Source organism: Chiloscyllium plagiosum, chromosome 39, assembly GCF_004010195.1.
Source record: "Chiloscyllium plagiosum isolate BGI_BamShark_2017 chromosome 39, ASM401019v2, whole genome shotgun sequence".
NCBI classification, from domain to species: domain Eukaryota; kingdom Metazoa; phylum Chordata; class Chondrichthyes; order Orectolobiformes; family Hemiscylliidae; genus Chiloscyllium; species Chiloscyllium plagiosum.
This window is the reverse complement of record NC_057748.1, coordinates 20,460,520-20,526,433: the sequence shown is the minus strand read 5'-3', so window position 1 is coordinate 20,526,433 and position 65,914 is coordinate 20,460,520. Positions and strand designations below refer to the sequence as shown.

General features: G+C 42.4%; 2 protein-coding genes and 3 non-coding genes across 5 annotated transcripts; all 5 read left to right on the top strand.

The window, feature by feature from the left end:
* The first annotated feature begins 8,949 nt into the window (after window positions 1-8,949).
* Window positions 8,950-32,653, top strand: slc25a38b (solute carrier family 25 member 38b). Its single transcript, XM_043679969.1, has 9 exons — window positions 8,950-9,681; window positions 10,032-10,093; window positions 15,313-15,434; window positions 16,021-16,105; window positions 17,545-17,618; window positions 19,506-19,611; window positions 21,686-21,854; window positions 23,657-23,823; window positions 28,613-32,653. The coding sequence occupies exons 2-9, from the start codon at window positions 10,079-10,081 to the stop codon at window positions 28,733-28,735; spliced, it is 861 nt and encodes a 286-aa protein (XP_043535904.1). The 5' UTR covers window positions 8,950-9,681; window positions 10,032-10,078; the 3' UTR covers window positions 28,736-32,653.
* Window positions 32,654-52,274: 19,621 nt separating this feature from the next.
* On the top strand, window positions 52,275-63,952 carry rpsa (ribosomal protein SA). The gene is made up of 7 exons (XM_043679968.1): window positions 52,275-52,374; window positions 55,239-55,407; window positions 58,427-58,545; window positions 59,035-59,280; window positions 61,163-61,291; window positions 61,755-61,998; window positions 63,778-63,952. Exons 2-7 carry the CDS (start codon window positions 55,275-55,277, stop codon window positions 63,870-63,872), a joined length of 966 nt encoding a protein of 321 aa, XP_043535903.1. The 5' UTR covers window positions 52,275-52,374; window positions 55,239-55,274; the 3' UTR covers window positions 63,873-63,952.
* Window positions 57,230-57,384, top strand: LOC122542385. Its single transcript, XR_006309796.1, has one exon. It is a non-coding gene; the product is annotated as a small nucleolar RNA SNORA62/SNORA6 family (small nucleolar RNA).
* Window positions 58,593-58,752, top strand: LOC122542384. Its single transcript, XR_006309795.1, has one exon. It is a non-coding gene; the product is annotated as a small nucleolar RNA SNORA62/SNORA6 family (small nucleolar RNA).
* On the top strand, window positions 60,181-60,332 carry LOC122542386. The gene has a single exon (XR_006309797.1). It is a non-coding gene; the product is annotated as a small nucleolar RNA SNORA62/SNORA6 family (small nucleolar RNA).
* Window positions 63,953-65,914: the final 1,962 nt, after the last annotated feature.

The following is a 65,914-nucleotide window of genomic DNA, read 5'->3' as shown; positions in this document are numbered from 1 at the left end:
TTGCTGAACAAAGAGACCTTGGAGTGCAGGTTCATAGCTCCTTGAAAGTGGAGTCGCAGGTAGATAGGATAGTGAAGAAGGCGTTTGGTATGCTTTCCTTTATTGGTCAGAGTATTGAGTACAGGAGTTGGGAGGTCATGTTGCGGCTGTACAGGACATTGGTTAGGCCACTGTCGGAATATTGTGTGCAATTCTGGTCTTCCCATCGGAAAGTTTTGTGAAACTTGAAAGGGTTCAGAAAAGATTTACAAAGATGTTGCCAGGCTTGGAGACTTTGAGCTATAGGGAGAAGCTGAAAAGGCGGGGGCTGTTTTCCCTGGAGCATCAGAAGCTGAGGGGTGACCTTACAGAAGTTTACAAAATTATGAGGGGCATGGATAGGATAAATAAGCAAAGTCTTTTCCCTGGGTTGGGGAGTCCAGAACAAGGGGGCATAGGTTTGGGGTGAGAGGGCAAAGATATAAAAGAGATCTACGGGGCAACTTTTTCACACACACGGTGGTACACGTATGGAATGTGCTGCCAGAGGAAGTGGTGGAGTCTGGTACAATTGCGACATTTAAGAGGCATTTGGATGGGTATATGAATAGGAAGGGTTTGGAGGGATATTGGCTGGGTGCTGGCAGGTGGGACTAGATTGGGTTGGGATATCTGGTTGGCATGGATGGGTTGGACCGAAGGGTCTGTTTCTATGCTGTACATCTGACTCTAAAATGCAGCACCTCATATTTATCTGAATTAAACCCCATCTGTTACTCCTTGGCCTGTTGGCCCATCAGATCAAGATCCTGTTGTACTGAGGTAACTCCTTCACTGTTCAATACACCTCTAATTTTAGTGTCATCTGCAAGCTTACTAATCACACCACCTATAATCACAGCCAAATCATATATACTGTCTGATAGGTGTTAAAGCAAAGGCAAAAATGCATGTTACTGGTCACAATGAATCTCAAGATCTTGGTGTCTGGACATCAATCTATACTTGGAAACCCTTCATCGGCATTTTTTATGACTGCCAGGAATGCTGCATAATCAATAGTTTGAATCCAAGCCACTGGAATATGCAAGTATATATAGTGTGGATTTCACAATATCTCCAGTATTGTTTAGAATGAAACTATTCGGCCCATCATTTGTTTTTCTGCTGGCTCTCCAAATTAGCCTCATGACTCCGCCGTTCCCCATACCCTTACACATTGTTTCTATTTAATTAATGTAATGCCATCTGAATTAAAAATGTCTCCTCTGCATTTCCACAAAGTGTAATCCATACCCAATTCACTTATGCAAACTTTTTTCTTGTTATGTTTGCTATTTTGTAAATCCCTTTAAATCTATGCACTCTTGTCCTCAATCCTTTTCAGCAGGAACACTTTTTCTTTCTATCTATTCTATTCAGGTCCCTCATGATTTTTGAAAATTTCCTCCAGAGCCCCGTTTAGCTGCCATTTCTCAAAGGAGAACAGTCTCTAGATTTGAAATGGGTAAGTCATGTCCAGTAAATCTATTTGAATTTGTGGTGGTGGGTGAGGGATTGCCTATGCATTCTATCCTATAGAAACATCATTGATAAGATTCCATGAGGAAGTTGTAAGAAAAGGCACATCATGTTGGAGGTAATGTTGTCATAAGCATGAAATTTCTCAAGGGTGAGAGAGCAGGGGTAAGATGTGATATGGGATCACCAGAGGTCGATACTAGGGTCTCAGGCTTTTCACTATTTAAATAATTTATATAAAAGCAGTACATACAAGTTGATAGTGATTCCTTGTTAGTGGCACAGTTCAGTGATAGATGGGAGTAGCAAGTTACAAATGCACATTGATAGACAAATGAGGAAAATGGCAAGTGGTTTTATGATCATTCACTTTGAAGGAGACAGTTGAGGATGAAGTACCGAAATTACAAAGTTAATATAACTAAGATGGAAGGAAACTGTCTTTCTCTAGTTTCAGGTCACAGCATAAAACCTAATTTGGGAATTGGTTTAGTTCAGTTGGCTGGATCGCTGGTTTGCAGAGCAGTGTAATGCCAATAGCATGGTTTCAATTCCTATCACCGGTTTGAGGTTATCATGAAGGGCTTTGCTTCTCCACCTCATCCCTTGCCTGAGGTCTTGGTGGCCCTCAGGTTAAATCACCCCCCGTTGCTTCTCTTTAAGAAGAGATCAGCGTCTATGGTCTGGAAGACTATGGTGACATGAATAAATCTAAATTGGCTGTATCAGTACCCAGATCAAACAATCTGTATTAGTCTTTGAAGAAGCCAGATCAATGGATCTTTAATTAGTGTTAATGTTTATTGAACAAAGAAACAAAGCTAGTTAATGCAAGTTTGTAAAATGATAATCTAATATCCCTTTGAAAAACGTACAACATGCAAAAATCCAGTAGATTAAGGGTGGGGGGGGGAATTATCTCTGCAAAATTCACATGTTTTAAAAAAAAAACAAGGTAAAAATGAGAACGTTTAAGATTTAGTAAATTTAAGATTCAAGATTAGTAAGTTGGCAGATGACACTAAAATAGGTGGTATCGTGGACAGTGAGGAAGGTTTTCAAATTACACTAGGACCTTGATCAGCTGGGGAAGTGGGCCAAAAAAATGGCAAATGGAGTTTAATATAGATGTGTGAGGTCTTGCATTTTGGAAAGTCAAGTCAAGATTGGAGTTTAATGTAGCACCTTAAGGATTGTATTGGAACAGAGGGACCTTGGAGTTCAGGTGTACGGTTCTCTGAAAGTGGAGTTCCAGGTCGACAGGATAGTGAAGAAGGCTTTTGGCACACTGGCCTTCTTCAGCCAAGGCATTGAGTATAGAAGTCGGGAAGTTATGTTGCAGTTATATGGGATGTTGGTGAGGTCACATGTTGAGTGTTGTGTTCTGTTTCGGTCCCCTTGCTTTAGGAAGGATGTTATTAAACTGGAAGGAGTATGTTGTGAGGACTCAACAGTCTTAAGCTATAAGGAGAGGTTGGACAAGTTAGGATATCTTTCTTTAGAATGTTGGAGACAGAGGGAGGATATTATAGAAGCGTATAAAATCATGAGAGGCCTGGATAGGGTGACTGCACTCAGTCTTTTTCTCAGGGTTGGGGAATCAAGGACTCGAGAGCATCAGTTTAATGTTAGAGGGGAAAGAATAAAAGGGAATCTGAGAAGCAACTTTTTTTTATACGGGGGAGGTACACATATGGAATGTGCTGCCAGTGGAAGTGGTTGAGGTGGGTACATTAACAACATTTAAAAGACATTTGGACAAATACTTGGATAGGAAAGGTTTAGAAGGATATGGGCCAAATGCAGAGAAATAGTGTTAGTGTGGATGGATGTTTGGGTCAGCATGGACCAGTTTGGGCCAAAGGGCCTGTTTCTGTGCTGTAGGACTCTGACTCTGGCACGTGTGGACTGGTTCTACAGGCTGCAAAGCCTTGTCTGGAGGCCTGTAGTTCTGGGTTTTGTAAATCAGTGAGGATTTTATTTTCCTGGAGAGGCTGTATTGATGATTTAGCAATTTTACACCAGTGAAGAATTAAATTATGAAAACAGGTTGCACAGTGTAGGCTCCATTTCCTTTGACTATAGAAGACTTAAGAAGCTGAAGAGTTGAAAAGGTAGAGAGAGAGCAAATCTATTTTTACCTGGTGGCAGGAGTTCACATTAGAGAGGGGATGACCTTGAAGTTAGAATTAGGGCGATGTCAAGATAACCTTTTCTCACAAAGGGTGATGGAAGTTTGGAATTCTTTCCCCATCTCCTATCCCCAAGCCAAAATATACCTCGTGGTCAGAGATAAAACTGAATGTTTCGTAACAGGGATTGACAGATGTTTGTTTAATAAAGGTATACAAGCTATGGAACCCTCTGGGTAAGTGGTATGAAAGTGTACTGCAATCACTATTTAATTGAACAGGGTTGAAGAGCTGGTGGCCACATACTCAGCTTGTGTTATCACTCATACTTTAAGGCTTCAATCTTTTGAGATCAATTACAGATGAATGAAACTTGTATATTATGTAAATCATAACTTCAGGCCTTTTCACAGCTCTTTACAGCCAATTAATTACTTTGAAGCCCCACTTCAATGTTTCAGGTACAGCTGCAAATATGCACACAACTAGATGCCATAAACAACAATATGATAAGAATCAAATCATGTATTATAAAAGCCATAAAGACGTAGAAGCCCATCGAACCTGCTCTGCACCTAAATGAGATCCTGGCCGATCAGATCATCCTCCATTCCACTTTCCAGCCTTATCCCCGTAACCCTTGATTCCCTTATTGATTAAAAATCTGTCTATCACAGCCTTGAATATACTTGACTCAACCTCAACAGCCCTCTGTGGTAAAGAACTCCACAGATTCACAACCCTCAGAAGAAATTCCTCCTCATTCTCCGTTTTAAATGTGCAACTCTTATTCTGTGATTACGCTCTCTGATCCTAGACTGCTCCCACAAGGGGGAATAATCTTTGTCAAGTCCCCAAAGAATCGTGTATGTTTCAATAAGGTTGCCAATGAGTACAGGTCCTACCTACTTAACTCTCCTCAAAGAAGTTCCCCACCCCCCATATCAGTTTTAGATTAGATTACTTACAGTGTGGAAACGGGCCCTTCGGCCCAACAAGTCCACACCGACCCGCCAAAGCGCAACCCACCCATACCCCTACATTTAGCCCTTACGTAACACTACGGGCAATTTAGCATGGCCAATTCACCTGACCCTGCACATCTTTGGACTGTGGGAGGAAACCGGAACACCTGGAGGAAACCCACGCAGACACGGGGAGAATGTGCAAACTCCACACAGTCAGTCTCCTGAGTCAGGAATTGAACCCGGGTCTCTGGCGCTGTGAGGCAGCAGTGCTAACCACTGTGCCACCGTGCCATTGTAATTACCTTCTCTGGACTGCAGCCACTACCAGTACATGTTTTCTTGGATAAGGGGCCCAAAACTATTCATTGTATTCCAGTTTGGTCTGACTAGTGGCTTGTATGTTTTTAGCAAAACCTCCCTATCTTTTGTGATCGTACAATGCCTTTAAGAGTGATATGTTCCGTCCTGCCTCTCTTGCAGAGAGGTATTGCCATAGTGATGCCAAAATGTCTGCTTCAGACAGGCAGTTAGTATATAGATTTTGTGTTCTCCCTGGGTGCTTATCTTCAAAAGAGACAAAAGAACCAGAGGGAGGGATCAGGGCTCACATGAATGCGGAAGGTTTTTAGTTTGATTCTGAAATAGTGAGAAAGATCCAGGAACAGAAAACTAACAGCTCGAGCGAGAAGACAGCTGTTACGCTAAATTGCCTTGCCAAGGGTGTGTTTATGTTAGAATAGTTGATGATTAGTGGTTATATTGTATAATATCTTAAGTATTTCAATAGAGTTAAAAGTTACGCTAGCTCTTCTTTTTGTTTGTATTTAACTGTGTTTTAAAAATAGTGCGTCTTGCTTAAAGCCCAGTAATGACCAAACAATTTACATCTGGAATACAGCATTTTACACTTGCCTTTAAATGACTATAAAGGTTAGGGTCTCGGCTGCCTCCTTCCTATATTTTGAGGGAACTGGTCTGATCCATAACTTTTTACACTCTATTTCCTAAAAAATGAAGGCCAACTTTCAATTTTTATTTTCCATTACCAGCTGAACTTAGATGCGAGCTTTTTGTGATTCATAACTGAGGATTCCCAAATTCCTCTGTTCTGTAGCTTTCTGCAGTTTTACTCCATTTAAATAATAGTTCGCTCTTATATTCTTCCTGTCAAAATGCATAGCCTCTCAGTTTTCCACGTTCCATTCAATCTGCCAAATTTTTGCCCACTCATTCAAATTGTTTATATTCCTCTGTAGACTCTTCTTCCCACTATATGTCATCTGCAAACTAGCCAGGATGTCATGAAGAGTAGCCGGGGTGGGTTGGGGGCAGGGGGAGAGGGAGCTTGTTTACATTGACCCCAACAGAGCAAAGCATTTTCATGAGTAAGATGGCACACGTGACTGTACAGCATTCCTGCAGCACGGGACCAAAGGTAAAAAAATGACTGCAGATGCTGGAAACCAGATTCTGGATTAGTGGTGCTGGAAGAGCACAGCAGTTCAGGCAGCATCCGAGGAGCAGTAAAATCGACGTTTCGGGCAAAAGCCCTTCATCAGGGAGCTTTTTTATGTATATTTTTATTGAAAAATAGATTATTTAATATTATAACAAATACAAAACAATACAGTTCAAAAAAGTACAAAGAAGGAGAGATGACCCACTATCACTAGTATCCTTATATTCAGTCGAAAAAGGGCACCATTTTGACTGGGCCAACACATCCATCCTAGGACAGGCTAAACAGAGAGACACAGAGAAATTCCAAGAGGCCTAGCATTCAAACTAGAACTACATCAATAAACACATCAATATGCACCCCATTTGCCAACATCTGAGGAAAACGAACTGGTATCACTCACCTTAAGAGACCAAGATGCATAACTAGAAAGCAGGACAGAACATCAGTGCTTCATTGGAGGCTCACTGATGATGTTACCCTGTGTGGTGACGAAATGTCTGAAAACAAACCTGCCAGTTCAACAAGCAAGCTTACAACCTGATGGGGATTGGCTCTAGGTCCTCTTTTGTTTGCCATTTATATAAATGATTTGGATGAGAATATAGAAAGCATGATTAGTAAATTTGCCGACGATACCAAAATTGGTGGCATAGTAGACAGTGAAGAAGGTTTTCTAAGATAACAAAGAGATCTTGGTCAATGGGCTGAAAAATGACAGATGGAGTTCAACCTGGATATTGCATTTTGGTACAATAAACGAGTAGGACTTATACGTCCTTGGGAAGTGTTGAAGAATAAAGGGATATAGGAGTGCAGGTGCATAATTCTTTGAAGTTTGCATCACATATACACAGGGTGGTTAAAGAGATGTTTTACACATTTGCATTCATTGCTCAGTCCTTTGAGTGTAAATATTGAGAAGTCATGTTGAGGTTGTATAGGACACTGGTGAGGCCTCTACTGGAGTACTGTGTTCAATTCTAGTCACCCAGTTATAGGAAGGATATTATTAAGCTAGAGAGTGTTCAGAAGAGATTTATCAGGATGTTGCTGGGTATAGAAGGTTTGAATTATAAAGGAAGGCTGGATAGGCTGTGACTTTTTTCACTGGAGCGTTGGAGGTTGAGAGGCAACCTAATAGTTTATAAATTAATGAGAGTTATAGATAGAGTTTATGGTAGTTGTCTTTTCCCTAGGATTGGGCATTTCAAGACTAAAGGGCACGTTAAGGTGAGAGGAGAGAGATTTTAAAAAGATGAGAGCCAAATTTCTTTTATACAGAGGGTGATTTGGATGTGGAATGAACTTCTTGATGAAGAGGTGGATACAGGTACAGTGGAGAAAGTGAGGGCTGCAGATGCTTGAGACCAGAGTTGAAAAGTGTGGTGCTGGAAAAGCGCAGCAGATCAGTCAGCATCCGAGGAGCTGACCGTATACAGGTACAGTTGCAACATTTAAAAGACATTTGGATAAGTAGATGAGCAGGAAGGATTTGGAGGGATATGAGCCAGGAGCAGGCAGGTTGGTCTAGTTTCGTTTGGGATCATTTTTGGCATGGACTTTTTGGACCAAAGGGTCTGTTTCCATGCTGTATGACTCTGAGTTGGATGCTCAGCTGTGATCATGTTGAATGACTGAGAAGCTCAAAGGGCCGAATTGCCTACTCCTGCTCTTACTTTCTATGTTTTAATGCTTACGATGTGTCGCAGAACTTGAAACATTAACTCAATTTCTCTCTCCATCGACGCTGCCAAACCTGCTGAGTTTTTCCATTTTTATTTTTGTTTGTATAAAGACATAATTAATCTTTTCCGGCAGTCACAAAGTCACTGGGGCAGCGTGGTGGCTCAGTGGTTAGCGTTGCTGCCTCACAACACCAGGGACCCAGCTTTGATTCCAGTCTCGGGCGACTGTCTGGTGTTTGCACATTCTCCCCGCGTCTGCGTGAGTTTCCTCCCACAATTCAAAGATGTGCAGGTTAGGGTGAATTGGCCATGCTAAATTGCCCATAGTGTTAGGTGCATTAGTCAGGGATAAATGTAGGGGAATGGGTCTGGGTGGGTTACTCTTCGGAGGGTCGGTGTGGACTTGGTGGGCTGAAGGGCCTGTTTCTAATCTAAATGTGTCCTTCTAATTTTGAGAATTAAGTCGTAGTGCTCCAATAAGTGGCTGTTGGCTACGAATACAGCCTCTGTTTTGATTTCACATTTCTAACTTCCAACATTCTCTGTTAAAAATCACACAACACCAGGTTATAGTCCAACAGGTTTAATTGGAAGCGACGCTTCGAAAGCTAGTGCTTCCAATTAAACCTGTTGGACTATAACCTGGTGTTGTGTGATTTTTAACTTTGTACACCCCAGTCCAACACCGGCATCTCCGAATCATAACATTCACTGTATTGTCCAGTCAGAGGTACATAGAATTCACTGGCACTGAATCTCCCTGACCCCAGTTTATCCCAGGTCCAGCCCTCCCTCTCCACACTGACCCCTTAACCTGTCCATCTTCCTTCCCACCTACAACCACCTATCACCATCCCATCCATCCTCCTCCCTCTATTTATTTCTCAACCCCCTTTCCCCTTCCACAGACCTGAGGAGAGGTTCTGACCTGAAACAACAATTGCCATGCTCCTCTGATGCTGCTTGACTTGCTGGGGTTTTCCCAGCTCCACTCCGACTCTCCATCATCTGCAGTCCTCACTATCTCCCAAGTCAGGGGTGTTTCTATTTCAGGAGGAGCCGGCAGGTGGCGGTCACGGACCGTGCGGGGCCGGTCTTTGTTATGTCCAGCAGACACCGGCAGGCGGCGGTCACGGACCAAGCGGGGCCGGTCCTTGTTGTGTCCAGCAGGTGCCGGCAGGCGGCGGTCACGGACCACGCGGGGCCGGTCCTGGGGCAGAAGCAGCTGAAACCGGTTTAGATTCGGAGAGATCCTGGAACCGAGATCAGAGCTGGAGCTGCGGGCAGACCGGGTCCATTGGTAGCGGCTCAGAAACAAATATAATGGAAGATGAGGTGTTGTAAAGCAAAGAGTATTCTCTCTGACCCGGAGCTTGGGACCAGGATCTGAATCAGAATCGGTTCCAGATCCAGGCGCCGAATCAACACAAAACTAATCTCAGGAACTTGGACTTAATCTCAGCTCAGGGACTGATCCCAGGACACAGAGGACTGGATCCCAAGATCACTCACTGATCCCAGGACACAGTGGACTGGATCCCAAGATCACTCACTGATCCCAGGACACAGAGGACTGGACCCTAAGATCACTCACTGATCCCAGGACACAGAAGACTGGATCCCAAGATCACCCACTGATCCCAGGACACAGAGGACTGGATCCCAAGATCACTCACTGATCCCAGGACACAGAGGACTGGACCCTAAGATCACCCACTGATCCCAGGACACCGAGGACTAGATCCTAAGATCAGGAACTGATCCCAGGACACAGAGGACTGGATCCTAAGATCACTCACTGATCCCAAGACACAGAGGACTGGACCCTAAGATCACCCACTGATCCCAGGACACCGAGGACTAGATCCTAAGATCAGGAACTGATCCTCAGGTTGCACACTGAACCCAGGAGGAGGTCCAGTCCTGGGCACCAGGTAATTGTGGCTCCATCTGTCTCTGGCATAATTTATTGTGTTCTTTGAGGTTTTGTTTTTTTTTAAAACATCTTGTGTTCAATTTTGGTTAAACATCCAGGAGTTTCTGAAAAGAATGAAAGTCACTTATTATTTAAGTGAGTGACCCCACCCCCACCCATTGGATGGCATTTTAATGATATCTCCCTGACCCTCATGTGACGGTTCCTCATCAGGGATCGTTTCTCTGAGAGTTTGTGGAGATTCCTGGAGGGTGACAGTCTGGACTGGAAGTAGGAAAGATATATATTTTCTCTGTGTTTAAACTGTAGTTTTACTTTGACCTTTTTGTTTTGTTTAAATGAACCAAGAGTTGAGGTCGTTAATCCAGGATTGGGCAAGGAGGAAGAAACAGAAGATGGAAGTTTATTTGGTAAGCAAATGTATCTAGTTTAATGGGGGAAGCTTTGGAGGGGCGTGGGGTGGTGTGCAGATGTGATTTGAGGATCAGGGTACATTCAGTGGAACATGGAGAGACTTTCAGTCCTTGAACCTGTTCCATTTATCAGTCAGATCAAGGCTGATCTGTATCTCCCATATCTGAGTCAGACTTTAGTTTTGAGATTTTTCAGTTGATCTGCAACATTAACAGATTTTCTGGGGGGGGCGGGGGGGGAGTTCCAAAATTCAAAACCTCTTTTTGTGAAGAAATATTTCCTGACATCATCACTGAGTGGCCTTGTGCTTATTGAGATTTTGCCTCTTGTTCCAGACTCCCCACTTAGATCAACCAGTCTCTGTCTATTGACTTTAAGCAATCTGAAAATCCTCAACGTGATCACCCCTTAATCCTCCAGACTCAAGGAACTATGAACTGATTCAATGCAGTTTGTCTTCATGGGTTCCTGGTGTAAAGGTCCTGGAGAGTGGGGATGCTGGCTGGGGCCAGGGTACGCAGATTGAGTTTGGGAACATAAAAGTAGTTGGGGAGTCCCATTAGCCTTGCAGCACACTGAGTGTTCACAGGGAGGTGCCCTTGTTTTGACCCACATCCCATTAATGGCCCCACTGACTCAAATCCCCACCCACCTGCATTGCCCATCACTATCCTGGTGTGAGAGAGAGGGAAAGATGGGTGAATGAGAGATGGCGTGGAAAGGTGAGAGATGGAAAGACAATGCGAGTGAGGGAGAGAATGGGAGGAGCGGGGTGAGGGAGAGAAAACGAGAGGCAAGCTGAGACAGCATATGCATGAGCGAGCCAGAGATACCGTGAGTGAGAAATGGGGTAAGAGAGAGTAAGACAGGGAGTGCGAAGGTGATGGTGTGAGAAAATTAGACTGTCACAGTTTGTGAGAGAGAGGGATGGTGAGGCGGAGAAAAGGAGAGCAAACAAAATGTCTATTGCAAGAGTTGAAGTGTAAAAGTAGGGAAATCTTGCTAGAACAGTGTAGAACGTTGGGAAAACCTCATTTGGAGCAGTTTTCTTCTTTATTTAAGAAAAGGTTGCGATGTAAGCCGTTTCAGAGAATGGTTGAGGGAGATTGTCTTCTGAGGGAAGATTGGTCAGGCTGGACAGTTGGAGTTTAGAGCAATGCGAGGTTAACTTATGGAAGTAACTTATGAATAGAGCGACTGCTGAGAGGATGTTGTGGGGTATCTGGAACTCGACACAGCCTAAAACTGAGGGCCCTCTTTTGGTCTTTATCTTACTCTCTGTAATGGTCTCTGTTTCATGGTTTTTTTCTCTGTCTGTATGTCTATCTGTTAGCCTTTATCTTCATTGGTTTTTCTGTTCATTATCTCTCTCTCTCTCTCTGACTTTACTTCACTGTCTCTTCCAGTCTCTCTCTCTCTCTCTGACTGTCAGACATTGATGCCAGACCTGCCCACTCCACGCCCCCTGTTCCTTGCTGTCTGATTGGCTCACTTGGTCTGTAGTCAGGAGTGTTGAGCATGGTTTCTTGTTACTGAGCTGCAGCGAATGGATTAAACAAGTGTGTGTGGAAGAGTCTGGCAGAGTACATCCCACTGTGTATAACTGGAAGTGTATCTTGCTGCTTGCCAGTGCTGCAGTCCATAACTCGAGTTAATGTGGGCCTGAAATAGCAAAGTGTTGGTCATTTCAGTACCCCAGCCCCTTGGAAACAGAGTTAAACCAATCTGCTTGTACTCTGAGGTGTCAGATGATCATAAACAATAACATGTTCACCGACCTCCGTTAGAAAAAAAGATTGACCTCAAATAACTCTACAGCAGCCAGTGTCCCATCATCGAAACATAGAGCTGTACAGCACAAACAGACCTTCGATCCAGCTTGTCCATGCCAATTAGATATCCTAACCTAAATTAGTTCCGTTTGCCAGCATTTTGCCCATATCCCTCTAAACCCTTCCTATTTGTGTACCCATTCAGATGCCTTTTAAACGATGTAATTGTACCAGCCTCCACCACTTCTTCTGGCAGCTCATTCCACACACGCACCGCCTTCTGTGAAAAAGTTGCCCCTTAGGTCCTTTTTAGACGTTTCCCCTCTCACCTTAAACCTATGCTCTCTAGGTTTGGACTGTCTTACCCTGGGGAAAAGACCTTGTCTAGTTATCCTATCTATGCTTTAAAAGCCTTTATCAGGTCACCCCTCAGCCCCCGACACTCCAGGGAAAACAGCCCCAGCCTGTTCAGCCTCTCCCTATAGCTCAAACGCACCAACCCTGGCAACACCCTCGTAAATCTTTTCTGAACCGTTTCAAGTTTCACAACATCCTTCCGATAGGGGGGAGACCAGAATGGCACACTGTATTCCAAAAGTGACTAAATCAATGATCAAAGCTGCAGTATGACCTCCCACCTCCTATACTCAAACACTAAAGGCACGTATACCAAACACCACCTTCATTATTCAGTCCAGCTGTGACTGTACATTCAAGGAATCTTTGTTCAGCAATACTCCCCAGGACTTTACCGTTAAGTATATCGAAATGCAACACCCCAGATTTATCTAAATTAAACTCCATCTGACATTCCTTGGCCCACTGGCCCATTTTCTTCACTGTCTGCTACACCACCAATTTTGGTGTCATCTGCAAATTTACTAACCGTACCGCCTATGTTCACAAGTTCCCCTTTATTTATGTAGGGAGCCCTTGATATTGATTCAACTTCCTCAGAGCCAGTTCTCCCCACCAACTGTTTCCGTTTTGCGAAGACTGGATTTTTCTGTCCAAAGTCTGAAATTGTCAGCTGTGCCTGTAAGTGTGTCCAGAAAATGTAAAACCACGATGGACTTTTCCAGTCCCACTGCGGTCAGTGGTGTATCTGCCAGTGGGAAGGTGGCTCAATGTATCTGCATTTGTTACTTGGTCTCCCAGATGGTGTTCCAGCTTGTAATATTGTACTGTACAGACTTAGCCCACTGCTGAATTTGGCCTGAAGCAATGTGCGCATTGCCTTGTCTTCTTTAAGTAGATCTAGCAGGGGTTTGTCGTCCATTATTATTACAAATTTACATCCGCAAAGGTGTTGGTAGAACTTCCTCACTCTAAATATTACTGCCAAACCTTTCTTCTCTATCTCGGTGTAATTACACTCTGCATTAGCCAAAGTCCTGAATGCACACGTAAAGGGCTTTCCATTTGGAAAACCCAGCGTTAATACAACCGCGAGGCCGTACAAGGAGGTATTGCTTGTCAATTCCAGAACTGGCTTGGGATCATAGTGTTCCAGCACCTTGGACGACGCTAGTTGTGTCTTTGCTGGCCTGCAAGCTGTGGCTTGGCAACGTGACCTTTTCCAAGGCTGACTCTGTTGTAAGAGTTAATGCAAAGATGCCAGGATGGAGTCCAGGTTATGAATGAACCTTCAGTAATAAATCACCAGTCCAAGGCAAGACCGAAGCTCCGGTAAAGACATAGGAGCCAAAGCATCTTAGATAGCCTTCACTTTATCTTCCAAAGGGTGTAACCTGGTCTTGTCGACTCTGTAGCTCAAATAGGGCAATTGGGATGTGTGGAACACACACGCTTCCCTTCTGAGGTGTATGCCTGAGAATGTCTAAGGACTGTGTCCATGTTCTCTCAGTGATCCTTACTGGTCTTCCCTGTTATCTAGACAAGTGACAACCTGGGTAAACCTTGTAAAATGTTCTCTATCATCTACTGAAAAATTGCACAGGTTGGCTGTATCCCAGATGGCAGTCTCATATGTTGATACAAACCCTTATGGGTAGTAATTGTAGCATATCTAATATGAACCTACCCATTGGGCTTCACAATCAGTACAACCGGTGCAAACTGGGCTGGTTTATGATTCCTTCCCTTTCCAGCCTCCTGATTTCTGCCCCTACTTCTGTCCATGAGGCAAATGGCACCGGGCGGGCCTTGCAGTGTCATGGAATTGCTTGTTGGTTAATATGTAAGATGGCCTTACCTCCTTTATAGTCCCTAGACATTCCTGAAAACATCTGGGGTATTTAATTAGAATTTCACTCAGGCAGCCATTTTCTTGTCAAAGAATGTTGAGCCAATCTAGGTGAATCTTTCTCAACCAATTTTGCCCCATCAAGCTTGGGCCCGAGCCTTTACTACAGTCAGTGGTAATTGAACCAGTTGCTCTTCATAAGAAACCGGAACTGAAGTTGTACTCTTAATCTGTAAAGGTTACCTGGTATAGGTTCTCAGGCTAGCTGAGATCTTACATAAACAAAAGGGTTGAAGTCCTGAGTGAATTTCGTTAAAAGACTAGTTCTGTGATCACTGAAAAAACTGTGCACTGTCAACTTTCATCAGAACTGAGTGACTGTTGAACCGGATGTTTATTTTATTGGTTCTGGTTTGGATGTTGCGAAACAATTTAACTGTTCTAAATCAGATGGAGCTGGGCTTTCCAGGGGGTGCACTCTCCTGGATGTTGGCCTGTGAGTTCTCTTGCTCTGTTTAGGTCGAGTGGAATTCTTTTGCTGTCCCGAGTCTACATACCAGCAGCAAGTACAAAGGCCTGCTGGCCTGGATCCTAAAGAAAATTTTAACCATTTGGCCAAGGCTTGGCTTTGTTTTAGGGTTTTTGCTTTGGGCTGACTCTCTGTTCAGGATATGTCCTGAGTGAGGCTATGCACTTGTCTTTACTCCTGTTGTTTTAATCTGTCAGCCAGGGCTCCCTGATTAACAACCCCAGCCAGGGAACTCCTATTCTAAGAGGTCCACCTGGCTGACCTTGTTACAATCACTAGAGGCAGCATCTTCCCAGTCCAACAAACACCAGTTACAGAGTCAGACAGTGATAGATCCACCACACCCGCCTCTTCATGGGGCACTGATAGGCAGAGCAAAAATGCCAACCTTATCATTGAGACCCACATTAAGCACTGCTGCTTGTTCCACTTGTTTGAAGTTTTGTGAGATGTAGATGAGATGAGCAACCTTAAGATGAAGTGAGCTGAAGAGAGAGGCTTGTGTGGAATATAAACACAGGTATTGACTGGTTGGAGTGAATGAGGTGTTTCTTTGCTGAAGACTGACAGGAATCTGTCCCTCACTGTGGTGAGACAGAGAATCCAAACTACAGACCTGGTGTTTAGTTCATTTTAATCTGCACTTTTGTCCCTGCAGAGTCAGCGTATCTTTCATGTTTTCCTGTTTGTCTATATCCTCCCTCCCAGTGTCATCCTGTACTGAAAGCTTTCATGTGTGGCTCTCTGAGTGGGACCTGCTCGACGCTGCTCTTCCAGCCGCTTGACCTGGTGAAGACTCGTCTCCAGACTGTGCAGGGTTCACTGAATGGGTGTGTGTTCATAGTGCAGGGAGGGTAGAGTGGGTAAGACCTGGAGGTCAGGGGATGGTGGAACGGGTGCTCGGGGCGAGTGGGAGGGTGGGAACAGATGCTCGGGGCGAGGGTGATGTTCGGCATGGGTGCTCAGGGCAGGTGGGAGGGTAGGAATGGTGCTGTGGGCGGTGGGAGGGTGGGAACTGATGCTCGGTGGGGTGAGGGTGGAAATGGGACCGGGGAAGTGAAAATCATGGAGGAGGTGGAGGGCGTGGGTGGTGTCCCGAATGTAGATGGGGAGCTCTTGGACTAAGGGGGACAGGACCGTGTCGAGATATGCAGAGATGAGTTCGGTGGGACAGGAGCAGGCTGAGACAATGGGTCGGCTGGGGCAGTCAGGTTTGTGGATTTTGGGCAGAAGGTAGAAACAGGCGGTGTGGAGATGTGGGACTATGTGGTTGGAGGCAGTGGATGGGAGATACCCTGAGGTGATGAGGTTATGGATGGTCTGGGAATGGGTGCTTGTGGAGGGTAGGGTGGAATGCATCAAGTGAACCTTTTGTTCAGATTTTATTTTGGGATTTTGAATGTGTTTGTGTAATAGATCGGGGCGAGTTGGAATGATTACCATATTGCTGAATGTTATTCGCACTGAACGAATTATTGGATTATGGAAAGGAGTCTCTCCGGTATGTGAGTGATTGATACGGTCTCATTGTATTTTCACTGTGTTACACTGCTTTGAGGAAAATGTATCTTAATTGTAAAACATGCTACTCATCCCATCATGGTAGCTGTATGAGCGCTTCACTGTCCTTGGCAGATGGAATGGGGTGGGGTGTAATCTATACCCCAGTCTTGTTACTGGCCTGTTTAGGTGAGCACAGGATCAGGTTTGATGGTGAGGTTCTTCATGGTCGAATAGCCGGCTTGCATATGTAAAGTGACTATTTTGGTAGTCACTATAACAGTTCATCAGAAAAGAAAATGATAGGAAGGATAAACTAGGTGTGAGGAAAATGTGCAAAAGGCAAGTACTCAAGATACAGATCAACAGTGACTTTATGGAATTGGGGCAGTCCAAGCACAAGGGGCCAAATGGCCTCCTGCTGTTCTTGTACAAATAAATGAATCACTAATGAGACCTCTCAAGCTGATTCAGAGGAATGTATCAAGAAAATTGATAAAGGGACCATTCGGCCCATTGAATCTGTTCTGGTGCTGGCTGCCGAGATGCAGCCTTCTTTCACTGTCCTCTCTGGTGTATAAAGTTAAAAATCACACAACACCAGGTTATAGTCCAACAGGTTTATTTGGAAGCATTAGCTTTTGGAGCGCCGCTCCTTCATCAGGTGGTTGTGGAGAATAAGATTGTAAGACATAGAATTTATAGCAAACGTTTACAGTGTGATGTAACTGAAATTATGTATTGAAAAAGACCCGGATTGTTTGTAAACTCTGTCATCTTTTAGAATGACCATGTTGGTTTCAGTTCTTTAATATGTAAATCGCAAAATTTTTTGAATGTAACTTCTAAAGAAAATGTTTTTCAAAAAAAGTACAGACAATCCAGGTCTTTTTCAATGTATAATTTCAGTTACATCACACTGTAAACATTTGCTATAAATTCTGTGTCTTAAAATCTTATTCTCCACGACCACCTGATGAAGGAGCAGTGCTCTGAAAGCTAGTGCTTCCTATTAAACCTGTTGGACTATAACCTGGTGTTAGGTGATTTGTAACTTTCTCCACCCCAGACCAACACCGGCATCTCCAAATCATGACTCACTGGTGTAGTGCAGTCATGTTTGCTAATAGCTTTCCCAGGCACCTGGGACAGCCACCATCCCTTGGCTGTGGTTAGCACAGACCTGGAATCTATCTAGTCTGTGTAGGAGTAAACTTGGTACCATTGGTGGTAGTTCTACCTGTTAGCGACAGGTTTTTAGCCTGCCATCTGTTGTACCCCAGGGGATGGGTGAGGGGCTGATATCATACTACAAGGAAGTGAGCAAAGCGTCCTTAAACATACTTTATATGCTATGTGATGTGACTGTGTATATTGGCCCAAAGCTGTGAGCCTCACACCTAACACCTCTTCTCTTCTCCTTTATCTCCCTTGATTCAGTCGTTTGTCCGTTGCATTCCTGGAGTTGGGATTTACTTCAGTATGCTGTATTCGATGAAGCAACAGTTCTTCAGGTGAGAACTTTGGGATCTTTCAACGCATGGACCTTTTAACTCCAAAACCTGGAATCTCATTCTTCCCAAGGCAGTGTCTATCTTTGTTGAATGTGAAATTGTATCTAGCATGTTCTGACCAGCGTAAACTTGGAAGATCCACTGAACCATGTGGAAAGGAAGGGGATCACAGGGCTCATGGGAGCCCCAGTTGTTTGCTGCAGCAGGGAGCAACCAGAAGGAGCAGTATTATACATTAGGCCTTTGATGAAGACTGTATAAGAGAGCTTTACTCTAAATCAAACCGCATGCTGTACCTGCTCTAGGATGTTCAATGATGTAGAACAGGGTTATCCATCTTCTTTGCAATGATGGGAGAGGCATAATTCAATGATTTGTCTCATTCGGTGGTGGGGGATTTGGTGAAAAGTTTTCAGAAAGATAATACTAAAATGGTACAACAGTAAATATGAATAAAAAAGCGCAAATCTGTAATTTAATCAAATGATTGACAAAATTGGCAATTAAAAAGTGTAAGCAGTAGGGCTGACTAATCAAACCTTTTTTGTCTTTTTGGTTGAGAAGCAAAGCTAGAGAGTGACAGGCTAGGCCTCAAGTCCTGATCATCATGGAATGGGATGGGACCAGAGCTGCACTAAGGAGTTGGATATAACTAACAATATCCTTGGTTCACTTCTGGTAGGTGCGTGCTCCAAGCTGGCCTTGTGGGATTTCAGATGTGATTGAATTTCGAAGCAGCGTGCCTGTCAACCTGGACGTTTCTCCTCTCCTAACCCAGTGTCTGGACGTATTTTTGAGGAGGGAGCAAGGGAGTAGGAAATGTGTGGGTCTGGCACACAGACTCAGTCACGCACAGTCGGAATCACTGATTCACACAGATGCAATCATTCTCTCTCTCTCTCTCTCTCTCACACACACACCCCTAATCACTCACATTCACTCTCTCCTATATACAGACACACAGAATCACTCACTCACTCACACAGAGACAGAATTACCACTCTGATACACACAACCTCATGCACATACACTCGTTAGGACCAGGCTGTATGCTTTGTCATCTTGACTGCAGTTCTTTAATGGTCAGAGCCTGCTTGGGAGGGCAAAAATCTTGTTTTCTCCCAATACCTGCATATCATGCTGCTCACACAGGCCTTTCTGTCCTGCCTTCATGGTGTTTCTCCCTGTTTGCATGGACCCTTCTCTGTCTTCTCTTCCTGGTTTTCTCCCCACTCACAGGCCTCTCTCCACCTTGCTACTATGTACTGGAGACTGAAAGCTGGTCACTGCTGCTTAGGTTTTCCATTACTCCTGCTCATCTAATCACAGCCTTTTTTTTCACTGAGGGCAGCTCAATAGCAACTTTCAAAACCCCACTCGCCAACTGTTCCATTTTTAGTTCTTTAAATGTGCAGAGGGACATTTGGATGATGAAAATCTGAGGCTCTCTCAAAGACTGTGGTGTCACCGAGATTGTTCAGCACCTACACTTACCATTGTGTGATGTTCATTTTACGGCTTTTGGTCTGCAATAGTGAAGCTTTGAATGTAAAGAGATTTATTCCCCAGGAATATCATAGGAAGGATGTGGAGACACTGTGAACAGAGCAGCATACCTGAGCCAGCTGATTGGCTAAGTGCTGAAACCCACATGACCTTAGGTCAGGCTTTATGGTCAATTTCAAACTAAACATCTAGGGCCACCCATCATAGAGGAAGTGGGCTTTTGGGGTTAGGGATGATTGTGGATCATATCTGGGTGGAAGCCTGTATTTTAACACCCTCCACTCCCGAGGTGTCGTGTCCCCAGACTCTGAGCTCCGGCTCGCGGGAGGCTGACCCTCTGCCCAGTGATGATATCTTAAAAACACTGTTTTTCCTCTCTAGCGAGAGAAGCCCTACGGCGCTGGAGTCGGTGGGTTTGGGTGCCAGCGCTCGTACAGTGGCGGGCATCTGCATGTTGCCCGTGACCGTGGTGAAGACTCGATATGAGGTGAGTTTTGATGCCACATCCTGACTGCAGGGTATTTCAGCTGTTCAGAAGATGTGATGGGCAAGCACCGGCCATTGGGGGAGGGTATTTACCTGACACACCTTTTCCTCAGATACGTCCATCATGTGGTGCACATTACAACCCACCCATGCTGTACATCTACTAGGCTGGAAACTTCAAACAGAATAATTGAGAGGCGGGAACTGTGTAAAGATTGGGAGCTGTAAAAGCCTGGACGGAAGTGAAGGAACAATAGATTCCTGGTTAAGCTGTCTGTCGTAAAGGTGAAATGAGTTTGTCTGATCCCCATTTCTGGATGTTGGCCTACAAGACACAAAACTGGCCCTAACTGGGCAATTCATCCCACTGTAGGAAATGAAAGGCTTTTCCAAGGTGGAGTTCAGTTGACTAACACACCAGTTTCTAGCTACATCATTTCCACTTACGGCCCTCTACACCTTGCCCTCTGGATTGTTCTTCCAAGTAGTTTTGATCTCACAGTTGAAAATGTGTTGTTGGAAAAGTGCAGCAGGTCAGGCAGCATCCAAGGAGCAGGAGAATCGACGTTTCGGGTATGAGCCCTTCTTCAGGAATTCATGAAGAAGGGCTCATGCCTGAAACGTCAATTCTCCTGTTCCTTAGATGCTGCCTGACCTGCTGCGCTTTTCCAGCAACACATTTTCAGCTCTGATCTCCAGCATCTGCAGTCCTCACTTTCTCCTTGATCTCACAGTCCCCTGCACACACACAAACCCACCTCTCCAAACTTCTAAAACTCTTTCTGTAAACAGAGGTCTTTTGCTGTGTCTTCACTCACCCCAATACTCCTCCCTTTCTGCTCACTCAACTGTTGTGGGTAAGAATAAGTTTTGAAAAGAAGTGGTGCTGCAGTTAGGAGATTGCAAGCAAGACTTCAGCATATGATGTGCTTCCTGGAGCCAGTCCACTGGTACCAGCAGCCAGGAACCAGAGAAGGACACATAGAAGACCATCATCCCCATGGCTGCCTCTCTTTGTCACTTCACAAAGTCAAGTGGGCTGTAGGTAGGACACATGTTGCGTTTCCAATCTGCCCAGGGTCTCCCCACTGAGTAGATACTTTTACGCGAACCAGGATTGTGCCTTTGGTCAGGTGTTGAAGGTCAATGATATTGTTTGAAAAGAAGCAGGATGTTTCATCAATTGTTCCTGGACACTGTTCGTCCTTTTGCCAAAACTAACTCAACGGATTGCTTAGTGACTGTGTGACGAAGTAGCTGCTACCTTGCTGGGATTATGACCTTTCATTGCAGGAAGTTTTCTGAAGATGTTGGGAAGAAAGACTTTGCAACTATGATAAAGCCTCTGATGAACTCTGAAGGACTCCAATGTACTTGTCAACTAGCGCATTATTTGTTCCTGATGAGCTGTGATTTGCTTGATGGACAAATGAGGTCGCCAAGGAATGCACAGCAGGAACCCACATTACACATTTTGGTGACATAATCAGAAATTATCTGCTATTACGTGTAGATGGCTAGATGCATGCTGACCAGGATACTGGGAAGCTCCTGTTTTGTGGTCTGGGAATCTTTCGTATCAATCTGAGCAGACAAGAACTCAGTCCAGCATCCGTCAAAGGATCCCATCTATGACGATACAGCATTGAAGGGTCAACCTGGATAGATTCTGTGTTGAAGTGGGATCTGAACTCAGCTGGCCTCAAGTAGTGACTTCTGCAAGATCTTATCCATTCTTCCAAAGGGGGAAAGGTAGAATCACAGCAGGAACATTTATATTTTAGTATTAATAATAATAAAAATTAAGTCTGATGGGAATCTAATAGTAGAAATCTATTAATCTTCCTGTTTCTCTTGGGAATCCTGAGGATCCCCAGCGCAGAAACAAACAGTTGGATTCCAAGTCAGTAGATGAAGCACATCACAAGAGATTTCTGGAAGAGCTAATGAGGCACTGTATAAATCTCTCTTGATGCATGAAACCATCATTTCTTTAAATTGAGGTGTATGTCAACGGGGCAATGGGGAATTGGGAGAAGGGAAGAGAAAATGAATGTGTGTGTCTACATCTGCAGAGCGGCAAGTATCGGTACGAAAGTGTGTTTGGTGCTTTGAGAAATATCTACAAGACGGAGGGCACAAGAGCACTGTTCAGCGGACTAACGGCTACACTCCTTCGTGATGCTCCCTTCTCTGGGGTTTACCTGATGTTTTATACACAGACCAAGAAAGCGTTACCTGAAGGTGGGTGTGGGAATTGAAATTGCCTTAATGAAAGGTACTTTGTTGGGGAAGCAGTGGGGCACTGGGTTTGTGTAGGCAGTCCTTCCAGCGCTCCCAGTTTAAAATGTTTAAGATTCTAGCTCTGTGGCAGTGGCAAAGATCCATTTCACTCAATTGCAACTTGCGTGTCCTTCAAATTGCATTATAAATTCCTATGTAAACTTGTTATGCTGTAATTACACCAACTCATCATGGAGCTGCTGCAGTTTCAATACCCCAGTTGGCAGGTGTACATGTTTATTTATGGCAGTTTCTGTTATATCTGTGTGCACAGGAATTTATAATGGAAATATAAAAATAAGAAATAGAATTTCTAGCTTAAAAATAGCCCTGACTTAGGTCAGCTGTATTTGCTCCCCTCCAAGAATGAAGATTGGAGTCCATTCCATATTTGCAATCCCAAAACAGATCAATTTGTTCTTTTGAATAATCTGCCAAGTACTTGGGAGAAGAGGTTACTTGCACTGGGTTTGATCATATCATTCAATGTGAGTGGGATATTCTAACAGGAAGAGTTTGAAGGCTGATTGCAGATTACTGATAAGAGCAGGATAGTGGAAGGCTCGAGGTGGTGGTTTTTTTTTATATACAGCAGGACCCAACTCTCTGACAGTTCTAATACCAAAAGGATGGCAGCAATTCATGAAAGCTGATCACCACCACCTTCACCAGGGCAATTAGTGATGAGCAATAAATGCTGGCTTGCCAGAAATATCCACATCTGATGTAAGAGTTTATATAAAAACAAAACACACAGTGTGAAGAGTTCTCAATATTGATACCTCCCCTCTGACAACTGATCCAGTCCAGCTGACTATTCAGACTAATGTTGTCCATTACAAACTCGAAATGACTCACTGTCAGATGAAGACTTTTTTCCACATACAAAATAATAGAATTGGAAGAGACTCAGACACTTGGAATTTATCTTCTGAAATGACAGAGGTATCAATAGTAGATTCATTATTAATTTTCAAAATATATTAGAACAAATATTTAATGAAAGAAAGATTACAGAGCTGTGGAACAAGGTGGTGTGAGGGGGAGAATGAGGTTAATTTGACAGTCCTTTCAATTGGTCTCCATATGTTTTGTAATATTTTACCATCTGTTCCACAAAGGCATCTTATGGTTTTTTTTTTGTTTTTATTCATTCATGGGTATCTGGATATCACTGGCTAGCCAAGCATTTGTTGAAAATGTCTAACTGTCCTTGAGAAGGTGCAGTCTTAAACTGGTGTAGGAATATCCATAACGCGATTAGGGAAGGAGTTCCAGCAGGTGGTGTTCCCATGTGTCTGCTGGCCTTGACCTTCTGGCTAGTAGAGGTCATGGGTTTGGAAAGTGTGTCTAAGGAGCCTTGGTGAATTTCTGCAGTGCAATTTGTGATTGGTGTACACCTCTGCCACTGTGCATCATTGGTGGATGGATTGTCAATCAAACGGCTTTGTCAAGCTTCTTAGTAGGGGCTGCACTTGTCATGGCAAGAGGAGCACAGATTTCATTGCACTCCTAATTTGTGCCTTGTGATAGTGGACAGATTTTCAGGAAGTGAGTTACTTACCTTTGTGATTATAACTGAACTGTGACAATTGACTGAGAAACATGAAATGGGAAATGTTGACATGGCAGTGTAAAGTGAGCAAAGTGAGTGTGAATACAAAGTATAAATAAGGTTTATAGAAAGATAAACAGGTGGTTGGAAACATAAGGAACTGAATTGCTTTTGTATGGTCAAAGCTGATCTTGATTGTATCTTTCAGAGCGGTTCGACACACCACTTGTCCCTCTGATCAACTTCAGTTGTGGCATCTTTGCTGGCATTCTAGCATCTGTGGTGACACAGCCAGCTGATGTTATTAAAACGCATATGCAGCTCTCTCCCCAAAAGTACCGACGTGTCAGACATACCATCGTATTTATATTTGAGGTACAGACATTTGGCACCATTTGTTTCCTGCTTGTTATTTTTCAACTCTTGCCTTACCTCCAACCAAATGTTTCTGTGGTAGCAACCTTTGGGCTATGATATTTTGAATGGTCCATGTTTGGACACAAGAGTGTGTCACTGTGAGTCGGAGGGGTCTCAGCTCTTGCAATTAGAATCATAGAGGTAAGCAGCACTGAAACAGGCCCTTGGCCCAAAATTGTCTGTGCCAACCAGGTATCTTCAATTGAACTAGTCCCATTTGCGATATCCTTCCAAACCTTATCTATGTACTTGCCCAAATGTCTTAAAAGTTGTAATTGTACCCACCTCTACCACTTCCTCTGGTAGCTCCTTCCATATGTACACCAAACTCTGTCTGGAAAGCTTATCCCTTGGGTCCTTTTTAAATTTTCCCCTCTCACCTTAAATGTATGCCCTCTAATTTTGAACTCTCTCACCCTGGGGAAAAGACCTTGGCTATTCACTTTATCTATGCCCACCATGACTTATAAACGTCTATAAGGTCATCCTTTAGCCTCTTATGGTCCAAGTTACAATTCAAACCTCCGTTTCAGTAACATCCTTGTAAATCCTTTTTGCGCACTTTGGAGTTGAATAATATCCTTGCTATAGTAGACCGACCAGAATTATACACATTACTCCTAATATGGCCTCACCAATGTCTTGTACATGATGTCCTAAGTCCTGTACTCTATGCTCTGACCAGTGAAAGCAAGCGTGCCAAATACCTCCTTCAAATGACTTCACTTGTTGTCCTTGTCCTCGTGTCAGTCCTAAATGGTTTAACATGTATCTTGAGACTGTCTCACCTGGCTGGCACAGTGGCTAATACTGCTGCCTCACAGCACCAGGGACCCAGTTCAATTCCAGCTTTGGGTGACTGTGGAGTTTGCACATTGACTTTGTATCTGTGTGGGTTTCCTCCCTGAGTCCAAAGATGTGCAGGTTAGGTGGGTAGGTCATGCAATATTGCCTTGTAGTGTCCAGGGATCTGCAGATTAGGTGGATTAGTCATGATAGTACATGCTGTTCAGAGGGTTGGTGCAGACTGTTTCTGCACTGTATAGATTCTATGGTTCCAGACTCCCAACCAGGGAAAACATCCTCCTTGCAATCTACTCAGTCCAGTCCTGTTGGAATTTTATAATGTTTCAATGAGCTCCCCTCTCAACCTGTAAACTCCAGGGAATACAGGTCCAATCAAAACAAACTCAATACAACATTTCCTAGACATCATCCTCATGAACATCTGCTATATTCCCTCTAAGGCAACCAAATTTGTTTCTTTGGCAGGGAGACCAGAACTGTCCCAGTACTCCAGGTATGGTCTCAACAAGGTCCAGTATAACTGCAGTAAGGCATCCTTGCTTGCAACTCAAATTATCCTGCAATGAAAGGCAATATTCCACTTGCCTTCCTAATTGCATTCTGCACCTACAGTCTGCTTTCATTGTACTAATGTAAAAGAACACCTTTTGTCCATATAGGCTTCCCAAAATATTGTTAATACTTTTGCTTTCTCGTTTTCACACTGAAATGTATAACTTCACACTTATCCGCATTGTGTTGCATCTGCCATGTGTTTGCCCACTCAACTTGTCTAAATCACCTTGAAGCCTTCATGCATCCTCTTCACAAGTCACAATTCCATCAAGTTTCATATTGTCAGCTAACTTGTTAATGTTGTATTTGGTTCTCTCATTCCAATTAATTTATTTATATTGGAAATAGCTGGTGGCCAAGCACTGATCCTTGCGGATTCCCAGTAGTCACTGAGTCATAGAGTCATAGATACGTGCAACATGAAAACAGACCCTTCAGTCCAACTCGTCCATGCCGACCAGATATCCCAACCTGATCTAGTCCCATTTGCCAGCACCCGGCCCATATCCCTCCAAACCCTTCCTATTCATGTACCCACCCAGATGCCTTTTAAATGTTGCAATTGTACCATCCTCCACCACCTCCTCTGGCAGCTCATTCCATACGTGCACCACCCTCTGAGTGAAAAGGTTGCCCCTTAGGTCTCTTTTATATTTTTTCCCTCTCACTCTAAACCTATGCTCTTTAGTTTTTGACTCCCCCACCCCAGGGAAAAGACTTTGTCTATTTGTCCTCTCCATGCCCTTCATGATTTTATAAACCTCTATAAGGTCACCCCTCAGCCTCCGATGCTCCAGGGAAAACAGCCCCAGCCTATTTAACCTCTCCCTATAGCTCAAACCCTCCAACCCTGGCAACATCCTTGTAAATCTTTTCTGAACCCTTTCAAGTTTCACAACATCCTTCCGATAGGAAGGAGACCAGAATTGCACACAATATTCCAACGGTGGCCTAACCAACATCCTGTACTCAATACTCTGACCACTTAAGGAAAACATACTAATTGCCTTCTTAACTATCCTATCTACCTGCGACTCCACTTTCAAGGAACTATGAACCTGCACTCTAAGATCTCTTTGTTCAGCAACACTCCATAGGACCTTACCATCAGGTGTATAAGTCCTGCTAAGATTTGCTTTCCCAAAATGCAGCACTTCACATTTATCTAAATTAAACTCCATCTGCCACTTCTCAGTCCATTGGCCCATCTGATCAAGATCCCGTTGTAATCTGAGATAACTGTTTATGCTATCCGCTACACCTCCAATTTTGGTGTCATCTGTAAACTTACTCCTATGTTCACATCCAAATCATTTATATAAATGACAAAAAATAGTGGACCCAGCACCAATGCTTGTGGCACTCCACTGGTCACAGGCCTCCAGTCTGAAAACAACCCTCCACCGCTACCTTCTGCCTTTTACCTTCAAGCCAGTTCTGTATCCAAATGGCTAGTTCTCCCGGTATTCTGTGAGATCTAACCTTGCTAAGCAGTCTCCCAGCTTGCCACTCAGAGTGAGACCCATTTGTTCCCACTTTTTGTTTCCTGTGTGTCAATCATTTCTCAAACCATACCAACATATTACTTGCATTTCATGTGTTCTGAGTTTGCCCACTAATGTCTTAATGAGAGACCTTTTCAGAAACCATCTGAAAATTCATCAATTGGTTCTCCCTTTTCTATTTGACTTGTTGCATCCTCACAGAACTCCATTTGATTTGTTTAGCATGATTTACCTTTCATAAACCCATGCTGACTTCTTCTAATCCTTACAATGCTTTCAAACCCTACTACCGATGTTAGGCTAATTGGTTTGTAATTCAATTTTTTCTCTTCCCCCTCTCTGCTGCCTTCACTACTGTGGGATATAAATTATCAGGCTTTTTAACCTAATTAATTTCCTTAGCACCACTTTCTCACCAATACTAATTTTCTTCAGTTCTGTTCCCTCACTAGTCCTTTGGTCCCCTAACATTTCTGGAAGGTATTTGTGCCCTATTTTGTGAAAATCAAGCCAAAGTATGTATTCAGTTTTTCTAGTGTTTCATACGTCTTTTCTTTGGATTTAACACTATCCCTAATTTATTTTGTAAGCCGTAGTTGAATTGTAATTCATGCACATATTCCTTTGAATATCAGGTATTGACTATCCACCATTAACTTTAAAACTCCAAAAAAAACTCTGCACAATCCAGGAAATCCTTGAACTATTGCTAGTTGGGTTTGTCCAATCTGTATATAAATTAAAGTCTCCCAATGATTACCTTTATTACATGCCTCTCTGATCTCTTGTTTAATGCTTGCTCTTTCATCTCCATTACTGTTTGAAGCCTGTAGACACACCCCAACATCATCTTCAGACCCTTTGCGTTTGTTATTTCCATTCATACAGATTCTACATGATTCTTTAAGCCAATATCCTTCCTCACTATTACCTTGTAAATCCTTTACTGACAATGTTTCCCCACCTGCTTTCCCTTTTTATCTATCCTTACTAAATTCTGAATACCAAGTGGTCAGTTCCCATCTTTGGTCGCTTTGCAGTCATGTCTCTGTAATTGCCACTATATCATAAACATCTGTATCTATTTGCACAGCTAATTCATCTATCTTATTGTAAATGTTCCACGCATCAAGACGTAAAGCCTTTAAACATGTCTTTTGGATTTGATCAAGTGAGTGAAGTTGTGATAAATTAAAAGACTAGAGAATAACATAACAATAATGGTGATGATAATCACATTATGATTACAAAAATAACAAATAGACAACTAAAAACTATGTACATGATTTTACATTCTGTTCATAAGAAAACAGATGAAAACAACTCAATTACAATAAATATGTATGAATTGATAACCATTACAGACAACTGCTGCAAGATAACTAAGGGTTGGGACCTGAATCTTCAAGGATACATAACATTTCAGATGACCAGATAGTGAAAAAAACAGGGCAGAGAGGAAGCTTTGTAAATTAATGATGGTATGAGTACAATAGAGAGCAATGACATAATCTAGAGATCAAGATATAATGTTAATTTGGGTATTAAACCAAAATAGCAAAGGTAAGAAGTAATTCTAACAGGAACTGCGGTGTAGGAGGGAATATACGGGAAGAAATAATAGGGGCTTGTAAGGTAGGCACAACAATAATCATGGATGATTTTAATTTACATATAGATTGGATGAATCAGATTGGCAAAGGTTGCCCTGAAGTTGAGTCCATCTTTCATGAGTGTAAGGTGGGAAAGCAGACATGAGAGCATTGGAATAATCCTCCAGTTTGGTCAGAAGGAAGAATTAGACTAAGTTCCTTCTTGTTGGACCCTTGATTTATTAGCAGCAAAATAATGTTAACACTCCTCTCCCTTTCCCTCCTCAGAACCATGGCATTGTGGGCTTTTTCCGGGGTGCTGTTCCTCGGTCATTGCGTCGATCACTAATGGCTGCCATGGCCTGGACAGTTTATGAACAGATGATGACCAAGTTGGGCCTGAAGTCATGAAATCTTAAGCTGATATATGAAGGACTGTTTGACAATGGAGCAGAGGATCTTCCTGTCAGTTGAAAATGTCGCTACTCGAGACTTCAGTGGAACTGGAGTCTTTGAAAGTGAACAGTGGTTCCTTTTATTTTGGTTTAAAATAAGTTGCATCGTAGCAGAGTGGAGTTTACACTGTTTGAATCTGTGCCAAAGAGCACCTGGTAAATGTATGCACAGATAAATGTATTCTGTAACCTCTTGACCTCTGTACTGTTCACTGAGGTTATATAACAGGCAAATGAAACGTGTTTATAAGGTTGGGCCCAAGTCTGACCTTTTTCCCGATTAGTTGGCACTTTTCCCTGGAAACTAAACATGAGTCAGTGTTTATTAAAATACTCCAACCATAATTTCTTAACAGGAGCTGAGCATCTCTCCTGATGTTATATTGAGGGTGATGTCCAGTTAATTGATGGACTGGAGAAAATTATTGTTAGCCCCCTTTAGTACAAGGTTCAAGAACCCAGAGCTGCCCATATCAGTTAATCTGTCGTCACCTTCACAACCTGAAACACATTCGCTCACATGTCCTGAAAGGAAAGGATGAATACAGCACCCTTTGCCATGCTGTATGAGCAAGGAATTCGCTTATCTATGCAGGTTCAAAGTAGGGGGTTTCTGCAATTAGTCTGAGCATCTATTTGGATATTGAGTCAAATTCTCCCCTGATCCAGGCACGTGGGTTTCAGCAAATAGCAGGAGTGGCTGTGATGCTATCCTAAGTTTTAATGGCCAGTCAGTATTCAACCTTCCAAATCACCAGGCTTTTTGGGATTCCAGTAACCCCAGGAGGATTTTACCACAGTGCAGCCACATTCATGTTAAAATCAAATGATTGCTGGATTATATAAAAAAAAACTACCTTGATCTCCATATTCTGTGACAGAGATCCCACTAAATTTTCTAGACGATTATCCGTGCAGCTGCAACCACATGCAGTTTATCAGAAACATGGCTGTCTAGGAAAGTTAAAATTGATGACAACTTTTCTGAGAGGAAGGTTTGAATTATAATTATTTCTTTGAGTATGATTCACACAAAGTTAGTGAATTTTGGAGTATTCTGAAATCTACCGGGTTAAGCTATAAAGGTTTCAGTTTGATGTAGATTGGAAATTTCTACTGACTCAGGAATCTGCTTTACCCAGGCTTGGTGCCAACAAAGGGAAGGGTGGGTTTGATATTGGCACTGTGGCACCACTCTGATTTTTGACCTAGTTTTGGGAGTAACCAGATTTAAGAACTACAGATCCCCTTACAGCTGAGATCTCCCAGCTGAGCACTGCATTGTGGCCAGAACTCAGTATGTAGAAAAATGAACAACTCTTGATTTTTACTTATATTTCTTGCCCCATTAGTGAACCTATGAATCTGAATTTTTGGCACGACATGTCTCAATGCTGATACTTGATTTTATTTTTAAGAGGGCAGGGGATAAATCCTAAATCCAAAAGTCATAGTTGTAGAAGCTGTGATGGGAAAAATTGGATTTAAACTTTTTTTCCATGGATCGTGAAGTTCAGGGTGCAACTTGAAGACTCATTTGTAAAAAAAAAAGCTTGATTCACCAAAGATTTTGATGCTTTTGGATTCTTCATAAATACTGCCTATGAAGTTCATTCCCCCCTTAGATATTGTATTGGATTGGAGCTGGAATCTTAGGTTTGTTGTGGGGGATCTTTAGATTTTCTAATCCTTTTTATTGCAGTTGTTGCACCCACTCCCTCTTGCCAACAGATTCAGCTACCCACCCACATATTGTGCTGAAACTGTGAGATTAGTAAGCTGCGAGAATGAAACTGAATTCTCCATTCAGTGCCATGACACATACTAATGATTGTTCATACACTCCTCAAACATATTTCTCCCTCTATCATTTGTTTCTATAATTCTCATATTAAATGCTAATATTTTAATAATAGAATAACAATAATTGGTTTACAAATATAGAATGTGCAATATGTTTCTCTGGGCCAATACAGAAATCTGTATGAATTGTTTAATGCTAATGGATGAAAGTTGGGAGGCACATTGCCATTTTCATAGTATTGGATTTTTGAAGGAGAACTTGGTCTTTTTCAAGCCTCTGTTCTGCTCACCTCCTTATTTAGATGAAACCTAATGCTCACAGCCCTTACTGCCTTTCTTCAAATACCACCAGTGAAATACCACCAGTCAGACACAAGGACAATAGAACATTGAGTGTCCTTGAGCAGAGAGGGAATTGGCAGCATGGTGGCTCAGTGGTTAGCACAGCTACCTCACAGCACCAGGGACCGGGTTCGATTCCCGCCTTGGGCAACTGTCTGTGTGGAATTTGCGCATTCTCCCAGTGTCTGCGTGGGTTTCCTCAGGGTGCTCCAGTTTCTTCCCACAATCCAAAGATGTGCAGGTCAGGTGAATTGCCCATGCCAAATTGCCAATAGTGATAGGTGTGTTAGTTGGGGTAAATATAGGCTAGGGGACTGGGTCTGGGTGGGTTACTCTTTGGAGTGTCGGTGTGGACTAGTTGGGCCAAAGGGTCTGTTTCCATACTGTAGGGAATCTAATCTAACTGCAAACAGTGTCTGTTCATAATCCCCTTTACTGTTACCCAGAATGACATTAGATAGAGCATTGCCAAACCATCCCTGCTTAACATTGTTCCATAGTCTGGAGAACAGTTTATATTGGACTGGGTGGGAGAGGTAAGAGATCAGCATTGATTCCTGTAGCTGCAGGCAGTTTAGTTCAATTTGCTAATCTCTCTGTCTTGTTAGGTAAATGCACGATGTTGCACAAGGCAGGGCATTCCAAAGTTCATTCTCTCAGCTGGGGCCAGTAAAGGGATGGAAGTCAGAGTCCAGTGCTGATAGCAGTCAGATAAACTTGCTGGAAAGTGCAACTCTGTGTGTCAGCTTGGATTTGTTTGTGCTGATTTGAGGCTTCCAGCATTCACCAGCCTAGCTAACTCTTGAATAATTGTCTTTTGGATATGAAATGTGAAGGCTTTTAGAGATGGAGTCTCAGTATGAGTTGGGAGAGGGACGGAGAGAATATTGATCTAAAAGGGTGTAGTGTATATATTGCAGGGTGATTGTGCAAGGTGGGACATGAGCTTGATTTTTGTTTAAATCCTCTGTTCTCCTAAGGGACATGTCATGCTAGCATCATTCTAGTTGCCCTTTAGCCAACTAGGGAGAAGATGTCATGAAGTGGACTCCTTGTTTTTTCTCCCACCCCCTCTTCCTCTGTGGGAAAGGATACCCTAGGGTGGCCCAGCACCCAGAACAAAAGAATAATGATTTTGTACTATCTGTATTTTCTGCCACAATATTTAGAATAGACAGGCAGGAGGCTGGAGCAGCACAACAAGCTAGGTAGCATCAGGAGGTGGAGAAGTCAACTTTTCGGGTGTAACCCTTCTTCAGGACTGAAAATTTAGAATGCATTTCTGCAAAGCCAGGCCTTCTGATTGCTGTCAGTCAATACATCAGTTTGATTCAGTACTAGGAATGGTAATGAGCAAAACTGAAATTTCCCTTAAAAATGTTCTTTCCTGAAAATTCTTCTGCGCTGGACTTGCCTCTGCTGTCGGCCATTTCTTAAGAAATACAGCTGCATTACGAGTCCTCATTTTATTGGGATCTCAACTGGTTTGTGGGGAAACCTTGCAGAGTTTTATTTAAGATCAGTCTCCATTGGATTGGCTGAGTGATCATATGCTGAATAATATGCACTTTTCATAAAGAGTGTCAAAATGGAGCATTTCCTGTATTGATATTAATTGAATTGAATGTGAAAGTTTGAAATGGTGCTCAAATTCATGTTATTGACCCAACTAAAACCTTGTAACTCAAATTTATTTAATCGGGATCAATAAAATGTGCTTTGTTTTAAATGTGGATTTTTATATTGGCTTTGAAGTGGAATATCTAAGGAAATTATTTAATTTATGCTTCAGCACATCAAGTCATGGAAATACTCTGCCATGTTTTTTTTAAAATGTTCATTTTCACCAAGTGGACTGTCATGGCTGACATATATTGTAGATTCTGACTTTTCCTGAGAAAATGTTGTGGTCCACTTTCTTAATCCACAGAAAGCAATGCTGGATCAGTGAAGAGGACAGTTAGGAGCAACACTTTGCACTAGGATTGGAGTCACATAGGTAGACCAGATAAGGATGCCAGAAACACTGGCTTGTTTGTTATTTAGTGGATAAAACTTCTGCTTCTGAGTCAGAAAGTCATGGATTCAAGTGGCTCTCTGAAGATTTGAACACGTAATCAAAACTGATTCTCAAGTGCCAGTACTGAACTTTTGGAGATGCTGTCTTTCAGATAAGACTTCAAACTGAGGCCCTTTCTGTCCCCTCAAGATATCGGTACTGATTCAAAGACAGCCTTGCTTCCTAGCCAATGGTTATCTCTCAACCAATATTATTAAAACTATTATTTTGGTTATTATGGTGTTTGTTTACAGGAGTTTACTATGTATAAATGGACGGAGGTGCTTGCTACATTACAAGAAACATCATGCTTCAAAAATACTTCATTAGCTGTGCATTGCTTTTGGATGGGGTCCTGAGGTGTCCTAAGGATCTGAACAGAACTATTGAAATTATTCCTTTCTGATGAGAAAACAAGATATTTCATTGTATGGGGATATTGTTCTCGCTGATGCAGTAAATGTGTAAATCATGTTTCAAAAATATAAAACTTTAAAAGCTTCTCCCTTTACGAAGAGACAACAATCTCAAGCTTTTAATAATACACCAGTACAGATTTGCAACTAGTCAGCAAGTTTGTTGTTGTGGTTTAGAGGGAGCTGGGATTAGTTCTGGCTGACCTAAACAGCTCCTTGAACTTAAAGCATGATGCTGTGGACACTGGCCAAGAACATGTTTACTAAGCCAATCCTTTCAAGATCACTAAGGCAAGGATAAAAACACACTTCTGAGCAAAACAAGCACTGACTTTTTTTTTGTAACCCCCCCCCACCACTTCTCGGTTTACTAACTCATGCTGGTGTTTAGTTAGCTGACTATTGACAAGATTACTCATGTAGTTACTTCTCATCTGCGGGTCGGGGGTGGGGGAGCGCGGGGAGTATGAGGTGTCGGTAATGCTTAAATGGGTAATGTTTCCACCTTGGCATCAGAAGATTATGGGTCAATTCCCATGCGAGACTGTACCTCGTCGAGGCTGATGTGATTAGTGCAGTACTGAGTACTTTCTTTCAGATGGGGCATTAAATTGAACTCCTCTGTGCCCCCCTCAGGTCAATGCAGAAAAAAAAGCAGTGCTCTTCGAAGAAGAGCAGGGGAATTCTTCCATGTGTACTGCAAGATTTATTCCCTCAACAAACTGGTCATCATTGCCGCACTGTTCTTTGTGAGAGCTTGCTGTATGCAATTTCATTGCTTGTTTCCTCGAATCAGTGACTACACTTGAAAAATTCTTTGGGATTCTGAAGTTGTGCAATACACTAAATGCAAACTCTACTATTTAGAGGTTCTATTTGAATCAAAACTTGCCTGACTTGAGGCTTTATGATCTGACTAGTTTGATGCCAAGCAACACAATACTGTCTCTCAATATGAATACTGAATCCTAGGAGGAAAGGTTTATAAAATCAAAAGGTTTCTGAAACCAGAACTAACATTTAAAGGATCAACTAACTGCTGATCCTGTGAAAAAAACCAGAGGCAGATGTTTCTAAAGCAAGTTTGTGTGGGTCAGCTATTTAAAGAATTTTTTTTAAATTGTGTTTGTTCAGTCCGGAATTTGGATTTAACTCTGGACAGATGAAATGAACATTCCTGTCTGTGAGGTTGTTGAAAAAAATGACCCTGATTAATGTTAACGCATTCCTAGGATGTGTACAAGCCAATGACACAGTGTCATATGATGAAAAGATTGGGAAATCTTGGTCCAAAAGATAATGATACTACTGTACAAAACCCATCTAAAAACACTACTGAGGAAAGGACTGCCAGAATGACAGGAGGAAGTCACAGAAATAAAAGGAATAAAGATTGACTCCAAATATAAAACACAATAGAAATAAATTCTCTCAATTCAGTACTTAGAACAAGGGTAATGAGACCAGAGATGAATTGCATAAAACTTTATTTAGATTAAATTAAAAGTACTGTCCACATATTACAGGCTTCATATTACAAAACCAAGAAGGTATAATTAATATTTACATGGATAATGCTAGAACTGAAAAGATGTAACTATCAGAAAAAATTGAACAGGCAGATTTCCTAGAAAGCACGCAGACAAGAAGTGGGTTGGCAGTGGCATTGTGGTGATGTCACAGGACACTAGTAATCCAGATCTCCAGGCTAGTTTTCTGGGTACTTAGGTCTGAATCCCACCATGGCAGATGGTGAAATGTTATTTCAATTGATAAAGCTTTAGCCTGAAGACCGCTATTGTAACCATTGCTATAAAAACCCATTGGTTCACTAACATCTCTTTAGGGAAGGAAATCTACCATCCTTAACCTCGGGGCAATTAATGATTGACAATAAATACTGGCCGAGCCAGTGATTTCCAAATTCTATGAGTGAACAAATAAAAATTCAGAAGTAAAATCCAGAAGCACTTTATACCCATAGACTGTGCAAATGTGAACTCCTCCTCCAACTTAATCACAGAAAAGGAGGACTCAGAGAGGGTGCAGAATAATGGGGAAGGTGCTGAAATGGGGAAAGGGATCAGCAGGAGGTCGTTGTACACATTGGAACTTACGATATAGGAAAAGAAAAGGATAAGATTCTGAGGAGAGAATATAGGAAGTTAGGCAGCAAAGTTTATTAAAAAAAGGCTTTTGAGGATAATTATATCTGGATTACTCCTGGTACCATGAGCTAGTGATGGTAGGAATAGGAGGATAGAGTGATGAAGGCGTGCCTGAGGAGCTGGTGCAGGGAAGAAGAATTCACATTCTTCAATCATTGGAATCTCTTCTGGGGTAAAAGTGACCTGTATAAGGAGGACGGATTGCACCTGAATTCGAAGGGGACTAATAAATTGATGGGGAGATTTGCTACTGCTGCTTGGGAGGATTTAAAATACTGCGGGGGAGATGACCCAGGGTAATAGCGAGGAAAGAATTCAATCTGAGACTGGTACAGTTGGGAAACGGAACAGGTCAAGTAGCCAGGGCAGACAGGAACAATAGAAAATGATGTAGGACTGATAAATTAAACTGCAATTATTTCAATGCAAGAGGCCTGACAGGAAAGGCACATGAACTTAGGGCATGGTTGGGAACATGGGACTCAGATATCATTGCTATTGTAGAGACTTGGCACTGAGATGGACAGGACTGGCAGCTTAATGTTCCAGGGTATGTATAGATACTATAGGAAAGACAGAAAGGGGGGCAAGAGAGAAGCGAGAGGGGAGTTTTGATTAGGGATAACATTATGGCTGGGAATACGTCCAGGGAAGTTATTTGAGTGGAACTGAGAAATAAGAAAGGGATGATCATCTTATTGGGATTGCACTGTATACCACCCATTCCCTCCCCCCAATAGTCACCAAGGAGATCTCAGTTATCTGTAAGAATAATAGGGTAGTTATGATCAGGGATCTTAACTTTCCAAACATAGATGGGCTGCCATAGTGTTAAGGGTGTGGATAGAGAGGTACTTGTTTTGTTTTCTTTATTCTTTTAGCAGGATGAGGGTGTCACTGGCTAGGCAGCATTTAGTGCCCATCCCTAATTGCCCAGAGGGCAGTTAAGAGTCAACCACTTTTGTTGTGGGTCTGGAGTCATATGTAGGCCAGACAAGGTAAGGATGGCAGACTTCCTTCCCTAAAGGACATTAGTGAACCAGATGGCTGTACAAGAAGATTTTCTGATTCAGTATGTGGATGTACCTACTAGAGAAGGTGCAAAAACCTGACCTACTCTTGGGAAATAAGGCAGAGCAGGTGACTGAGGTGTCAGTGGAGAAGCACTTTGAGGCCAGTGATCATAATTCTATTCATTTTAAAATAGACTAAGGGTAAGGATAAACCGAAAAAGGGTAGACCGGATCTAAAAGTTAAAGTTCTAAATTAGGGGAAGACCAATGGATGGCTGGAAATGGGAAGCCTTCAAAAATGAGCTGACAGTCCAGTGACAATATGTTCCTGTTAGGGTGAAGGGCAAGGCTGGTAGGTGTAGGGAATGCTGGATGACTAGAGAAATTGAGGTTTTGCTTAAGAAGGAAACATATGTCAGGAATAGACAGCAGAGATCGAATTAATCCCTAGAAGAGTATAAAGGCAGTAGGAGTATACTTAATAGAGAAATCAGGAGGAAAAATGGGGACATGAGAAAGCTTTGGCAAATAGGGTTAATGAGAATCCAAAGGGATTCTGCAAATACATTAAGAAAAAAGGGTAACGAGGGAGAGAATAGGGCCCCATAAAGATCAGCAAGACAGCCTATGTATGGAACCGCAGGAAGTGGGGAAGATACTAATTGAGTATTTTGCATCACTGTTTACTGTAAAGAAGGATATGGAAAATACAGAATGTGGTGAAATAAATAGCAACATCTTGATAAATGTCCATATTGCAGAGGAAGAGGTGCTGGATGTCATAAAAGGCATAAAGGTGAATAAATCCCCAGGACCTGATCAAGGTGTACCCTAGAACTCTGTGGAAGCTAGGGAAGAGATTGCTGGGCCCTTTGCTGATATATTTGCATCATTGATAGCCACAGCTGAGGTGTCAGAAGAAGAGGTTGGCTAATTGGTGCACTACTTAAGAAAAGTGGTAAGAAAAATCCAGGGAACTATATAGACCGCTGAGCCTGACATTGGCGGTGGGCAAGTTATTGGAGGGAATCCTGAGGGACAGGATTTACATGTATTTGGAAAGGCAAGGACTGATTAGGGATAGTCAACATGGCTTTGTGCATGGGAAATCTTATCTCACTAACGAAGAGAATTGATGAGTGCAGAGAGGTGGACATGATCTATATGGACTTCAGTAAGGTGTTCGACAAGGTTCCTCATGGTAGAATGGTTAGCAAGCTTAGAAAATATGGAATACAGGAAGAACAAGCTTGAAGGTGGTGGTGGACGGTTGCTTTTCAGACTGGAGGCCTGTGACCAGTGGTGTGCCACAAGTATCAGGGCTGGGTCTACTGCTTTTCATCATTTATATAAATGATTTGGATGTGAACACAGAGATTGGTTAGCAAGTCTACAAATGACACCAGAATTGGAGGGGTAGTGGACAGCAAAGAAGGTAACCTCAGAGCACAATGGTATCTTTATCAGATGGGCCAATTGGCCAAGGAGTGGCAGATGGAGTTTAACTTAGATAAATGTGAGGTGCTGCATTTTGGAAAGGCAAATCAGGGCAGGACTTAATGGTCGGGTCCTGAGGAGTGTTGCTGAACAAAGATACCTTGGAGTGCAGGTTCATGGTTCCTTGAAAATGGAGTTGCATTTAGATAGGATAGTTAAGAAAACGTTTGATATGCTTTCCTCTATTGGTCAGTGCATTGAGTATAGGAGTGAGAGATCATGATGCAGCTGTACAGGACATTGGTTAGGCCACTTTTGGAATATTGTGCACAATTCTAGTTTCCCTGCTATAGCAAGGATGTTGTGAAACTTGAAAGGGTTCAGAAAAGATTTACAAGGATGTTGCCAGAGTTGAAGGATTTGAGCTATAGGGAGAGGCTGAATAGGCTGGGGTTATATTCCTTGGAGAGTCAGAGGCTGAGAGGTGACCTTATAGAGGTTTATAAAAATCAGGAGGGGCATAGATAGGATAAATAGACAAGGACTTTCTCCTGGGTGGGGGAGTCCAAAACTAGTGAGCGTGGGTGCCGTGGAAATTAAATCGACTCGACTCAAATGCTAGCAAGAGCAAAGAAAAAGCTTTATTGCAATCACTGCAGGGGCCCAATACACTTGGCAAAATGCCAGACTTAAGGGTGAGAGGAGAAAGATTTTAAAGGGACCCAAAGGGCAACATTTTCACGCAGAGGGTGGTACATGTATGCATGAGCTGACAGAGCTGGTGGTGGAGGATGGTACAATTACAACATTTCAAAGGCATCTGGATGGTTATAAGAAGGGTTTAGAGGGATAGGGCCAAATGCTAGCAAATATGACTAGATCTATTAAGATATCTGGTTGGCATGGACGAGTTGGACCAAAGGTTCTGTTTCTGTGCTGCACATCTCTATGACTGTGACAGGCTCAGACTTTCCTCTTCCTGTTCCCATGTCAGCATAAAATGTGATAATTCAGTCAATTTAGAAAATAGGGAGGAGGAGTGAACACCAACATAAAGGATTTACATATATAAGGGAGTGAGACTATTGGTTAGCTCAGTTGGCTTAACAGCTGGTTTATGAGGCAGAGTAATACTAACAGTGTGGCTTCAATTCTCAGACTAGCTGAGGTTATTATGAAGGACTCCCCTGCTAACCTCTCCCCTTTCCTGAGGCATGGTGACCCTCAGGTTCCTCCAGCACCATTTATCTCTAATGAGAGAGTAGTCCTATGGTCTGGTAAGATTTTGGCAACTTTCCCTTTATTACTGGAAAAGGAAGAAATTCCATGTCAAATAGGAGTAGACTAAGAAGATCTAAGGGGTGTATAAAGATAGACTTAGAGCTCATGTATGTAAATCGACATTGTGGTGAATAAGGTAAGTGACCTAAAATCACAAACAGCTGTGTGGAAATATGACTGGATGCAGGAAATATGACTAGCTTCAAGAATACAAAATGTTCTGAAAAGAGAACAAAAGTACAGTACAGCACAGGAATAGGCTCTTCTGCCCAAGGTGAAAATGGTGGGATATTCAGCAACAGTAATGCTGTTGAATGTCAAGAGGAGGTGGTTAGATTCTCTTTTTGGACATGGTCATTGCCTGGAATGAGAGGATGCAAATGTTAGATGCCACTATCAACTCACACCTGAAAGTTGCATCAATCTTGCTGTATTTGGTTATGAATTGCTTCAATAACTGTGGAGTAACAAATAGACCAGTGGAGTAACAATCATCAGCAGACATCCTCACTTCTGACCTTATAATGGAGGAAGATCATTGATAAAACAGCTGAAAACAGTTGAACCTAGGGCACTACCTTGGGAAAATCCTGCAGTGATGTACTGGGAACAATGTTCCCTCTAAGCTGCACAGCCACTGAGAAACTCCATGTACATTCATTGGTATCCTCATGAATGGCAGCTTCAGAAGCAGCTGCTGTGAACAGACCTCAGAGGTTCACACAGTGACAAGTAAAATTACAGGAATGTTACACATGACTAAGATAATTGACCTCCAACAACAGCAGCCATCTTCCTTTGTGCTCGGTATGACCCCAGGAGCAGAGAGATCTCTCCTTTCCTCGATTTCTCTTGATTTCAGTTTTGCTCGGGCTCCTTGATGCCATACCCAGTCTAATGCTGCCTTGGGCAGTTATTCTCATCTTAGCTCTTGAATTTAGCTCTTTTTCCTATGTTTGGATCAAGATTGTAATGAAGTCAGGTGCTGCTTAGCCCACACAGACTTTAAACAGAGCATTTCTGAGCAGGTTATTACAATGCATGTGCCATGTGATAACACTTCACTTTGCTAAAGACTGATCGAGGACTTATAGAGCCCTGCTTTTTATGGACACTGGATAATTTTTCACATAATTGGTAGATGCCAGTTTTTGTATCTGAAATGAAACAGAACAAAGAACAAAAGAACAAAGAACAATTCAGTATAGGAAAAGACCCTTCGGCCCTCCAAGCCTGCCGACACTTACTGACCTTCCTTACTAAAACTGTTTTCACTTACACGATGTGCATCCCTCTATTCCCTTCCTATACATGTATTCGTCTGGGTGCTTCTTGAATACTGTTATTGTGTCTGCTTCCACCACCTCTTCTGGCAATGCATTCCAGACACTCACCATTCTGTGTGTGAAAAGCCTGCCTCACACATCTCTTTTAAACTCCACCATCCCCCCCCCCAAACCTGAACCTGTGTCTCCTAGTAATTGATTCCTCCACCCTGTGAAAAAGCGTCATACTTTTCACACTATCCATGCCATTCACAATTTTATAACCTTCTATCAGGGTGCCCCTCAACCTCCTGTGTTCCAGTGAAAACAAACCGTCTATTCAACTTTTCTTCATAGTTAAGATCCTCCATACCAGGCAACATCCTGGTAAACTTTTTCTGTACCCTTTCCATAGCATCCACATTCTTCTGGTAGTGTAGTGACCAGAACTGTACGCAATATTCCAAGTGTGGCTGAACTGAAGTTCAAAAAGCTGCTGCATATTTTCCCTGTCCTTGTACTCCATGCCCCTTCCACTGAAGGGGTAAGGGAAAATACCAGAGGAGGTGGAATAGCCTTATTGTTTAGTAACAAAAGTGCTTCAGTGGTGATGGAGGATATAATGAGGGGAAAGTATTTAGTGCAGACCATACAGGTGGAACTATGGAACAATAAGGATCTAAAACTTTAATGCATGTTGTGGATATGATCCCCTGGTAGCAGCTCTGAATTGCTAGATTGTATAAGTGCAGAAATTGAGCAAGTGTTTAGCGAAGCCAGAGTAGTATTAATGGGAGACTTTAACTTTAACATAGATTTGGAAAACCAAATAAGCACATAATCAGAAAGATAGTGAATTTCTGAAGTGTGTTCAGGATAGTTTCCTGGGTGCAACAGGGGACAAGCAGTAATGGATTTAGTCATGATTAATGAGCCAGATTTAATTAGTAACCTAATCGAATGTAAACATTTATCAAATAATGATCAAAACATGATCAAGTTCAAAGTAACGTTGAAAGAGAAAAGCATGAATCAGCTACTAGAGTTTTAGATTGATGTAAGGCTGTCTTAAGGCGAGACAGAGAATGTCTACAGTGGGAAAATCTGCTAATTTATATCTCTGAGGGGCAAAAGCTCTACTTTATAGGGGGAAAAAAACTATGGACAACTAAAGAGATAGGGGCAGCATAAAACTAAAAGAAAGGGCTTACCAAAATGCAAAATAGCAGCGGAGATCTTGCTGAATTGGAAAGGTATGAAGACCAGCAAAAGGCCATGAAGCAGCTACTAAAAAGACGTGTGAAAGGAAACTTGAAGTCAAAATCAAGGAGAAGAAATTTTATAGTTACATAAAGGGAAAGCAGTGGTCAGCAGCAGTATGGCCCACTAAAGATTAAAAGTGGGATATTATCAATGACTTTGGGAAATTGGCAGTCATGTGAACAATTACTTTCCCTTAATATTTACTGTATCTGACTTTGCCTTGACCTATTTACTTGCAGATGTACCTGTCTATAATGGTAGGAATGACCACCATCAGAAGTGCCAACTGGATGATCCATCTCAACCTCCTCCCTCATGTCATAGATGTCAATGCTCAAACAATTCAATTCAATCCACATATCAAGAAATGGTTAGATATACTGGACACAGCAAAAGTTACAGATCCTGACAATATCCATAGTACTGAAGATACATTCTAGAACTAGCCACACCCCTAGCCAAGTACATGAAGTTGTCCCTTACTAACTTGATCAGGTTTCTTGAGGATGTGATGAAGATGATTGATGAGGGAAAAGCCTTTGACAAGATCCCTCATGGGACACTAGTACAAAAAGTAAAGTTACACGGTATGAGGAGTGAACTGGTAAGATGGTCAAGGAAATGGCTTAGTCATAGGAGACAGATGGTAGCGGTGGAAGGATGCTTTTCAGAATGAAGGGTTGTGACTAGTGGTGTTCTACAAGGATTAGTGCTGGCACCTCTGCTGTTCCTGGTCTACATAAATGATTTAGAGGAAAATGTAGCTGATCTAATTAGTAAATTTGCAGATGTTACATAGATTGGTGGAGTTGTGGATAGCGAGGAGGATTGTCAGAGAATACAGCAGGATATAGACCAATGGGAGGCATGGGCAGAGAAAAGATAGATGGAGGTTTATGCGCACAATTGTAAGATGATTGGAAGGAAGTACGTGGAAATTATACAGTGAATGGCAGAACCCTTAGGAGTATTGATATGCAGAGGGATCTGGGTGCGCAGATCACTGAAGGTGGCAGCGCAGGTAGATAAAGTAATAAAAAAAGGCCTAAGGCATGCTTGCCTTCATTGGAGATGCCGCTGTTGGACTGGGGTGGACAAAGTTAAAAATAAACTATTGTTAGAGCTACCTTAAGAAAGTAATTTTAAAGAAGTTCTGGGATTTACATATCAAAGAACAGAAATCAGCATATGACATTTGAAAAGATGAACAATTTAATCTAAAATTGTTTAATGTATCACTTCTCCAACACACTGGACTCCATTGGCTATAAATTCTGTGATCATGATCTTATTCTCCACAACCACTTGATGAAGGAGCGTCGCTCCGAAAGCTAGTGTGCTTCCAATTAAACCTGTTGGACTATAACCTGGTGTTGTGTGATTTTTAACTTCATTGGAAGGGATATTGAGTATAAGGATAGGCAAGTTATGCTGCAGCTTTAAGAAACTTTAGTTAGGCCACACTCGAAATGTTGTGTCCAGTTCTGGTCACCACACTACCAGAAAAAATATGGATGCTTTGGGGAAGGTACAGAAAAGGTTTACCAGAATATTGCCTGGTATGGTGGATTTTAGCTATGAAGAAAGGCTGGATAGACTGCATTTGTTTTCACTTGAACAAGGAGGTTGAGGGGCGAGCTGAAAGAAGTTTATAAGATCGTGAATAGCATGGATACAGTGAAAAGTATGAGGCCGAATCCCAGAATGGAAGGGTCAACCATAGGGGACATAGGTTAAAAGTGTGGGAGAGGAAGTTTAAAAGAGATGTGTTTGGCAATTTTTTCGCAAAGAGGGGATGCTGCATTCAAGAAGCACCGGGACGAATACATGATTATGAAGGGAATATAGGAATATGGATTCTGTAAGTGAAGACAGTTTAGTATGGACCGGCAAAATGTGTCAGCGCAGGCTTGGAAGGCCAAAGGGCCTGTTCCTGTGCTGTACTGTTCTTCAACATTAAAGAGTAGAAGTATTCACCAATGAGCAAAAAGAAGGGACTGAGCTCCTCTCCCCTCTTATACCTTCTGTCTTTAATGCAACAAAGCAGCCCTAAATAAGGTCTCTTTTTTGTCCCTAATTCAAAGGCTTTTGTAACGGGATTAAACTGGTTGACTAATTAACTAGCTGCAGCTGTGTACCTGAATGATTAATGTGGTCTGAGCCAGAAGGATCTCAAAGATCTTGGGCGTAATCCTTAACTGTGCAGTGGTAACTGGTAGTGTAGCATCAAAGAGGATGTCTTGGGGTGCAGTGAGTATTGTGACTGCCTTTGTGCCAAAGACTTCTGGTTCAAGTTCTGCTGGTTCTAGCTGGTTGGGCAGCCAGTATGCCCCAGATTTGTGTCAGCAGCATGGGGTTCAATGCTCATTCTAGGGGGAGGATGGATTTCAGATTTGCCTCATTGTCCTCCTTGTGATTGTGGCACTTGGGTCAGTAGTTACTTTGGGCACAGAGATTAAGAAACAACATCAGGAAGAGGTGCAATATCCTTGTTATCACCAGGGAAGGAAAAAAAGTATAATTTCTGAACACTGTTTACTATTTAACAAAAGTCTTGTATTTATACAGCACCTTTTACATCCCAAATCATTTTACAATTAATTAAGTATATTTGAAGTGTGATCACTATTTTAATATAGGAAACAAAGCAGTCAATTTATGCACAGAAAACTCCCAGAAGCAGCACAGAGTTGTATAGCATGGAAACAGACCCTTCAGTCCAACTCATCCATGCCAACCAGATATCCTAAATTAATTTAGTCTCATTTGCCAGTATTTGGCCCATATCCCTCTAAAAAATTCCTATTCATATATCCATCCAGACACCGCTTAAATGTTGTAATTGTTCCAGCCTCCACCACCTCCTTTGGAAGATCATTTCATACATTTACCTTTGTTGGCACGAAAAAGTTGCCCTTTGAGTCATTTTAAAATCTTTCCCTCTTCACCTATGCTGTCCAGTTTTGGACTCCCCTACCCTGGGTAAAAGACATTGGCTATTCACTCTACCCATGTTCCTCATGATTTCATAAAATTCTTATAGAAGTCGCTCCTCAGCCTCCAACACACCAGGGTAAATAGTCCTAGCCTATTCAAACTCTCTCTGTCGCTCAAACTCTCCAAACCCTGCAAAATCCTTATAAATCTTTTCTGAACCCTTTCAAGTTTCCGATAGCAGGGAGACCAGATTTGAAAGTATTATTTGGCCCAACCAATGTCCACATGAGCTGCAACATGACCTCCCAAACTCCTATATTCAATGCATTATCAATAAAGGCAAGCATACCAAACATATTCTTCACTGTCCTATCTCAAGAACTTTGAACCTGCATTCCAAGCTCTTTTTGTTCAGCAACACTCCCTGAACCTTTCCATCATGTGTATACATTCTGCCCTGATTTGCCTTACCAAAATGCAGCACCTCACATTTACCTGAATTAAACTCCTTCTGCCATTCTTCAGTCCACCTCATCAAGGTCCCAATGTAGTCTGAGATAACATTTTTCATAATCAACTACACCAGAAATTTGGTGCATTCTGCAAACTTACTAACTATACCTCCTATATTCATATCCAAATCATTTACGTACGTGACATGGTGATGATCAGATAATCCATTTCAGCATTATTGATAGAGGGATATGTATTAGCCAGTTCACTCGGGATAATACCCTGCTCTTTTGTGAAGTAGTGCCATAGGATTCCTGATATCCACCCAAAAGGACAGATGGTACTTGGCTTAAAGTGTCATCCAAAAGATGTGATCTCTGACAGTGAAGCACTTCCTGAGTACTGCACTAGAGTGTCTGCCTGCACTCAAGTCTAGAAACAAGGGTTCAAAGCTGTCACATAGTCACCAATGAAGAACTCGGGAGAACCTTATTCACCCAGAGTTTTTAGAATGTAGAATTTGCTACAAGTAGTAGTTGAGGTGCACTGAAGGAGAAATTAGAGAGAGCGAAATGAACAAAATGTAGATACAATTTGAAGAAGTACGGTAGAGGAGGCTCATTAGATTAGATTAGATTAGATTACATTACATTACAGTGTGGAAACAGGCATTTCGGCCCAACAAGTCCACACCGACCCGCAACCCACCCATACCCCTACATTTACCCTTTACCTAACACTTCGGGCAATTTAGCATGGCCAATTCACCTAACCTGCACATCTTTGGACTGTGGGAGGAAACCCACGCAGACACGGGGAGAACGTGCAAACTCCACACAGTCAGTCGCCTAAGGCGGGAATTGAACCCGGGTCTCTGGCGCTGTGAGACAGCAGTGCTAACCGCTGTGCCACCGTGCCGCCCATGTTGAATGTCAGCACTGGTTTAGATCATGTGGATTCAAATGGCTATTTTTTAAAAATTAAAATACTTTTGGAAAATATGTTAACAATAAAATCTATGTGTATCTAAAACTACTATTTTAGGAAGCTGAACATGCACTTAGTAGTTGAAGTCACATGAATACAAATTAGAAATATGTATTTTCAAAGTTAAAAATCACACAACACTAGGTTATAGTCCAACAGGTTTATTTGGAGCGCTGTTCTTTCATCCACCTGATGAAGGAGCAGCGCTCCAAAAGCTAGTGCTTCCAAATAAACCTGTTGGACTATAACCTGGTGTTGTGTGATTTTTAATTTTGCATACCCCAGTCCAACACCGTCACCTCCAAATCGTGTATTTTCAACTTAGTAAAGTTCCAACTGAACAGTGGGGCTAATGTGACTCTTAAAATGTCACATTGTGGATATCAGACATAGACTCGATGGGCGTCTGCTGGCTTCAGTGTGGAGTGATCCTGGTGATACTATGTTGTCTCACACTCAAAAATAGTTGGTCATTTGGGTGGGGTTCCAGAAAACTCACAAAATTATGGACTGTTTGGGGTGCCTCTTCGACATGCATTATACCTTTGAGTGATGCAGACAGTTGGGGGCAGGGAGAGGAATTTTGAGCCGCCATATGTTGCAAATGACCAAAATATAGGCAAATAAGAGCGGGAACTTGGCGTCCGCTGAAGAAAAACAACATTTCTGGTTCTGTGCTCTTCCAACAGGACGTTTACAGGCAGCTGTCCAAAAGGAGCTAAGGCGTAGCACGAGTGGAGCTGTGGGCGATTAGATTATCAACTGGTTCCAAGTCACAAGTATAGGATCAGAGGATTGCAAAAAAAAAGCACATTTACAACTTTGGACCAGCCTCTGCTCATCCAGTCCCCGCTGCACAGTTAAATGTAGAAAATCTTGATTCAAAACATGTACTTAAAAGCTTATTCTAAAGATTAAATATTACAAAGTCATGGATATACTTTAACCAGTATCAGAGAAAAGGTGAAATTACAGTCAAAGATTCCCACAGACTCAGGATGCCCTAATGTGCTTTACAGTTAATGAAATACTTTCTGAAATATGATCATTTTTCTAATGTAGGATATGTAGAAACCAATTTGTGCACAAAAAGCTTCCACAAACAGTATTGTGATGACGACTAAGTAATCTGATCAGCTATGATCTAATTGGCTTGCGGAACAGGTTTGTGGCTGAATGACCTACTCTTGCTCCTATTGATATCAGGGACCCAGGTTCAATTCCACCCTTGGGCGACTGTGTGGAGTTTGCACATTCTCCTCACATCTACGTGGGTTTCTGCCAGGTGCTCCAGTTTCCTCCCACCAGTCCAAAGATGTGCAGGTTAGATGGACTGGCTGTGCTAAATTGCCCACGATGTGCAGGTGAGTTAGCCATGGGAAATTTAGGGTTGGGGAATGGGTCAAGGTGGGATGCTGTTCGGAGAGTCAGTGTGGACCAGTTGGGCCGAATGGCCTGTTTCCACACTGTTGGGATTCTATGGGTTATGACACATGCATAAATTCACCAAAGATCCTCAGAAAGTATCTTCCAAATCCATGACCACTTTGATCTAGAAGGATAAGGGGAGCAGATACGGAGGAACCTCGATTGTCCGATCAAGATGGGTGGGCACTATTTTGTTCAGATACATGATTATTCGGTTAATTGATTCAATTCCTCTCCTCTGTGGCTCAGAGTTTTCTGAAGTTTCCTTTTGCCTTGCTCTGCATGCCTTGCTCCCTCTCTCTGTCTCAGGGTTTGTTTCTGAGCAGAGACACACTTGTGTGTAAGGGACCTGCAGAATTGCTATAGCTTCCTGCACCTCCCGACCCAATCAGTTTAATGGAATCGACGCAGCGAGCACTTGCTCAGTCCTCTCCCCGTTTAGGAGATGAGGCAGCAGCACACAGTGTGTGAGACAACTCTTTGATGTAATGTTTCTATCGGACCTTGAGATCTCCTTCGGATAATCCAATATTCAGATAACTCATATTGGGAAAATCGAGGTCCCTCTGTATAAGGGAACACCACGATCTTCAGGTTCCCCTCCGAGCCACTCACCATCCTTACTAGGAAATATATCACTGCTCCTTCACTGTGACTGGGTCAAATTCTTGGAATTCTCTCCCTAAACTGGCATTGTAGGTCAACCCACAATAGGTAGGCTGTGGCATTTCAAGATGATAGCTCACAACACCTTCTCAAGGGCAATAAGGGACGGACAATAAATGCCGGCCAGCCAGTAATGCCCACATCCCACAAATGAGTAAAAAAAATACAACTCTGGAACAGTTGGGACTTGAACCTGGGCCTTTTGGCTCAGACGTAGGGACACTACAACTGCAACATAAGACCTTCAGGGTCTTCCACTTGTAGGTATTTTCTTATTCAACCTGTTCAGCGATGTTATAACACATCTCTGGAGCAGATGGGAATTGAACTCAGGTCTCTTAGTAGTATGACTGTGCCACAAGAACTCCCTCTGCCACTTCTTTGCTGAACTAATCAGACAGGATATGTCACATAGACTATCACAAATAAAATGGAAAATTGAACTGTTAGCACTATTAGTAATTAATTAATCACAAAACAAGGCCTTCTTTCAGTAGTTTCCAATATCTGAACAAAGCCAATCAATATTCCTCGCAACCAAAGGTTCACAGTACCTTATCTGTCCAGCAATGTCATCTTGTTTAACAGGTTGTTTGCAGCAGTTCCTGTTGCAGTAATGATGGGCTGTTCTCTGATAATTCCTGACTGCCCTGATTCCCAAGGTCAGTTAAATACAGTCAGAAAAGACTGTTCTGTGTAACTTAGCTCCTTCAACTTTATTTTAAATGATTCTCTCTAAGTTGTATTCATGGTTGGTCACTCTCTTTGTGGGAAGCACTTTCCATTGTCATTGCATAAAGGATTAAATTAGAAGGACAGGAAGCATAGACCACACTTGCATTTCCTTAACCAAGGAAAATTAAGAGACAATCTAATTGTGGTTTCATAAATTAGGTACTAGCTCCACTGAAAGGGCTGAGCCTTAATGTTATATCTATGCTGTTCAGGGGTGATGTCAGAAAGCATTTCCTCCCACAAAAAGTAGTAGAAATCTGGAATTCATTCTCAAAAAGCTATTGAGTCTGGGGTCAACGGAAGATACAAATCTAAGATTGAGAGACTGAGGTTAAGATTTATTTAATCTATGTGTGTAGTTTAAGATTCATACCAGCCATTATCTAATTGATTGATATGTGTGCTCAAAGGCCGATGAGATATAGATTTCTCTAATTGCCAAGCATTTTAGTCTTGGTGGGTTACTAGACCATTATAGCTGAAGCTGATCTTGCCTGCTTATTTCAATTTATTAAGCAGAGAATTACTGAAATGGATCAAGAGACAGAACCTGGAACCACAATACCAAATTGGTATTCTGACTGATACTAACAATTACCAGCGCTGCATAATAGAAGGGTGGTGCTGTAGTTGACTGATCAAGACCAATTTCGAAGGCAGTCTCTTAGGATCAAATTGCTTTCATTTTGGTTGATGGATATTGAAATGGGTTAGATAATTGAATGTGATTCATTCCCTGACAGAACTAGGCTTTGTTGGTCTAATGGTCAAGAGGTTCCAAGGTGATTGGAACATTAACATGGTCTGTTCATGACCATACACAAGTAAAGAATATCAAAATGACACAGACAAGTTTATGGCATGGAGGATAAGTGAGAGATGAAATCTAACACACAAAAGAGTGAAATGATTCATTTCGGTCGAAGAATGTAGAGTCAATAAATGGTGTGCAAGAGTAGTGAGATCTGGGTGTATATGTGCATAAATTATTAGATTTATCAGACCATGTTGAGAGCAGTTAATAAAGTATATGGTATTTTGAGCTTTATCAACAGATTTAGAGAATACAAATAAAAGTTAAACCTGAAATAAAACACTGATTGACCCTCAACTGGAGTAGAGTCATAGAGATGTACGGCACGGAAACAGACCCTGCGGTCCAGCCCGTCCATGCCAAACAGATATCCCAACCCAATCTAGTCCCACCTGCCAGCACCCGGCCCATATCCTTTGCCTATTTACCCTATCCATGCCCCTCAATTTTGTAAACCTCTATAAGGTCACCCCTCAGCCTCTGACGCTCCAGGGAAAACAGCCCCAGCCTATTTAACCTCTCCCTATAGCTCAAACCCTCCAACCCTGGCAACATCCTTGTAAATCTTTTCTGAACCCTTTCAAGTTTCACAACATCCTTCCGATAGGAAGGAGACCAGAATTGCACGCAATGTTCCAACAGTGGCCTAACCAATGTCCTGTACAGCTGCAACATGACCTCCCAACTCCGGTACTCAATACTCTGACCAATAAAGTAAAGCATAACAAACGCCTTCTTCGCTATCCTATCTACCTGCAACTCCACTTTCAAGAAGCTATGAACCTGCACTCCAAGGATTTTTGTTCAGCAACACTCCCTAGGACCTTACCATCAGGTGTATAAGTCCTGCTAAGATTTGCTTTCCCAAAATGCTGCACCTCTCATTTATCTGAATTAAACTCCATCTGCCACTTCTCAGCCCATTGGCCCACCTGGTCAAGATCCTGTTGTAATCTGAGGTAACCCTCTTCGCTGTCCACTACACCTCCAATTTTGGTGTCATCTGCAAACTGATTAACTGTACCTCTAATGCTCATTAAAGAGGGACATAGATAATCGGCAGAGCTGGCAAATGGAATTTAATGCAAAAAAGTGGGGGGTGAATCACTTTAGAAGGACCGACAAGAATAGAGTACTGGGCTAATGGTAAGATTCTTGGTAGTGTAGATGAACAGAGCGATCTCGATGCTCATGTACATCGATCCGTGAAAGTTGCAACCCAGGTTGATAGGATTGTTAAGAAGTCAATCTTATACGGTGTGTTAGTTTTTATTAGTAGAGGGATTGAATTTTGGAGCCATGAGGTCATGCTACAGCTCTGATGCATCCACACTTGGAGTATTGCGTACAGTCTGGTCACTGCATTATAGGAAGGATGTGGAAGCTTTGGAAAGGGTTGAGAGGAGATTTACTAGGATGTTGCCTGGTATGGAGGGAAGGTCATAAGTGGAAAAGCTGAGAGACTTGAGGCTGTTTTTGATAGTAAGAAAGAAGCTTGAGAGGTAACTTAATTGAGATATTCAAGATATAACAGGGTTAGATAGGGTGGACAGTGAGAGCCTTTTTCCTCAGCCGGTGATAGCTAGCACGAGGGTACATAGTTTTAAATTAAGGGGTATAGATATAGGACAGATGTCAGAGATAGTTTCTTTACTCAGAGAGTAGTCGGGGCATGGAATGGCCTCCTGCAACAGTAGTAGACTCACCAACTTTAAAGGCATTTAAATGGTCATTGGACAGACATATGGATGAAAATGGAGTAGTGTAGGTTAGATGGGCTTCAGATTGGTTTCACAGGTCAGTGCCACTTTGAGGGCTGAAGGGCCTGTACTGTGCTGTATAATGTACTATGATGTGATGGCATTACAGAAGTTTCTGAAAATATTCATTTGAACTGTTCCAGGATGAAGAACTTAAGTAATGTAGAAAAACTGAAGTTGGGTTATTTTCCTTGGAGGGAAAAAAAGTTAGAGAAGATTTGACATAAGTATTCAACATCATGAGAAATATGGCCAGGTTAAAAGAAAAACTAGAAGAAGCGTTGAAAAGCCAGAGGACACAGACTTAAGGTAGTATATCAGGAGAAGTGGCGAGTGGATAGGATCCGGCAACATGGTACAGGCACAGACAATTTTGATCCTGGAAAGGAAATTGGATAATAATCTGAACAATGTACAAGATTAAAGCGCATAGAGGGGCCAACACAGACTCGACGGCCCGAACAGCCTTGTCCACTGCTACAGCGGATATTTCCCCCTTCCCTCCCAAAGAGAGGATCCAGATTATTGCAAATATAAACCCCGGGCCTCTAGCTGACATCTCCTCACCATCCCCACGGCTACCCTCGGCTGGCTGGCTGTCCGAGACCGAGTCGGTCGCCCCAGCAACCACCCGGATATGAATGTTTGAGCAGCTTCGAGCTGATTGGCAGAGGATCACGGGGGCGCGGCGCAAGGTCACCTATAAAATGCGTCATTTCCGACGCTGGGCCTCTTTTGCTGCCGAGCTTCCATACGGCGTTGTGCCGAGTGAGTGAAGAGATAGGGAGGTGGGCCGTGGGGGTGGGGGGTACAAACCCGCTGTATATACATTCACACACGCACATACTGTCCTCCCCGATAAGATAATCACTGCGCCTTAATCAAGCGTTAGAAAGGCGCGGGTGAATATTGAAGTGCTTCAGTAGGGCAATGTGGGTGGGCTGTAGGCCTCAGGCTTTGAGCGCTTAGCACCCAGGCGGCAGGTCATGGTCTGACTCGTGTCTACACTGGAGGCTGAGTGCGGGTCAGGGAGGAAATCCGAGCAGAGCTTTACCCTTAGGCCGCAGTCATGTTTCAGGGAGGGGACCATAAGATAAAGGGTCAGCACGTGGTCCTGAGGTCAAATCCTCATAGTCCTGTGTTAGTGAGCCACCCGTTTACCATAAGGTATTCCTTGTTAATTCCCAACTGCACTTGACGATGTGGTGCTGGGGCAATTCCAACATTTTGACCCAATGATTTTTACAGGTGGTGATTATATTTCATAGTAAGGTTGATGTGTGACTTGCAGGGAAATTTGCAAGTGGTGGTGGTCGGAGCTTAACGTTTGTCAAAAGAAACTGGCTAAATGTGCCTCTTGTATATTGTACATATTGCACTCTTGGTAATTGCAAAATTTATTTCCATGCTCAGTTATCACTGTTATCGGCTGTCTGTTGGTGTCAACTGTAACCTCCCTAATCGGCATGCTTCGTTAGTTTGAAGGAAATGAGTGGGTCTCAGAATATTTTTAAAGCTTGAAATAAATCCCAATTGAGTTCACGCAAAAGTAACTAGCTAAAATGAATTGGTAGAGTAGTTAAATGATAGGTGAAAGTGAGGACTACAGATGCTGGAGGTTAGAGTTGAGAGTGTGGTGCTGGCCAAGCACAGCAGGTCAGGCAGCATCAGAGGAGCAGGAAAATCAATGTTTTGGGCAAAAGCCCATAATCGGGAATGATAGGTTAATCGAGATGGTGACAGACATTTCAGGGGATATTGCAGAATGCAACATGTGGAGTATCTTCATTATGGAGAGGAAGGAAAATTCCAAGGAATGTACCCAGTGCCTGTGGTTAACTAGAAATATTTAAGGTTGTATTGAGTTTAAAGAAGAAGCAGTGTGCAAAGATGTGTTAAGTCAGAAGTTGGACAAAATATAAAAGCAAAGAATGGTCAAAAAATCAATAAAGATGGAAAAATTGAGAAAGCCAGTTAGAAATGTGAAACTTGGTAGTGTTTGTATAATTTTTTAAAAAATTGTTGATTCTAAATGTTTGGAGGGTTAGTAATGATAAATGAGGTGATAGTTGAATTAACAGATATTTTGCATCGATCTCTACAGAGGATGCAAGAAACATACTAGAAGCAGCAATAAATTTGGAACTGGAAGGGAGCAAGGAACTCTGGTAAATCACAATCAGCAGAGAAGTAGTGCTGAGTAAACTTTGGCTTTAACAGGCTAACAAATGTATGTGCTTCATATTTGCACCTTAAGAAATGACTAGTGCACTACTTAATGTATTGGCTTTAATTTTCCAAAACTCAAATTGAGGGAGATCTCAGGATTGAAAGGTGGCAAATGTAACTCCTATAAGTGTGGAAGCTGTCGTCCAGTTAACAACATTTCTCTTGGGGAAATTGAGAAACATTTTAAAAGAAAGTTTAGACAAATTCAAGAAAATCAGGTAGGGTCAACATTACTTGATGAAACAGAACTTGAGTTTGAACAATCTTTTGAAGTTTGTATGTACTGTGGTATTGAAGAAGTGCCATGTTAGAGGTTCTTGCAGAAGGTAAAAGCTCGTGATGTATGGGGCAGCAGATTGACATGGGTAGAAAATTGACTGGTTAACAGGAAGCAGAGTAGGCAAAGGGAATGTTTTTTTGTAGTTGGCAAGATGTGACAAATGATGTGTGATATCGTTGCTGAGACTTGGCTGAAGGGACATAAGGTGTGCTGATGACACAAAGGAGGGCAGGAGTTTAAGTTGGAAGGAGGCACAAAAAGATAATAGGTAGTTTCAGTGAGTGGCAAAGATCTGCCAAATGGAGTATAATATAAGGAAATGTGAAATTATTCATTTTGATAGGAAGAATACAGCATTACATTTGATTGGGTGGGGTCACAGAGCTCTGAATTTGAGGAGCTCGGTGATTTAGTGCATGAATCACCAAGGTTATAATACAGGTACAGCCAGTAATCAGAAAGGTTTAAGTTTTTATTTTGTAAGGGAATTGAATACAAAAGTAGGGAGGTTATTTCTCCATTTATACAGGATATTAGTGAGAATACGTCTAGAGTATCATATGCTGTATTGGTCACCTTAAGGAAGGATAAAAATGCATTTGTAAGCAGACTAATACCTGCAATGTGTGGGTTGTCATGAGGTAAAGTTGAACAGGTTAGTCTTTTATCTGCTGAAGTTTAGAAGAATATGATTAAAGTTGAAGAATGAGGGGCAACCTGATGGACAAAGCACGGATAATTGGAGAGGCAAGTTTTTGCTAGGTGGTAAATGCCTAGAATACAACGTAATGGTTATACAAGAGCCTAATAGTGCTGGTAACCTGAAATGAAAACTGAAGTTGCTGAATATTCTCAGCAGGTTTGGCAGTGTCTGTAGAATATGATAAAACCAACATTGACTTTCATAAAGTTTTTCAGCGTAAAAGGAGGCCCTTTGTTACATCTGTAACAACCAACAAGAACCAACCTACACTAATCCCATTTACCTGCCCTTGGTTCATAGCCTACTGTGCCTTTGCACTATAAGTATTCATCTAGATGCCTCTAGGAACTATCCAGTGGGAAGTGATGAAGTTGTAACTACATATTTCTATCTGTTTAACATGTCTGACTCTTCCTTTAGGTTACCCATCGTTGCTTTTAACGGGAAACATTCACAATGTCCGGAGGTCTCGATGCGTTGCAGATGAAGGAAGAGGATGTCCTTAAATTCCTTGCTGCTTCTACCCACTTGGGCAGCACCAACTTGGACTTCCAGATGGAGCAGTATGTCTACAAGAGGAAGAGTGATGGTAGGCATACAGTATCTGGGTCAAAGGGGGAATTTGGTGTGCAGTGTTATTGCCCAGTGCAATACTGATAGTACCAGAAAATACCAGGTATCAAAATAGGCTAATCAGGTCTCTAGTCTGTTGTGGAATTTGATAAGACCATGAATTGTGGCGTAATTCTTCTAATCTTTCTTTACCTTTTCAATCAGAAATCTAATTCCGTCATAAAAATGTTCAATGATCCTACTCCCAATCTTCTCCAGAGAATTCTTCAGACCCATCACACTCTGGAAAAAGAATTTTGTCTTAAATGAGAGACCCTTATTCTAGTCTCTACCAGAAGAGGAACTATTCTCTCAGTATCCACTCTCAAGATGTTCTGCAAGTTCACAACTCTTGTAAACTGTAATGGACACAGATCTGAACTGTGCAGTCTGTCTTTGTAAGATAACCCCTTCGTACTAGGAATCATTTGAGTGAACTCTTTAAGTAAGGACATTAACTGTGCGCAGTGTTCCAGATGTGGTTCCACTTCATGACAAAATGTTCCTATTTTTATACTACATTCTCCAATTGCACACAGTCCCTATTGGATGCATTTCCTGTAGTAAGTGGGAATTTTCAAACTTCCCATTGTGGTTTCTTTAATATTTGGGCTGCTTTGGAGAAAGGAGCTCGCCTCTTTGCACATCTGCACTACTTCAGAAATATGCAGCTTTGCTGATGTCAGTATACCCTCACAACAAGTCACTAATATCCCATTGTCTTTCGTGCTCCTTGAAATCTACTCTTCTGCATTTTCTTACTTTTTTGTTTTTCATACATCGTCCGTTTCCATTTCTGTCCCCAGGTTTCATTTGCCAGTTATGCTGAAGCTTTCACAGCCATCAGGCTGTGGAACTGATACTGAGTCAGGACTGGATTTGAACTCTACGGGCAATTTAGTATGACCAATTCACCTAACATGCATATCTTTGGATTGTGGGAGGAAACTGGAGCACCGGGAGGAAACCCACGCAGACACGAGGAGAATGTGCAAACTCCACACACAGTTGCCTGAGGCTGGATCTTTAATACACTGTTGGAATATTACATGCGGTTCTGGTCTCCTTCCTATTGGAAAGGTGTTGTGAAACTTGAAAGGGTTCAGAAAAGATTTACAGGGATGATGCCAGGGTTGGAGGATCTGAGCTACAGGGAGAGGCTGAACAGGCTGGGGCTGGTTTCCCTGAAGTGTCGGGGGCTGTATGGAATGAGCTGCCAGAGGATGTGGTGGAGGAGGCTGGCACAATTACAACAAAGGCATTTGGATGGGTATATAAATAGGAAGGGTTTGGAGGGATATGGGCTGGGTGCTGGCAGGTGGGACTGGATTGGGTTGGGATATCTGGTCGGCATGGACGGGTTGGACTGAAGGGTCTGTTTCCATGCTGTACATCTCTATGACTGTAATACCAGCCTCTGGGTGACTAGCTCACTGTGCTGCCATTCCTCTTTTAGTGTATATAGTCTAAAGTTAGTCGTTCTATTTCAAGTGAAAATACTAATTGTGAGATTGCTGTGTGCTTTAGCACCTCATGGGTAGAGTAATTTATCTGCAGGGACTGTCCTAGCTTAAGGCACTATAATTTCAGCACACTGCATTTTGGAGCACCATTCAAGGAGAGAGGCAGCGGTTGTTTTTACCTCTGACTGTATTGTGTTATGCCAACGCTATGTCTCTGCTAAGGTGGTATTCTTCAGCACCAGGAGGCAATGCTGTGAAGGTGTAGAGTTGGAATATTGGAGGAAATCTTGGTACCTCCAGCTTCCAAAGGATGTGGTGTGATTTTTTTTGCTATATTTTGCACATTCTTAAAACCCTGAGCTGAGGTCAGTTGCTGGCCAGTGAACTCTGGGTGTCGGAGATGTGCTACACTAAGTTGGCAGGTATTTCGCTAACACCACTAGAGTCTCTAACTTGATGAGTGGGGTTTGATAGTAGTTCCTGCTACATAAGATGTGAAGCATGTAATCCTTGCACTGTGGAGTTTTGTGTTATAACCTGGGAATAGTTGTGTGTGTGCATTTGGGCTAGAAAAGGGCAAACTGTTAATGATCTATTCGTTAGTTGATTTGAGGAGTTCAGCAGTGGTCCACTGATAAACTAAAAATTTTGTTCTTCCCTAGAGATACACTGTCCTGTGCAATAGCATCTATAAGGATAATTGGGTCCGTTTACAGATTCTGTACTCTCTGCCAGAAGTGAGCCATTTTTTTTCCCTCAGCTCGATCTTCCTGGGCTCCTTTACCTCAAGCCTATTGTTAACTGGATAGCAAAGAAGAATTTTCAGTGATGCAATGCTCAGCATAATCCTCAAGGATATCTGATGCAAAGAAGGGGTAAAAGGTTAAGGATAGGAGGGAATATGGATTAAACCTATCAGCCTAATTTGTGACTAATCACTTACGGAATGTAATTCTGCACTCCTCTAAGGTAGACTCAAAGCAACATGAAATTCCTCCGTGAACCTCTGCACCTCTTTCTACAACATCTCTATTCAGTTGCTTACCTTAACTCCGTGTGTAGCTCAGTGTCATACTACTTGATAAGGTTCGTTGAAGTGCTTTTGGGCCTTTAACTATTTTATAAATGCATTTCTCCACACAGGATCGTGTGGAATGCAAGGCCAAGATTGAAATGTTTTTTCCATCAAAATTGGAATCAAGGGTTATGTGGAAAAGACAGGAAAATGGAGCTTGGGATTATCGATCGTCATTATCCCTTTGAATGGCCTATTTCTGATCCTGATAATGGCAAATTGTTTCAGTTGCCTAATCTTTTCATAGATCCTTGTTGCACATGAATCATCTCATTCTGCCTTTATTGGGTTGCTTTGAAAACTGTCCAGCGAATTTCATTCATTCTGTTCCCTTGCAAATCCAACCCTTGGAGTAGTTATCCATTTCCAATTTGACGTTTTGAGGGGCATAATTAGCGTTGTTTTAGGGAAGGCAGACAGAGCCTAGGATTAACTGATTTTTGCCTCTTGATGAACAGGTATCTATATTATCAATCTGAGGAAAACATGGGAGAAACTGTTGCTTGCTGCTCGTGCCATTGTCTCTATTGAGAATCCAGCTGATGTTTGTGTCATCTCTTCTAGACCATTTGGACAGGTGGGTACAATCGGTTTTTACTGAGCGACTGGTATCCATCTTGTAAAACTGCACATTATTAAAACTGGGAGCTGGGGCCAGTATCTTGGCCAGTGAGCGCTCAAGTGTCGGAAATGTGCTACAGTAAATCTGGCAGGTTTTTCGCTAACACCACAAGGGTCTTTGTGACTCGATGAGTGGGGTTTGATAGTAGTCCTTGTCACAATTCAGCTTGAGCATTGGTATTACAGCGGAGTGCTGCTTAACTTCCAGATAACCATAAATCTTTGAAAGCTGAGAATGGGGACCTGTTGGAGATTAATAGTGAAGGGGACTATGAAAGAGTTGTCATGATTAACATCTCTGCAAAGGTTTGTTAAATCCCAGTTGGGAGCTACTCGCATATATGGTCTGTTCTGTAAGATGTTCAAATATTGCAGAACTTGGAGGAGGGCTTCGCTGGGTAACTGGTTCTTTCCGAGTTTAAAGTGACTACCTCTTGCTCCTCAGCGTGCTGTCCTCAAGTTTGCTGCTGCCACTGGTGCCACCCCAATTGCTGGAAGGTTTACCCCAGGTACATTCACCAATCAGATTCAGGCTGCCTTCAGGGAACCCCGTCTGCTGGTAGTGACAGACCCTCGACAGGATCACCAGCCATTAACTGAAGCATCATACGTCAACATCCCCACCATTGCTATGTGCAACACCGACTCACCCCTGCGTTATGTGGATATTGCAGTTCCATGCAACAACAAGGTACTGCTGTTTATTAATGTGAATTCATCCAGTGTAGCTTAATGATGTAATTTTAACTTCATTCTGAAGGTTCTGTTTCCATTTCTCTTGACAACGAAAGGCTCAATCCTGTGTTAATAAGATATTTCCTGATCTGATATGTGTATTAGAGAAGTTTTCTGTCTTCATCCAGTTGATCAGAACAATGGATGAACTAGCCTGGATGGAGTGCACTCACGGTAGGCAAGCAGACACTGGAGGCGGAGGAGGAGAGACACATGCACACTGTCCTGAAGTCGTGATTTGGAGATGCTGGTGTTGGACTGGGGTGTACACAATTAAAAGTCTCTCAACATCAGATTATAGTCCAATAGTTTATTTGGAAGCACTAGCTTTCGGAGCGCTGCTGAAGGATCAGTGGTCCGAAAGCTAGTGCTTCCAAATAAACCTGTTGGACTATAACCTGGTGTTGTGAATTTTAACTATGTCCAGAATCACCTAGTCCCGAATTGAATTGGAATGAGATGGGACGGAAGAAATGAGTAAAGCTATGCTGAAGGGACGTTGGAAGAGCTTGGCGGCGTGGCCACTGGAATGTTTAATTTCAGTGGATACTTGGCTTATTGTGGACCCATTTAGAACCAGTGGTTGGAATGTTTTATAACAATTGTGCCATTCTTACAATATCTAATCATTTCTAATTAACATTTTCAGCCTCATCAAGTTTTCATGAAAATGTATTGTATCCTACACAACTGAAGGTATTACTTGAGCAGGTGAAAGATATAATGGATGGGAGAAGGCAGTGGATACTGTGTGTCTGGACCTTTTGTTGAGGCATCATGTAAGAAACCATTAAAGGATGTCTAATAAAAGGGATCATAGGAAATCTGATGAGACCTGTTTCTTGGTGTGGAAGGCACTGCACATTGCTAGAACTTGGAGCTGAGGTCACTCAATGGCCAATGAACTCTGAGAGTAGGAAATGTGCAACATTATTATGCAGGAATCTCTAACACTGCTCGAGTCTCTGGCTCAGTGAGTACAGTTTGGTAGTAATCCCTGCTACATTGGAAATGATATGGTAATCCTTGCAGATTCAGTCCTAGGCAGTTAAGAGACCCTCCGGCTATTTAGGACTGTTTGGAGCTGCTAGAATAAATGAATAGTAATCTGGAATTTTCATTCCCAGAGACTAGAGGAGATGGGTCATTGAATAGTTTTAGGGTAGAAGTGATCAGATCCTTGCTAACAAGGGAGTCAGAGGTTTTCTGGGAAAGACAGGAAATTGGATTTGAGCCTCCGTCAGATCAGCCATGATTTTATTAAATGGCAGAGTGGACTTGAGGGGTTGAATGGCCTACATCTCCAGATTATCTTATGAGCAGGTTCTGTGTTACTTCATGACTGTGAAGTGCTTTGAGGTCCTAAGGTAGTTCTGTTTTTCCTTAATAAGGGTTTCTGATATGGCCCTCCATCCAGGTTCACATGAATAACCCTGCCAGACCGGCTCCAGCTGTGGGACATTACTGACACTGCATTGCTTTCTTTAACATTGATATGTGCTGAGGCAGCTGGTGCCTACCTCAGCAAGCAGCACTTGTGCACAGCAAGTGAGTTCTTATACAGAGCAGTGCTGACAGGAGTTGTTCACTTTGTCCCATAGATCAAGAAATAGAGCAGCTGGCTGATATGGTTAACATTCTGATCGTACAAAAGAAGAACCGCATAAACATATTCTGCAATATATTGGCCATTGTAACCTTGTGTCTTTTGCAGACAGTTCAGAAGACTTGAAAAAAATTCAAATGTTGTTGTGTAAAGTTTTGATCTTTGACTGCAGATGTCGGGGAGGCTGGGAGCCAATGACCAGATTTCTCAATTCTATTGTCTTCTGTGTTAGGGTGCGCACTCCATTGGTCTGATGTGGTGGATGCTTGCCCGGGAAGTTCTGCGTATGCGTGGAACCATTAGCCGTGAACATCCGTGGGAGGTGATGCCTGATCTGTACTTCTACCGGGATCCTGATGAGGTGAGTTTGATAAACTGGCTGGTTAACCTTTGTTTGAGAGGTTGTCTCACTACCTCTGGGAAATCTTTGTGTCCCAGTTTTAATGTTTCCACTTCCAAATTGAGATCTGCTGCCTTGCTGAGATTCCATATCGGATTTGTTTCTGTCTGACCTTTCCAGCATTGATTGTAGAAAATGGTGACATTGCCTGTGAAGATGCCTTCCCTTCTGTGTTTTCCATGTCAATTCCTAATGCAGTGCTCTGCTGTCTGGCTATCAGCTAAACACACCCTTTGTACTAAGCTGTCATTGTGGTGTTTAGGGAAAGGTTCTGAATTTTCCTGTCATTTTAAAATCTCACGGACACCTAGCTGCATTTGCATCCTTCTGGACATGAGTGTCACTTTCACTTGGAATAATGAATGACTTGTGGTTCTTGTTCACTACATCTTTTCTTTCTTTAACAAAATCAATTCTGTTGTAGATTGAGAAGGAGGAGCAAGCTGCAGCAGAGAAGGCTGCTGGTAAGGAGGAGTACCAGGGTGAATGGACTGCTCCTGTTGCAGAATTCGTTCAGCCTGAGGTTACAGACTGGTCCGAGGGGGTGCAGGTTCCTTCTGTGCCCATCCAGCAATTTGCAGCTGCAACTGGTAAAAATCTGGCTGAGACGCTGGAAGCAGCAAGTACATATGCCAAGCCAGCAACATTCCCCGCTGAAACAGCTTCAAGTGAGTTTAAAGATAACCAGCATCTAGTTAATGAATGATTATGGTCAGAATTAAGCGATAGGGGGTTGAGAGAGGAGGCAACTATTTTTTTAAAAAAACTTCAGTTTTGATCTCTATCTTTAAACTGGTACCAAGGATTATTTTAATGTTGAGTAATAACTGATTTAGTAAAACATTGATCTCTACCATTCCAGCTTGATAGCTGTGCCTCCTGAATTCAGTAGAATTATTTTCAGAAGTGGATCTTTAATATTGTTTTGCACCACAACTGAATAGAAATTGCTGCTAGATTTTGTGGATTGTAAAATCAAACTGGTCTGGCATTTCCGCCAGGACAGAATGCAATTGTCAAGAGACATTTCAGCACAGGATCCTTCACATTCAATTGTCCAGAGTCTAGTAACCTTTTAAAGATCCAATTCAATAAAACTTAATTTGGCTGAATGCAGTATGTGTGTAGAAGATATGGAGTGGGGAGGGGAGATTAGTAACCTTGCAGATAACATGAAGATTGGCTGGGTGGTTGACAGTAAGGGAGGAGGTCTTTGGTTGTAGATTGGTCAGATGGAGGGGTGGTGCACTTGTTTCCTTTAGAGCTAAGTGGGAAGGGGCCTGAATGAGGGGTGTGGACAATGTGAATATAATGTAACTCTTAGTTAAGGAGTGAATAACAAGGGGGCATACCTTTTTAAGGTGAAAAGGAAGGGCTTTGAGGAAATGGTTTCTCACCGAGTGCACCACCTGAGGTGGGAGATCTTTGAAAAGTATTTGGACGTGTCATAACATCCAAACACTGGAAGGTGGGTCTAGAGTCAGAGTTATACAGCATGGAAACGGACCCTTCAGTCCAACTTGTCCATGATGATGCGATATCCTAAAGTAATCTCATCCCATTTGCAAGCATTTGGTCTATATCCTTCTAAACCTTTCTTATTCGGTGCCCATTCAGATGCCTTTTAAATGTTTTAATTGTACCCACTTTCTCTGTTCCATACACTCACCACCCTCTGCGAAAAAGTTCTCTATTTGGTCCCTTTTAAATCTTCTGTCACTATAAACCTATGCCCTCTAGATTTGGACTCTGCAAACCTGGGAAAAAGACCTTGCCTATTTATCCTACCTATGCCCCTCATGATTTATAAACTTCTATAAGGTCACCCCTCAGCCTCTGACACTCTGGGGAAAACAGCCCCAGCCTGTTTAACCATTCCCTACAGCTCAAACCTTCCAGTCCTGGCAATGTCCTTGTAAATTTTTTCTGAACCCTTTCAAGTTTAATAACGGATGACTCCTGCCCAAAGTGTCGGTTTTCTTGCTCCTCGGATGCTGCCTAACCTGCTGTGCTTTTCCAGCCACACATTCTCAATCCCAAATCCTGTACTGAGCTCTGACCAATAAACTGGTGGAGATTTAGAGTCTTTGTCAGTGCAGGCTTAATTGGCCAAAGAGCCTCTTTGAAGTTATTATTCTATTTGTTAAAAGACTTTGGTTTAGGTTTTGAGTTCTGCAGCTCCTGGTTTGAAGGTATTACTAAAACATCCATAAGGTTAGTTGGGGTGAGGGGAACTGGAACTAAATTCAACTTGGCAATCGAATGGAGACTGGAGTATGGGATGCCAGCCTTAATTCTGAATGCTGTCTGTGATAAATCCATGTAAAGGCTGTTTGTATAATGGTTAACTCCTGTAACTGTGGTTAGTCCAGTAGGGACCACTGTTGATCCTCTGTCTTGGTGATTGATCTCCTGAGCTCAGGAATTCTTTTGCTTTTCCTTTACAGAGGACTGGAGTGCCCAGCCTGCTGCTGAAGACTGGTCAGCTGCTCCGACTGCACAGGCTCCAGAATGGGGTGGTGCTGCTGCTGACTGGTCCTGAGACTTGGGACGGTGCTGACCAGACAAACAGATCTGTCTTTGATTGAAAAGCAGGAAATAAAAAATGATTTGATTTTAAAACCTTCTTGTCTGGTGTAATCTTTGAAAAAAAATTTGTCTGCCAAGGTTAAGCTGATTACATTTCTAATTGGGTTTTCTGAGTGTGCAGTGAACTTTCTGTCTGTCTGGATTGCAGCACCAAGGAAACATCTGGAGCATACCACTGAGGTTGCTGTTTCTGTTGCCGCTTGCTGACTTCTCTGAAATGGTGGGCACAAAACCAACTGGAGTCTGCTGTAAATGGGAGGCTGGCTGAATTGGCATCTCAGCATTGATTGGTACTTGCTCTTGCCCTTTTGAGGCTGGGCCTGTTGAAATCAGGCAGAGTGACAGAGCTCTAGTTATGCAGTGTTGTCAATGGTCAATTTCTGCCCTGAGTGAGAAGCTTAATTAGTCTTAATATTCCTGAGATTTTTTAATTAGGATTGCTTGATAAATAAAATGGTAAATTAGGAACATCAGAGTTCTTTTGCAGCCAAATGGGAAAGGGGGTATCTTGATAGGCAATAAAAATTGTCTATCTCTAATTGGCATTGAAAATGGTGAGCTGCCTTTTTGGAATGTACAGTCTGCCTGTTGTAGGTATGCCCATGGTGCTGTTGAGGAATGAGTTCCAAGGCTTTGACCCAGTGATAGAGACACTAGTTAATATAGTTCCAAGTGAGAAATGAGGGACTTAAAGGGGAACTTTCAAATGGTGTTGTTCCCAGGAGTGTGCTGCCTCTACGGTTCTACACGGTAAAGGCTGCACGTTTGGAAGGTAGTGTTAAAGAAGACATGAAGTGCGGTTTGTAGATGGTAGGAACTGCTGCAAAATATGCATCAGATGGAAGTGAATGTTGAAAGTTTTGGATGAGGTGCTAATCAAATCCTGCTTTGGCTTGGATGGTGTATAGCTTTTTGAACGTTGCAAGAATGAGTGCTGTTCTAACAAGTGGAGAGTTTTCTATCACACTCCTGATTTATGCCCTGTGGTTGACAAAAGGCTCTGGGAATCAAGTATCTTGTCATAAAATTGTTTGCCTCTGAGGCTACAGTACATGGCTGGTCCATTTCATTTCTACTTCAACTCTAGTAATTCCTGGGATGTTAGTATTGGTGATTTGGCAATGGTAATACTGTAGTACCTCCAGGGGAAATGGTTTTGTTCTTTTGAGTATGATCACAACCTGGGAGTGAATGACTACATGAATGTGTACCACCACTCTAGTTGCTTGAATGTTGCATAGTCATACATATTACTTCAGTATCTTGGGAGTTGCAAATGCTGATGATGATCAGATGGAAGGTTGTTGAATTCAGGACATTGCCCTGAGGAAGTCTTGCTCTGATACCCTGGAATTGAGATAACTGCATTGATCAACCACAGCCACCTGCCAAATATGACTAACCAGTGGAGCATTTACTCCAGTTCTAATTTGTGGAATGTGGGTGCTTGTGTCTAGATCAATGTTTATTTTTTGAACTCAAGGCTTGCCTGAACTATTCCATAGGGCAGGTAAGAGTCCAATCATATACCAGTGGGTCTGGAACTGCATGTGGAATGGACCAGCCCCCAGGTAAGTACAACTGATATTCTTCCCTAAAGGGTATTAGTGAATCAGATTTTTTTTACAATAATTAAACATTGGTTGGCATTAGATTAGGTTTTGATTCCAGAATCTTATATTGATTTCAATTTCTGACGTGGTTGGTATTGAACTCCTTGCCATAGCATGTGTCTAGGTCTCTTGGGACAGTGACCTTTATAAATATGCCACCACCTATCTTCTTACCGCCATTTCAATGTGGCTGCTTCATGCTGCATTTGGCTAGCACCCCCCTCGATGTAAATGGCAGTCACACTCGCCTCACTTCTGTCATTTGCATGCAATGGCAGCATTTCGTTTCAGCAGCCATGTTGTTCATGTTTGGTAGAAGTTGTAATATTTTAGGAATGGTCCTTTGATTTGCCATCCTGTACTATCTTCGGGTTTAATTAAG

Bases quoted from the DNA above. Each gene is read 5' to 3' on its own strand.
- slc25a38b (XM_043679969.1), top strand. The intron at 17,619-19,505 runs GTGAGAACTTTG...TTTCCTCTCTAG, and splicing joins ATGAAGCAACAGTTCTTCAG to CGAGAGAAGCCCTACGGCGC. The intron at 21,855-23,656 runs GTGGGTGTGGGA...TGTATCTTTCAG, and splicing joins CAAGAAAGCGTTACCTGAAG to AGCGGTTCGACACACCACTT.
- rpsa (XM_043679968.1), top strand. From the start codon at position 55,275: ATGTCCGGAGGTCTCGATGCGTTGCAGATGAAGGAAGAGGATGTCCTT. The intron at 58,546-59,034 runs GTGGGTACAATC...CTTGCTCCTCAG, and splicing joins CTTCTAGACCATTTGGACAG to CGTGCTGTCCTCAAGTTTGC. The intron at 61,999-63,777 runs GTGAGTTTAAAG...TTTCCTTTACAG, and splicing joins CCCCGCTGAAACAGCTTCAA to AGGACTGGAGTGCCCAGCCT.